This window comes from Euphorbia lathyris, chromosome 1 (genome assembly GCF_963576675.1).
Source record: "Euphorbia lathyris chromosome 1, ddEupLath1.1, whole genome shotgun sequence".
In the NCBI taxonomy this organism is placed as follows: domain Eukaryota; kingdom Viridiplantae; phylum Streptophyta; class Magnoliopsida; order Malpighiales; family Euphorbiaceae; genus Euphorbia; species Euphorbia lathyris.
In genome coordinates, this window is record NC_088910.1 from 66451074 (window position 1) to 66523162 (window position 72089).

General features: G+C 38.6%; 2 protein-coding genes across 4 annotated transcripts; one reads left to right on the top strand and one right to left on the bottom strand.

Moving 5' to 3' along the window:
• The first annotated feature begins 15863 nt into the window (after nt 1-15863).
• Nucleotides 15864-20897, top strand: LOC136200528 (ferredoxin--NADP reductase, root isozyme, chloroplastic). The gene is made up of 5 exons (XM_065990899.1): nt 15864-16258; nt 16423-16482; nt 17891-18223; nt 19738-19957; nt 20202-20897. Exons 1-5 carry the CDS (start codon nt 16232-16234, stop codon nt 20699-20701), a joined length of 1140 nt encoding a protein of 379 aa, XP_065846971.1. The 5' UTR covers nt 15864-16231; the 3' UTR covers nt 20702-20897.
• A 2359-nt stretch (nt 20898-23256) lies between these two features.
• LOC136200539 (hydroxymethylglutaryl-CoA lyase, mitochondrial-like) lies at nt 23257-26981 on the bottom strand. 3 transcript variants are annotated; one of them, XM_065990910.1, is made up of 8 exons: nt 26610-26981; nt 26240-26372; nt 25905-26084; nt 25430-25510; nt 25174-25337; nt 24465-24601; nt 24136-24251; nt 23257-23890 (listed from the first exon to the last, which is right to left on the bottom strand). In XM_065990910.1, the coding sequence occupies exons 1-8, from the start codon at nt 26639-26641 to the stop codon at nt 23561-23563; spliced, it is 1173 nt and encodes a 390-aa protein (XP_065846982.1). In that variant the 5' UTR covers nt 26642-26981; the 3' UTR covers nt 23257-23560. The 3 variants fall into 3 exon arrangements, with proteins under 3 accessions (XP_065846982.1, XP_065846989.1, XP_065846998.1); XM_065990917.1 differs by having other exon boundaries at nt 23257-23809; nt 26610-26970; XM_065990926.1 differs by having other exon boundaries at nt 23641-23822; nt 26610-26974.
• Between the last annotated feature and the right edge of the window lie 45108 nt (nt 26982-72089).

A 72089-nucleotide genomic window follows, 5' to 3' on the forward strand; every position in this document is an offset into this window, starting at 1 on the left:
CGTTTTTATTTTTAGGAACTGGGGAATGAAGTTCTTCCCTTTTGTTCGTCTCTTTTCTTTTCTCTTTTTTTGTGATTTTTTTTTTTTTTTTCTTTTTTTTTCTGTTTTTCCTTTCTTTTTTTTTCTTTTGGGATAGTGATGCTCATTCACCTCTTAGCCTTTTGGCTTGCTACTATAATGCCATAAACAACGATAAAGCGCTAGAGAAAAACAAAGGCTCAATTCGAGCTTTGCAAAAACAAAGGTTAAGTAGCGAACCAAGTTGTGGTTCGCAAAAACGGGTTAGAACGAAAGAAAAATCTACAAACTACAAAAATGTCGGCTCAAAGGGGCTTCCTAGAGTGAATGAAAAAGAGAAAATAAGGTAAAGAAAAGGTTAATTCTAATGAGGCTGATTCATCGTTTATCATCTCAAATCATTGCATGTAGGTTCAACACAGTATTAGGTGCAAAATCTGTAATCTTCCACAAGTCAAAGCATTCACACAAAAATGTCAAGAAAAAGAGCTTTTCGATGTTCGCTCTTAGGCTCAAATTCAGCTCACAATTCTTTGGGTTTCAATTTTGTGTTTACTAGTTTTTCCCAAACTCAAGTTTAACATCACATGCCTTCAATTCTTAAATTATCTACCTAAGTAATGATTTTAGCATTTCTTCAAAAGTAGGGTCTAAATGCAAACCTTAGCTCATGCTTTTACAAATACAAGAGTTGTGTCCTACACCTAAACTAGTTGTCATGCAATTTTAGATTCGGTTCTCAGCCCTCAAAGACAAATAACGAAGTTCAGATTCGAAGGAGGTTCACGGTTTTAGGTCCTAAACATGCAAAAACATAAACAAAACACCAAAACGCAAACCTAAACTAGACACGACGCAACAAAAATTAAAAATTTATACAATTTTTGTAAGTTTGTCTACCCCTCCTCCTCACACTAAAATTATGCAATAAGTTCCAACATTGCATCATAAATCATGAAGTACGAGTGTAAAAAGTTAGGGTGGAGAAGAAAACTTACGGATTTTATCGCAATCGCAAAAGCTTGACGATTTGCGGTGGCAAATTTTTATTTATTTATTTATTTATTTATTTCAGTTTCGTTCGGGATTTAAAAAAAAAAAAAAATCTCGAAAAAATTCCTCAATCGCGGCCGAGCACCGCCGCTAGGCAGCAGTGCCCAGCGGCCAGCGGCAGGCTGGGCGCAGTGCCCAGCGGCAGGCTGGGCGCCAGCGCCCAGCGCCCAGCGCGCGGCGAGCAGGGCCCTGCTCGCCGAGCTGGGCGGCAGTGCCCTGCTCGCCGAGCTGGGCGGCAGTGCCCAGCTCGCCGAGCTGGGCCTCCTGGGGCCAAAATATTTTTTTTTTTTTTTTTTTAAATTTTATTTTGAACCTAAAAACTTAAAAATAAAAAATAAAAATAAAAATAAAAATAAATAAAATAAAAAAAAAATAAAACTAAACAACTAAAAAAAATATTTATTTATTTAATTATTTATTTATTTATTTTTTTCTTATTATTATTTATTTATTTATTTTTTTTAACGAACACTTTAAAAAAAACGTAAAAGAAAACTAAAAAGACTAAACTAAAGGATCAATGTATAATCTAAATAAAACAAACCTGAAAAGTTTTATTGAAACTTGGGTTGCCTCCCAAGAAGCGCTACGTTATAGTCGGTGAGCTCGACATAGAATTCCCGCCTAGGTGTATGCTTCTACTCGCGTTAGGAATTCAAATTCCTGAATAAATAATCCGTACCTACAAAACGGATTAAGAGCCTCTAATAAGTTTAATGAAAGCAGGAGGCCGAATTTAAACATATTATGAAAAAGTTTGGTTTGCTCCCTTTTGGATTCTCTTGGTAGGTCGAAGAGAATGAAAACTTCTGAGCATGAAACAAACCTAAACTTTTCTAATGTTTGAGGAAAAGGTACTTGAGATACACAAGTTTTGATTTGATCTTTTATCTCTACCACATGATTTAGAATTTCAGATTTTGAACCGGGGTTGCTTACCGCTTCCGGTTCTTCACTTACCTCGAGTGATGCATGTGATAGTGGACTTGGTTCTACCTTTTTGTCATTCCTCAAAGAGATGGCTTGAGCTGATTCCCTTTGTGGGATTTCTATGTTTTCCTTTATGCTTGGGAGAGCATCTCGGGATTGCTTTTGCATCTCTTGGTTTATTTGAGCCAGTTGGTTGCTCAAGTCCTTGCAAACCTCCTCGTTGATTGTAAGTCGGGCTGATATTCCTTTCAAAAGGGACAGCACCTCATCTCGTGAGCTAGAGGGTTGTGGAGGAACTTGGCTTGCTTGTTCGTAAGGGAACATTCCCAATTCGTTTTCCCTGTGCTTATTAACAAACCTATTTGGAGGCCTCAATATTTTAGGGTTCCCGTAGGACAGATTTGAGTGTTGAGGTCTACCATAAAAGCTGTAAGAATTGGGGTTAGAATTATACCTTTAGTGATTACCCACAAAACTTACACTTTCATTGGTGTTGAGGCTCAGATTTGCCATCAAGATATCCATTTTCTCATTTAAGTCGGCCATGGAGGGATTGGGAGCCTCATTCTCCAGGGTATGAATGTATTGTCTTGATGGGATAGTAAACTTTTGAGCTTGCCACTCGACTTTTTCTTGCCAATTCATTGATCAGAGAATGCTGAGAAAAAGTGAAGTTCTAGCACAAAAGTTGATAAGTAACAGTATACAGATATGAACAAGTATAGAAACGTATAAAGAAATCATATATCAACAAGTATAAACGATATAAACAAAGATATTCACAATGAATGCCTAAACTAACAAATCAACCTTTGGTTTGATATTGCAGAAGAAATAAATCCCCGGCAACGGCGCCAAAAACTTGATGCGGATTCCGTGAAGAACCCGATCTGAGGGATAAGTGTACCCCGTTGTTATCAAGTAATAAATTTCTGGGTTTAAGTCCAGGTTATCGTCCACAGGATTTATTTCTGCAAGTACCGAATTACTAAGTCTCGGATGTTATCTAGGCTTAGGGGGTTTTGAGTTTGGTTTTGTTTAATTAATCTACTCCTAGGTTGAATTACACTAATTCTAATTAAGTTATCTAATTCTAGCTGAGTTATTCTAAGCCTAACTAAATTACTCTACCCCTAATTGATCTTTTACCAAAGCAATTAACTGAATGAACATGAAGGAATACGATGATAATAATGATAGAGTGTTTAAGCAATTGAATTGAAACTAAGTCGCTTATGTCCAAGGCGATTAACCCGACCTATCCTCCTAAAGTCCCTAGTTCGTGATTCCCTTGTAAGGCCGAAACTAGCTCTAAGGCTCAGTAATTTGGGTTTAATCTTCTATAGGGTCGTCAATCCTATAGGCGCTGACTAGGTCAGATTCAGCTCGCAATATGTGCCAACCTAATTTTGGGATTATCGAATGAGTTAAACCAATCAGACAAAGCGTAAGACAAAGATTAAAACATCAAAACAGTTGAATAAACAAAATCTATATTATATATCAAAGATGAAGGAATTGTCACGAAGTTACAATAAACCTAGAATTCATAGCATGTATCAGAGGCTAGACAGAATATAAAAGAAGAAAAATCTCTTTCAGGGAACCTGTCTACCAATGCAGGCGTCTTTCTAGGATTTAAGGATGGAGCTTGAGTAATCCTCGGTGAACGGAGCTTCGGAGGTGTCTTCAATGGAGGTTTGAAGGTTATAGAGGAGGTGGAGAGGATTTCTCAAGGTGGAAGCTAAGCTAATTACAAAAGTAAAAGATATCTAATTTACAATTGAAAATTCCTATTTATAGACGCGTCTCGGGCCTCGTTTTGACCTAATTTCGTGTCCTTGTTGGTGTAGGAAGACGTGGGGCCGAACGTGGCTTTGTGGGGGCAGAATTGGTCTTTTTGACCAATTCCCGCAGGTCTGCTCGCCGAGCAGGAAAGGCTGCTCACCGAGCAGAATTGCGACGAGCAGCCCCTGCTCGCCGAGCAGGCGCCTGGTGGCCTGCTCGGCGAGCAGGCACTGCCTGCTCGACGAGCAGACACACTGCCTGGGCAGTGCCTGGGCAGTGCCTGGGCAGTGCCCGGGCGCTGCCTGGGCTGCTGCCCGGGCTGCGTGCCGATGCTCAATTCGCCGAGCGGCTGCCGGGGGGTCCTGCTCGCCGAGCGTTTTCGCCCGAAACGCGCTCGATCCGTGCCGGATGACTTCTATACCCTTTTTCGTCCGAACTTACACCTGCACACGCATAAAAACTCCAGGAAACATTAGTCTAAAAGCCAAATTGATCCGTCAATCGCTTATTTTGAGCAAACGCTTCGTTTGGTGCGACTTTTGACGGACCAATTAGCTTCAAAAGATAACGGAATTCTAATATGCATGTTATTTCGGCCGTATTTGCCTAAATTGATCACAAAACGAGCCTAAACAACGAAAAGTAAATAGAACGTTTCCAATTTCTAACTAACTCACACAAAAGCATTTAAATGCGAGAATTGCTCGCTTATTAACCAAATTACTCTAAAAACCGTCCTAAAACCGTACCCAAAGATAGGGGTTTTTGACCCCTCTCAATACCACAAACTTGCATTAACTAAGCTCTGCAAATATCTAAAAATTCTTTTCACAGCTATAAGGTGTGATTCTCTGGGGCCAGCTTGATATCTAGCGCAATAGCATACTGATTACTGAATATCAGGTCTACTAGCAGTAAGATAGAGTAGAGAGCCAATCATACCTCGATATAACTTGCTGCCTACTAACTTACCTTTCTCGCCAGCACAAAGGACAGTATCAGTACCCATTGGGGTTGATATGGGTTTACATTCTTCCATATCAAACTTCTTTAACATTTCTTTGGCGTACTTAGACTGACTAATAAATATGCCATTCTTCCCTTGCTTGATTTGAAGTCCAAGAAAGAAGTTGAGTTCGCCCATCATAGACATCTCGAACTCAGTTTGCATCTGTTTGCTAAATTCTTTGCACATAGATTCGTCAGCAGCACCAAATATTATATCATCTACGTAAATTTGTGCCAGCATGGTATTTTTACCCTTTTTCTTAATGAATAAGGTTGTGTCAGCTTTGCCTCTGACATAGTTCCTGGTCAGTAGGAAATTGGTCAACCTCTCATACCAAGCACGAGGTGCTTGTTTCAGGCCGTACATGGCCTTCTTGAGTTTATAAACGTGGTTTGGAAACTTTGGATCTTCAAACCCAGGAGACTGACTAACATATACCTCTTCGTTCATAAAGCCATTAAGAAATGCACTCTTAACATCCATTTGATATAGTTTGAAATTCATGTAACTAGCATAAGCACATAAAATACGTATAGCCTCCAACCTAGCTACAGGTGCAAAGGTCTCACCATAGTCAATGCCCTCTTGCTGACTATAGCCTTGGGCTACAAGTCGGGCTTTGTTTCTGACTACATTGCCTTGCTCATCTAGCTTATTTTTAAAGACCCACTTAGTTCCTATGGTCTTTTGATTCCTAGGTTTTAGTACTAAATCCCATACCTCATTTCTTTTGAACTGATCAAGCTCTTCTTGCATAGCATTGATTCAGTGTTCGTGGTGCTCAGCATCAGTGAAACTCTTTGGCTCATGTATTGAGACGAATGCAATATTGCTGAGATACTTTCTAAGCTGGTCTCTTGTCATCAGCTTGTTGTCAGCAGCATCAAGAATGGACTTCTCCGAATGTCCTCTTGGAATTTTGATTTCTTTGGGTAATGTTGAGTTGTCTGGAATAGGTGTTTCTACAATATCTGCAGGAGTAGTTTGGTCGGCAAAGGTAATTTTGGTTTCGTGCTTACCTTTGGTTAGTCCTTGTACTGATGACTCAGGGGCTCCATTTTGATCAGCGGAAGCTGAGCTTGGTTCATCTTCAGCGGACTGAGTTGACTTTCCTGCAGGGTTAGTGTCATCGAATTCGATATGGACAGACTCTTCTACAACTTGAGTTCGTTTGTTATAAACCCTATATGCTTTACTGTTAGTTGAGTACCCGAGAAAGATTGCTTCGTCATCTTTAGCATCAAATTTAGTAAGGTTATCTTTGGTGTTGAGTATAAATCATTTACACCCAAAGGCACGAAAGTAACCAATATTGGGCTTCCGTCCTTTCCAAAGTTCATATGGGGTTTTCTTAAGAATAGGTCTAACTAAACCTATTGAGTATATAGCATGATGTGTGGACAGCTTCACCCTAGAAATACTTTGGAAGCCTATTTTCGCTCAGCATTGTCCTAGCAATTTCGACAATTGTTCTGTTCTTCCTTTTAACAACCCCATTTTGTTGAGGTGTTCTAGGAGCAGAGAAATTATGGTCAATACCACTGACTTCACAGAATTCGTCAAACTGTTGGTTTTTGAATTCTCCGCCATTATCACTTCTAATATGAGCTACTTTTAGGTCTTTGTCATTTTCAAGATTTTTAATCAATGTTGTGAACATCTCAAATGTTTCATCCTTGCTACTCAGCAAGATGATCCAAGTATACCGAGAGAAATCGTCTACAATGACTAAGGAGAATTTCTTACCGCCCAAGCTGAGTGGCTGGACAGGTCCGAAAAGGTCCAAATGTAGTAATTCCAATGGTCTTTTGGTTGAGACAATGTTTTTACTTTGAAAAACTTTTTCTTTTGTTTACCTTGCTGACAAGCATTACATAATTGATCTTTCTCAAATTTCAATTTGGGCAATCCCTCAACTAGTTGCTTTCTAGCTAATTTGGCAAGGAGGTCCATGCTTACATGACCAAGTCTCTATGCCATAGCCAGGAGTTATCCTCTTTAGATACTAAGCATATATTTTTGGAAAACTATTTTTCTAAACTCAACATGTATACATTGTCAACACGAGGGGCAGTTAAAATCAATTTATTTGTTTTTCCCTCGAGTATCCGACACTGAGTAGCATCAAATATAACCTGTCTACCACTGTCACACAGCTGAGCTATGCTCAATAGGTTATATTTGAGACCCTTGACTAAGGAGACTGACTCAATAGTGGGGTTACCTCCGATAGTACCTGATCCTACTATCTTACCCTCTTTATTGTCTCCAAAGCTTACGTTTCCACCTTGTTTAAGCTCAAGCGTGATGAACTAAGTTTCATCACCAGTCATGTGCCTCGAGCATGCGCTATCAATATACCATAGTTTTGATTTCTCCACGCATCTCAGGCTCACCTGCATTTTAAACTATTCAACTTTAGGTACCCAATTCTTTTTGGGTCCTCGTTTGTTAGCATAAACATATGCTATATCATGTTTTAGTTTGTGACGACATATATTTATTGTGTGGCCAGCTTTACCACAGAAGTCACAAAATGTTACCCTTTTGGGGTGACTTTGTTTTTGGTCAGCACCATTGTGCTGAGCATGCCAGCATACCTTGGTGGTATGACCTTTCTTTCCGCAGAAGTCACATTGGACAATCCTCTTATTATACCAACACACGTCTATTGTGTGTCCTCTTTTCTCGCAACAGTCACACTGAGTGAACTGTCTACGCTGACCAGTACATGAGTACTCAGCATGGGATTTATTTGAACCTTTCATTTGGTTCTGTAGATTTGTGACATCCTTTCTCAGTTTCTTTGAATCTGATTGGAATTTCGAGACAAACTTATGCATGATTTCCATATTGCTATGCAAAGTTGAGTTGTCTTGGAGAAGATATCGAAGGTCACTTAGTTTGACCTCTTCAATCTCGTCACACCACTTGTTGAGTGCCTTTATTTTCTTGTTACACTTTTTAGTCAGTGTATATAAATCACTCAGGGCGTTAACCATTTCATTTCTAAGCAACTGTAAGGAAGTTACCTCATTTGAGTATTCCTCCTGTTCAGATTCTTCAGATAGGTCAGCTTGCTCAGATTGAGTGTGGTCAGCAGCATCATCGGCCATGAAGCATATGTTTGCTGACTCGGTGGCATCAGCTTCAGATGATGTTGACTCATCGCTGTCACTCCATGTGGCCACCATTGCCTTTTTGCTTCCCTTCTTTTCTTTCTTTAAGTTGGGACAACTTGACTTAATGTGCCCAGTTTGATGGCACTCGAAGCATGTGACAGGCTTGGAGCTGTCCTTTTTATATCTGTTGTCACTGGACTCAGCTTTGTACCTGTCGCTTCTTTTGTATGGCCTCTTGCTGTTCCTGTCGTTCTTTCTGAACAACTTCTTCATTTTTCTTGTAAACATGGTCATCTTCTCATCATCTAATGAGTCAGCTTCGGTTGAGTCAGCTTTCATGACAAGAGATTTCTGCTTCTTGTCTTCTGACTTTTCTTTTGCTTCGAAGTTTTTCATAGAGATCTCATGAGTCAGCAGAGATCCGATCAGCTCGTCATATTTATACGTGGTCAAGTCTTGGGCTTCCTCCACAACCGTTTTCTTAGCTTGCAAGCTCTTGGGTAGACTTCTCAAGATCTTCTTCACCTGTTCCTCTTTGGTGAAATTCTTCCCGAGCCTCTTGAGCTCATTTATTATATTTGTGAATCTTGAGTTCATCTCCGAGATGTCTTCATTTTCGTTCATCTCGAACAGCTCGTATAGTCTCATGTGCTGGTTTACCTTAGATTCCTTGACCTTGCTCGTGCCTTCATAGGTCACCTCCAGCTTTTTCCATATCTCCTGTGCTGACTCGCAACCTGAAATCTTATTGTACTCTACATCATCTAGAGCACAGTCAAGCATATTGATAGCCGAAGCGTTATTTTGTAATTTCTTGAGGTCATCTTCTGACCACTCAGTTTCACTCTTAACAACTTTCTCATTGTCAACAGTTTTATAAGGCACATATGGGCCTTGAACTATTGCAAGCCATGCACTCATGTTTGTGGCTTGAATAAAGTTCTTCATCCTATTCTTCCAGAATGTATAATTAGAACCAAAGAATAGGGAAGCCCGACTAATTGATAATCCTTCAGGGAGTATCTGTGTTGTTTGGTTCCCTGGAAGGAAACGAGTGCTGTTCTCAGCTATTTATCGAGATCAGCTCAAGATAGTTATATCTTTGAGTAGTGAGCTATTATGTTTGATACCACTTGTTGGTCCTGTGTGATTAGTTCCAGGGGGGGTTAGGAACTAATATAAATTTTTCGTTTTAATTATGCTGACTTAATATAATTCTTTGAGTTTTACAACTCAGCTTTGGTCAGCACGATCGAGTGAGGCGTAAGACAGTTTTAGTCAGATACTGACTAGAGCTGTTTTACTTGCGAGTTGGGAAATGACACTTTTGTGGTCAGCTTCCAACTCAGCACTCTAATTTACTCAGTGTCAGTTTAAACAATTTATATACTGAGTAAATATAACAAGCAACACATACAGATATATATTGAGATAGAGTTAGAAATTACTCAGCACGACTTATCCTGGTTCGGCCTCTCCGCCTACGTCCAGTCCCCAGAATCTCTCTGGGCTTTTTCAATCCAATACTGAGCTCTTTAAAGGTAGAGCACAAATTGTTTACAAGGCAGTTGAATATGCAAGAGTACCGTCCTCTATTCGTCTACTCAACTCCTACTAAGTGCTATAACCGAACACCTAGATTTCTCTACCGCTGAGTACTTAAAACCGAGTACTCAGCACTACTCTCTCAATTTTACAATTGATACGGAATTTTTCTTTTTCAGACAAAGAACACTTTAGATGATTACAAAAATCACTCTAGCTTTTACACAGAAATGGAAATTTGGTGTAAGATCTTTTTCTTGTTTTGGTGTGCTTTTGTATGTATGCTTTTTCTCTTGTATTTCGACAAAAGATCCAAGAGGTATACTTGTCCTTTTATAGTTGAAATCTGAAGATACAATGATTTGAATCCGGACTTTTCCGTTGGATTCAAATGGCTTTCTCTTGCGACAAGTTTTGGTCAGCTTCAGATTTGCAGGCCAATCCTGTCGTCTGAATTCGACAGGCTCCAGGCTTGTCTTCTTCTCGCAGGTTTGTCTTCTAGTGCATGTTTCGTCATTTAGCCAGCGGACATTTGACCCATGCGTCTCGAAACTGTATCCATGCATGATTCCAAAGCTTCTGAATTGGTGCAGATCTCTGTCGGATCTTGTCTTTTAGCAAACGGATCAATGGTCCTGTCCTTAAGATCATTCAGCATGACTTTGATAGCCGTTGTCTTTGATTGTTGCCAATTCCGATACTGAGTTGCCTTTTACTCAGCTTCCACGGTCAGCTTCGTTCTGCAAGATATAGTTCCAAAGAAGACTTTTCTTCTTTTATGCTGAGTTGCTTTTCACTCAGCTTCTGCGGTTAGCTTCATTTGTAAGCTTCGGTTCTGAAGAAGACTTTCCTTCTTTCGTACTGAGTTATTCTTTACTCAGCCCGTGCTATGTTATCATGCTGACTACGTTCTGTCTTAATTTGATTCATGTTCTTATAAATATTTTTATACTTAACATTGAACAAACGCATTAGTACAATTAAATCAAAGCACTTAAATTTAATTGTCTTAATCATAGATTAACTTAAATAATTTTGTCAAATCAAAATCATATTGGAAAGGTGTTTCAACAATTTATACCGCAAGTACCAAACTACTAGGCTTCTAATGTGATCTAGGCGATATGGGGGGTTTGGATTGAGTTTTTATATAAGTTAATCCTACTCCTAAGTGGTCTTAAGCAAGACAATTAAACCTGGAAGTGAATGGAATATACGATAACACTATTTTCAACCTAGTTTAACACTTAATTGATAATCTAATCTGAGTTGCTGAGGCCTAAGGCGATTAAATCTATTTATCCTTCTAGGGTTCCTAGCCCGCCATTCCTTTATTACAGGCCGAGCTAGCTCTAAGGTTTAGGAATATGGGTCTTACCAACTATGAGGTTGTCAATTTCATATGTTCTTCGATTAGGGATAATCAAATTCGACTCGCAATATGAACCTAGACAATATTTGGATTATTGAATGATTTAAACAAATTAGGTAGCATAAACAGAAGGAAATAACAATCAATGGAGAAATTAATACTGAAAATTATATTAAAGATAAAAGAATATTGTCACAAGTTTACAATCAACCTAGGATACATAGGAAAGATCTAAAGTAGACAGGAAATAAAAGAGAGTAGATATCACTTTCTAAAGTAGACAGGAAATAAAAGAGAGTAGATATCACTTTCAGGGAACTTGTCGACCAAGCAGTCGTCTTCCTAGGACTGAAGGACGAACAACCTTGATGAATTATTGGAGCTCAGAGATGAAGTTCTTCAATGGCAGATGGAAGGAGGGAGGGAGGGTTCTCAAGATTAGGTATAGGCTAATTTACACAAGGGAACGATGAAAATTACATATGAAAGGGGTCTTATTTATAAGATACAAAGTGACCCAAAAACCTAATTCAAAATGTCTTCGAACTCAAGTAGGAAGTTCGGTGTAAAAGGGTGCGTCGTGGGGCCGGAAAATCAACTTTTTAACTGATTTTCGTAGGCCAGCTCGTCGAGCTGGCCACTGAGGGCCAACTCGGTAGGCTGGTTTTGCCCAACTCGTCGAAACTACTCCCAGGGTCCTCGAATCGTGATTTTCCACCATTTTTGCCCACTTCTAACCTAGACACACACATCAAACTCCAAAAATCATTAGTCCAAAGGCTAAATTGATCAACCAGTCTTTGAATTTAAGTAAAAACTCCTTTTGGTGCGACTTTTGGTGAATCAATTAGCCAAAATAAATAAGGTGAAGTTCAAGTAAGTGCTGTTTTGACGCTATTCCATCCAAAAACACTTAGAAAAGCCTAAAAACTATAAAAAGATGCCAAAGTAAGTGCAAAAACTAAATAACTGATATGAATGCATAAAAGTTCAAGAAATGCTTCCTTATTTGCTAAAATCAAAGTAAAACTACTCTAAAAACTGTACCTAAAATCACAATGATATCTTAGTTAAAGCCATCCAATGTGTAATCCTCCTTCACATTTAAGATCCTATTATCATTTCAGTCATGTTACAGTTTATCGATGTTACTATTTATTGATGTACAGTTTTGTGGTGTTACAGTTTATTAATGTACAGTTTCGTGATGCTTCAGTTTAGTGATATCTGTCAGTTCAGTGGTGTTACTGTTTATTAATGTTACTGTTTCAGGTGAAATGCTATCAGTTTAGTTGTGTTACTGCTTATTAATGTTACCATTTAAGGTGAAATGCTATCAGTTTAGTGGTGTTACTGCTTATTAATGTTACCGTTTCAAGTGAAATGCTATCAGTTTAGTGGTGTTACTGTTTATTAATGTTACTGTTTCAGGTAAAATGCTATTAGTTTAGTTGTGTCACTGTTTATTAATGTTACTGTTTCAGGTGAAATGCTATCAGTTTAGTGGTGGTACTGTTTTAGATGAAATGATTTATATTTAGTGGTGTTACTGTTTTAGGTAAAATGCTACCAGTTTAGCGATGTTAATGTGTAATAATGTTACAGTTTATTAATGTTACAATTTAGTGATGCTACTGTTTAGTGATGATACAGTGTAGTGATGTTACAATTTAGTGATGTTAATGTGTAATAATGTTACAATTTATTAATGTTACAATTTAGTGATGTTACAGTTTAGTGATGTTACAATTTAGTGATGCTACTATTTAGTGATGCTACTATTTAGTGATGTTACAGTTTAGTGATGTTACAGTTTATTATCACTTCTGGAAACTCTGGTTTAAGCTATTAAGAAATTGAAAAAAAAAAGATAAGTATAACAAAATGTATAATACAATCCCTACAAACATAAGAATAAAAACTCAGCATACGGTCCCAAATCATTTGGCCAAATGCCAAACACTTATAAGATGATCCAATTCGTCCGCATGTCTCGCCGCGTCATCCTCACTATACTGTCTTAACGTTTCTACCACAGTAAGGGTCAGGTTAGAAAAATGACTAACCCACTGCAAAAAGAAAAAACAAACAGTCATTAATTAGCTTTAATTATATTTGTGAACTAATATAATTAAAATTAAAATCACTAACCATCTAATTGTTCGTATGAGTCTCAATAATTGGTGTGGGTGTACGAACGTCGTGCATGAGACGGGGATGTGAATAGCGGATGTACCAAATCATGTACTGCTCATGGCATGCGGAAGGAGTCTGAGCGGGAGTGAACAAAACTGTGTTGAGCAGTGAATTGATCAGAAACGCTGCCCAACAATCTAATGCAATCACATCTGGCACCTCAACCCGATACCTCGTAATAGACCAGGGACGCACGACCTTAGAGGACCTAAGAATCTACTGAGGAACTGTCTGCTCATACCCCATCTGGCGGATGCATCTCTTGGGCATATAAGGCTCGATCACATCCTGGTATCGTATCCATTCGGTGTACATGGTCCTCGGCGTGCAGGATACGACACCACGATCATACAACATCCACATCACCTGTATACATATACAACTAAATTAGTGTAAAAGTAAATTAATATACTTTAATTGCAAAGTGATTTATAGTTAAATGGGAATTGTACCTCATCAGCCGTCAAGCTATCAAGCTAGCATCGAAATGCTATCACTCGATCCTCTTTCTTATCCCTAGATATCGCTGGCAACATGGAAGCCCTAGGTACGTTGGTGCCTATTGCCAATCCCTACCACTGAGGCCTGAAGCATGCAAAGTACTCATAAATCCATGCCTGAAGAAGAGTCAAACAACCCGTGATCTGCCTGCAATCTCTTCTATTAGCAATACCTAAGTGATGGTATAGGTATGCTAGTGCAGCTGAGCCCCATGAGTATCCAAGCGCGCCATCTTCCCCCTCTTGTATCTCCATCAAATAGGCGGGATGGATCCGGTTGCCACTCTTGTCTACAAACAAGGTGGAACCGAACATAAGCCACAATCAACCTATCGTCTCAATATCGGGAATCCATCATACATTACACAAATTGATGACAGAAGTAGCACGTATACCACCACTTAGGTAGTGGTCATCCAACAACTCCTCCCAGTCACCCCGAACATAACAATAACAGCGGACTGAAGCTTCGACGTCCCATGGTTAGCAGTCACTGTATCCCCATTAACTGGAATACATAAAATCTGCCACACACCATGTAACAGAATGGCCATCTCAACGAAAGGCATGTGAAGTGATGATGTGTCCAGCTGTCAACACTCCACAAAAGCAGATATCAGAGTTGCATCAATGTGAGGGTACATGATAGATGGTAGATGTGCCACCCTAGATGACTGTATAAGTGTCTGGGTCTCCTCAGAAGTGGAGTTGTACCATGTCACCAGTTTACTGCAAAACCCTGATCTCGTATGGCACCTGATGACGCTCCTCTCCTGCACTCTCCAAATCCTAGCTGCTACATGTTCTATGAAATTGGGAATCATTAAACCATCAACAGGACCCCTGGGGACCTGCTCCTTCACTAACCAGCCGTCCTCTGAAGCATCCCTGGAGCATTTGCTGCTCAGTGAAATTATATTACACGTATTACAATTGAACAATTGAAATCTTATAAGAATAACTAAATTAAAATAATAAATCAATAATTTATTTTTTTTTGCCAGATGACGACGATCCAACAACAGTAAAGCGCCCATCTTGACCCCTCGTCACATACACAGGGGGACCATATCATCACGTGGAGGAGGCATTGAGTCAGCTATGTCCATCCCAGCATCATCATCCTCCTGCTCAAGTCCAATACGCTCATCCTCTGAAGTCTGCAATCATCCTCTGCTGAGTCCGGATCCTCCGAGCGGAGGCAGTGATAGCACGACTGGTGGTATGCCGGTGTCCGGAACCACCGTCATTCTCTGAAGTCTGAAAAATAACAAAGAAATCGAATAACTACAATTCCTATTTGCATTAATTGAAATTCGTCCCCAAAAACTAACCTATCCAATCAATAATTTGTCTAAATTAAATTTATGTTCGTAGATAAATAAATAAAAATTAACAACAAAAAAATTAATTGCACGCTTCAATACCACGGTATAGTATTTTTTGTATCCAATCGGTAATTTGTCTAAATTAAATTTACGTTCGTAGATAAATAAAAATTAACAACAAAAAATTAATTGCACGCTTCAATACCACGGTATAGTACTTTTTGTATCCAATCAGTCATATGTCTAAATTAAATTTACGTTTGTAGATAAATAAATAAAAATTAACAACAAAAAAATTAATTGCACGCTTCAATACCACGATATAGTATTTTTTTTTTAATTTCGGATCCGCCTACGGACGTCCCGACATTTAAATTTAAAAAAAATTTAAAATTCAAGCAAAATGGCCTGGGCGGACGGTTGTTTCACACTACCTGGCCCAGGCCGAAACGGGTGGTTCACCCGTTTTGACTAGGAAAAAGGGTGAATCACCCATTTTTCCTAGTGAAAAACGGGTGATCTACCCATTTTTCCCTAGAAAAAACGGGTGGTGCAAAACAGGTAGTTCATTTGTTTGGTCCTAGGGCCGACATGGGTGAACTACCCGTTTAACATATATTCAACGAGTTCCGTCTCTGAATTTAGAGACGGAACTCGTGTTTTAGATTCGATTTTCAAAAAATAATACTTACTCGATGAATCATTGCTCATTTTCGTATATAGTGTTTTGGAGCCATGAATGTTATTTTTGAGTTTTTGAATTCCTAAGAAATTTGAGCAGTTCTTTAGTTGAAAAAATAAAAAGGATAAAAGTGTCCAATAGAATTAGGGAAGCAATCCACTTTTTTTTTTTTTTTTATCATCTTTTATTTATCTTCTTTATTTTTATTTCAACCCTTTTCCAACTCCTTTCTTCTTCTTCTTCTACTATAATTTATTCTCACAAATTCTCAAATTTAGTAAGCATGTGAGCCGAAACTCCGTTTAGAGCAGTTGAGTTTGATAAAAGAATTAAAGAGTTAAAGAAAAGTGAAAGTGATAGATTTCTAAGAAGAACCCAGAAAATTATTAGTGTAATATGTAAGAATAATGAATTGTTTAATGCAACCAAATTTTAAGTAAAAAAATCACAATTATTGGTAAATGTAGTAAAATTGCTGAGCTGAGCTGACTGCGTAAAATAAAAGTATTTAATAGAAGAGAGGGAGTGGCATTAGAGTAAAGCGGGGAGGCAGAAGCCATAAAGAAATCGAAAGATCTGTCCTTTGCTACTCCCCAAAGGATCCTTCTTCTTCTTCGTTTTCAATTTCACGATCCTTCTTTTTTTGGCTTATAAAATCACTTCTCTTTTCTTTCTCACTGCTACGATCATGGCTCATTCTGCACCACTCTCCCAGGTCAACTTCTTACTTTAATCTCTCCCTTTCTCTACTCTTTGGTTGCTAACAAGGAAAAGGAAGTTTCGCAATCTTATTGATTTTAACGATTTAACAGCCCTCATGTCTGATAGACTCTTGCAATTTGATTTTTGATCAAGTTGATATAATATTGTATTTTGCAGGTTTCCTTGGCCCTTCCCGTTGGGAGCGATTCCACTCTGCGGAGATCAATTTTTTTTAAGGTGGTTTGTTCATTTCTTTTTCTCACAATGAGACGATTAGGTGACTGTTTGCTTTTCTTTTTTTGGTCAGACCCATTTCAAACTTTGCTCCTTTCAACGGGTGCAACTGCTAAATTTGTTCTCAACGGAGATCAAAGTTGAAAATATTACCTTTTATTACTGAAATCAAATGAAGCAACATTTGCACTTGTCAGTATCATGTTTGTTCTTTGAATTCTGCTTCTTCTTCCTAAATCTGAGATGTACGCTAGACTGATCCATCCTGAATTTTGAAATGGCAATTAGAATTTTATTCTGTTATTATGTATTGTGTATGCAAGGTCAATGATCCAGCAGCTTGATTAGGTGGAATATATGACCTTCACTTTTAACTTTTAGATCACTCATACTGTCTTTTGTAGGCTCTCCGAAAATTTGAAACTGGAATGGCATTGATTTATACTCACCAAAGTTCCATTCCTAAGATAGACAAACAAGCATGTTCGTCCAGTTGTTTCCCTTTTTCTTTTGGTGGTTGGGGGGGAGGGATAGTCCTGGTGGTGATGCCTTTAGTTAGAGTGGTTTCAGAGAATGAAGTACTAATCAGATTGCTGATTGGGTGACCTGTACTATAAATAATCAGAACTGTAAGCTGTGCATTTTATGGATGAGAAAATAATTGAATAAGGAACAGTTAACTGTGCTCCATCTCCTGCCTTTGGCTAAGACATGTTTTTCCTTTTGGCTTTATGCTTCTTGATCGCTGCTTCTGCTCATTTGGAAAGAAAGGTTTAATTGCATCTGTTATATTTGATATAGGTTGTAATGCCAACTGCTCTCACGATTTTTGTCTTTTTTTCATGAAAATGTTCCTTATTAATTGTTAGCATATTTGGGTATCAAGCTACAATGAAGTGCGTGTTTGAAGACTTAAGTTTTTCTAATGCATATGTGCTTAATGAATGTTGTTGGTCAAACACTCTCATGTCTTCAACAAGTGGAGTTGCTGACTGTTATGAGATTCCTATCAGGAGGGGAAGCTAGAACATTCAAAAATTCCTAAGTAAAGAGATCTATTAATAGTGATGGACATACTTTATCGATATTCCCATAAGAGGAATTTGTGGATTTCTGATTTCTGATTTCTTTGTTTACTGCTACTATGATTTTGTTTTCTTGGCTATTGTCAACTATATGATGAAATTCAACGAAAAAGATACTTTAGTGTGTTTTTTTATTTATTTGTTATATGAACCCTTACTATTTGCTTTTGAATCTTTTCCATATCTCTAAAAGTTGTTTTTGAGGTGCAAACTCTGCATTGACACACACACAACATGCAAGGAGGGGAGAAATAGTTCTTCAGTCTAACTTAGTTTTGTATGTGCTGTTTAGTTCTGAAGGCAATTTGCATTTGATTGTGTTGCAGACAAGCAGTATAACCTTCAGTGATAAATCATGTGCCCGTTCTTTAACTTTGGACTTGAAATCAAGGAACGTCCAATTGAAAAATCGGGGTGTTCTATGCATGTCAGTGCAGCAAGCTAACAAATCTAAGGTTGCTGTTTCACCTTTAGAACTTGAAGATGCCAAAGAACCTCCCTTGAATATATACAAGCCCAAGGAACCCTACACTGCAACTATTGTCTCCGTTGAGAGGCTAGTAGGCCCAAAAGCTCCTGGAGAGACATGCCATATTGTGATCGATCATGGCGGTAATGTACCTTACTGGGAAGGACAAAGTTACGGTGTGATTCCTCCTGTAAGTTGGATTTTTTTTTTAATTGTGCCTTACGCTTTATATCTCACAGTTTTCACTTTTATATACCACACCGAGCTTTTTACTTTCAATTGAACACTTCTATCCAAGAAGCACTGACACTTCTTTTCACGTAAGAGTGTCGGACAGTCCGACATTATGTCGCACCTGACACTCCAAAATAAGTGCCCCCTTCATTTGAAACTTTTGAAAGTTCAGGGGCAGCTGAAGTTTTAGGCCAAGTATAGAGGGCAACATATGTATTAAGCCTTTATAATACTAATGAATGAATGTTACTTATGATATATATATATATATACACATATTTGGCGTGTCCTGCTGTACCAGTGTCTAAGTGTCTCATACAACAACAACAACAACAACAAAGCCTTAGTCCCGAAATGATTCGGGGTCGGCTAACACGAACCATCATATAAAACCGTGAAATCAAGTCGTGTCAGCGACACAAATTCTCTCCCTCCACTCTTTCCTATCCACTACCATATTTTCCGCAATCCCCAATAAACTCATATCACTCTCGATCACCCTCCTCCAAGTTTGCTTAGGTCTTCCCCTACCCCTCACCACTGCATCCCTTTGCCACTCTTCAGTCCTCCTAACCGGCGCATCAAGCGCTCTTCGTCTTACATGGCCAAACCACCTTAGTCGGTTTTCCCTCATTTTATTCTCAATTGATGTAACCCATACCTTTGTCCTAATTATTTCATTACTCACCCGATCCTTTCTCGTATGACCACACATCCATCTCAACATACGCATCTCCGCCACCGACATCTTTTGAGTGTGACAGTGTTTCAGTGCCCAACACTCCGTACCATATAATAGTGCTGGTCTGATTGCCGTGCGGTAGAATTTTCCCTTCAATCTATTTGGCATGCCGGAGTCACAAAGGAAACCCGTAGCACTCTTCCACTTCGCCCAACCAGATTTAATCCTATGAGCAACATCTCCATCTACTTCTCCATCCGTTTGGATAATAGATCCTAAATACCGAAAGCAATCCGATGTCTCATATTTTTAAAAAATGCCTCTTGCCGCACCCATACCCGTATGTCACGCTTCCTAGCTTCTACCTTATTTTGATGATGTGAGTTTATTATACAATATAAATAACTTCTTATAACGAGAAGTAGCCATTACACTTCCTTTACACAGATGGAAATTGAATAAAAAGACGGGCATGTACTCTTTTTATTAACATTGATGTCAAATTAATTTCTTTAGTTAGTCATTGTATGCTATACTCTTAACATTGGTTTCGTACTGATACAGTTGAGCTCTCTATGGAATAAGTATTTTTTCATCAACTTCTTCCCCCCCCCCCCCCCCCCCTGACATCCTATCTACTTAGCAAAGTGTGTCATGATTTGCTACCATAAAAGCATCATAAGTTTCCTAGTTTATCTTGGGATTTCGACATGCAAATCATGATTCTTAACCGTTTTTTCACAATTGGATTTGCTAATTGAACATCTCTTCTTATTCTTGCAATGTAGGGTGAAAACCCAAAAAAGCCGGGGGCTCCTCACAGTGTACGTCTTTATTCAATTGCATCGACCAGGTATGGGGACAATTTTGATGGCAAGACAGGTACTTTATGTGTTCGTCGTGCGATTTATTATGATCCTGAGACTGGGAAGGAGGATCCTTCAAAGAATGGTATATGCAGCAATTTCCTTTGCAACTCAAAGCCTGGGGATAAAGTCAAGATAACTGGTAAAACCTTAGTAACTTTACAGAGAGAATGCAGTCCGCGTCTTATCATGCTTTTATGCATTTGTCTGCTTTTTTTCCCGGTTTTTAACATATGGTCGAGTCTAACATTTGAACCGAGAAGGACCCTCAGGGAGGGATAAAAAATTTGTTGAAGCTATTAGGTGTCTAATATAGGTGTAGATGGCTAGTGTCTTTTCCAATTTGTGTTATTAGAGTCTTATTGAGTGGTAAAATATTTGGGCAGGACCGTGTGGCAAAATAATGCTTTTGCCTGAGTCAGACCCAAATGCGACCCACATAATGATTGCTACGGGCACGGGTGTTGCTCCTTATAGGGGGTACCTGCGACGTATGTTCATGGAGAATGTCCCTACATTCAAGTTTGGCGGGCTTGCTTGGCTTTTCCTTGGGGTGGCAAACAGTGACAGTCTCCTGTATGATGATGAATTCACAAAATATGTCAAGGAATACCCGGAGCAATTCCGATATGACAAGGCATTGAGCAGAGAAGAAAAGAACAAGAATGGAGGGAAGATGTATGTTCAAGACAAGATAGAGGAATACAGCGACGAAATCTTCAAACTGTTGGATGGTGGAGCTCACATTTATTTCTGCGGGTTGAAAGGGATGATGCCCGGGATTCAAGATACACTGAAGAAAGTTGCAGAGCAGAGAGGAGAAAGCTGGGATCAGAAGCTTTCCCAGTTGAAAAAGAATAAGCAATGGCATGTGGAAGTTTACTGAGGGTACTTTTCTATTGTTGTTTACCAACCATTAATCTGTATTATTCAATAATCTCTTGATATCAGCCCTTAATTAGACTTGTTTTTTCCTCTAGGGATATTCATTTATTCCCTTTTTAAACACAAACAAAAATTCTCTATTTTCAACACCAAAATTCCAATTTCTTATCATAAAATTGGAATTCTTCAACTCGTTAGTACATTTTTTCCATATCAGATTATATTTTATAGTTCGTGGATCCTTGCTGAATTTATTAAATGTTTTATCATTTAAATTCTGATTTTATTATTTTATATATATATATAATATCAGTAAATTAAATTGTAATTAGTATTGATGCCAAATTCTATAAGCTATAATAATTTTTAGAGAAAAGTACAAAAATAAATCTCGTGGTTTGGATCATTTTCAAATATAAACTACGTGATTTAAAAGTTTGCAAATTGTATCTTATAGTTCATTCCGTTATTTAAAAAAAAAAGTCAAAGTAAAATGATAAAGAACTATTTTGATCTTTATATTTATTTATTTTATAAATTAACATTTTTATTATCTAATTATCACAAACAACAAAACAAAAAACAAAATATCAAATTCACCATCTTTTCGTTTTTTAACATCTCTTGTTAATTTATTTCTATTCTCTCTCTAAAGGCACTTACTCTCTATATTTTCTCTCTCTAAAAATTACTCGTAAACATAGATATTACACTCTTAAAGCATCCTAATTTTTATTATAAAAATCATCATATGGAAATATATAATATAGCTAAAATTACAGAGCCATGTGATTTCAAATTCTATCTAAGAAAGGCGAATTTGAATTTGCATTGACGGACGGTGGTTGAAGTTTATAATCTACTTTATAATCAGTCTATATCTTCATCCTACGATTTCAATTAATCATTAAGATCCACGTAAACATTAGTATTGATTATATATCCATTAAGAGCCACATCTGATAACAATGTAATTGTTTTTTTAAAATGTTTCTGTATTAGGATGTGCTAGATAATACATGCTTGGTTGCTATGGTTTTCCGCTTTAGCTGTAAAATTCGAATAATATTTCAGTGATTTTTTTTTTCTTAATATAAATGGATTATAATACTTTATTGAAGTCAAATATAAAATTCAGCAATTTTATTAAAATAATAATAACATTTGTAAAACACACCTCAAATTTCAATAACACTCAAAAAAACTAGTCCAACCTTCCAAGTTCCAACAATATTTGTTTATGCATCCTTTCAACACCCAAATAAGATTGAACAAGAAAACAGGCTCAGTGTCCAACACTCTTTGTATCTTGTTAGATCCAAACTTGTTTAAAAGTACATAATTAACTTCCCTAAATCCATGTGGCAAAAAATATGATTGGATATAGACAAATTAAAATGTATCTTTTAATCTCTAAGCAACTTCAATAGTTAACCAGTTAAAACATATTAAGGCAGGGTAAATTACACCTATAGCTACTGAACTTTACTCATTTTTACAGTATCACCATTAAACTTTAAAATGTAAAACTTAACTTTACATTTTTTTAACATTATGGTTAAGCTTCAACTAACGCCTCAAAATGACCATTGGCAACCTCAAAATGGAAACTCTAAAAACTGAAGTTGTTTAGAACCACATTTACAATGGAATCACATTTTTATTTTCTAAAATCACAATTTCCGGAGTGTTCTTTGTCTAAGCATTCATTTTTTCTCTCCTAACCAAACAATACCTAAAAATAAAAAAATTGAAAATTTAAAGTTAATTAAAATATCAACAATTCTTAGAATTTTCTATTTTAACATCATCAACGGTAATTAAAGTTTAGTGACCACAATGTTAAAGTATAAAGTTGAATAATTTTTATGCTGCATTTTAAAATTTAATAGCCATATCGTTAAAATGAATAATGCTTAGTGGCCATGGGTGTAATTACCTATTAAGGTGCCGATAGGTCACTTAAGAAATTTCAAAAGTAACGAGATGCTCCATAAATTAAGATCAATAAGTTTTAAGAAAAACATAAGCAAAACATGAAAAAAAAAACGGAGAAAATGTGAAAAATAAAAAAGAACAAAAAGAAAAACAAGAAAACGAAAAAAGAGGTTCAACTTTTTTCCTTTTTTCCATTTTTCTAGTTTCTCTTTTTGTTTTTCCCTTTTCCAATTTTTGCAGTTTTCCCCTTTTTATAGTTTTTTTTTTTTCATTTTCACATTTTTTCTAGTTCTGCTTATTTTTCTCTATTTCTCCCCGTTCCCCTCATTTTTTAGTATTTTGTTTTATAATTTAATAAAAATTATTAATAACAAAAATATAAGAGCTATTCATAATGGAGATTCATGCCCGTTTTGTTATTAATATCCATTATATAAATTTGTAAAAAAAAAAATTTGAATAATATGTTTGTGATTCCATTACCATAAAAACAATATAGATTACAACATGGTATCAAAAGATACCTTGTTTTATACATAAAACCAAACCTATGATCATCAATTTTACCACATTCGACAATGACTAGATTATATTTATGGCGAATGTGAAACACAAAAGAGATATAACTATCTTATAACTGATTTCAAGATATGCATGAATGAATGAATGAAAAATGTTACAAGTGTTGAGTATCCAAATTCAAAGCAAGAACACATATGCAATACATGGCAACAGCTGAAATAGTAATTGCCTTTTCTGATGGAGAACCAACCAGCTATTATTTCAAGTTATAATCTAAGTAGCAAATGCTCGCAGATTCCAAGTAAAGGAAAAAAACAATAAACACAGCAACGGATTTCATCTCCATACTGAGGAAAACTTAACACATATGATGTTTGTCTGATCCAGTCCAGCTAATGCCTCAAAGCTTGGAAGCATGACATGTAACTTTGCTCAAGGCAATTGCTGCTTTGGAACCAGATGGCCTTCCCAAGTGCTTGCATATGAAATTCCCAGCCAATATCACTTTTTCAAGATCCACATTTGTCTTCATTCCAATTCCATTCAACATGTATACAACATCTTCAGTAGCAACATTACCAGAAGCCCCTTTAGCATAAGGGCAACCACCAAGTCCCGACACTGATGAATCAACAGTGCCGATCCCCATCTGCCAACATATCCTAAGAATTCTCAGAGATCTGACCGACAGTGCAGAAACTGATACTATATATGCAGACACCTCAATGCTCTACCCTTTCAGGAAAATATTGATGTTAACCAATGAAAAATGGATACTATTGAATTATAGGATTCAAATTAGGTTAATCATCAATAGATCAAAATACTTACATAATAGACAATAGGACTCGCTTGAAAAAACAAAATTCTGAAATTTGAAATTTGAAACCTTTACTGGAATCAATCTCCTTAGGACATATACATATAGGTTTATATTTGTTTGTCAAGTTGAAAATATACAAATATTCTTCTTACCTGGAGTGATGCTAGGATATTTGAAAGAGCTTGCCCATAAGTGTCATGAAAGTGGACAGCAAGCTTATTAACTGGGACAACATCTATAACAGCTTCAAGCATTGGAATGACAGTACCTGAACCAAACAATAGAGAAACAAAATAATTAATAGTTTTTGTTGCATAGCTTATAAAACAATCGCATCATAGTTGAAATGCATATCGGCTGGATGCTTTGAACCTCGCACCTCCTGTATGCAATTAATATCACTTGTAGACATGCTAGTCTAAGTAATTGACAAAGAAATTAAGCATTAGTAATAGGAGCAAAAAGTAATTTATAACATTACCAGGAGTACCAACACCAATTGTATCGCCCAAGGAAATTTCAGAGCAACCCATATCAGATAGTCGTCTAGCCACATATGCAACTTTTGATGGAGGTACCATTCCTTCTACTGGGCACCCCACAACACATGAAATATATCTAGTAAGATTAAAAGATAATTACTTAATCTCAATATATATATATCTATCTGAAATTATTTAATAACAATATACATAAATTTAATAGAAGATTTCAAATAAATCATAATGGGCTTGGATATGAAATATGAGATCACATTGTCAAGGAACCATTTGAACTAAAAGCTTAAGCCGATAGTTAAGGCCCAAGAATAACTTCTATTATTATCTGTGACACACATGACTACACAACACTATTTCGTGAATGAATAGAACAGTAAACATCTCCGAGTTTGACAGGGGAAATGCAATTAATTGGCCTTTAAAACAAAAGCCAATCTCATGCAGTACTGTTCAAATTTGGATTAGCTAGGTCATACCTGATCGATTTTGACTTCCATTAAATAATTTGACCTAAATTAACTTATTTTCTATAAATATTCAGGTTAAGTTGATTTGGTTCAAGTTTTTCATATAGATCTACTACTAGTACAACTACATTTACTACAGGATTTATCCAGCCTTTACACTTCCCCAGACCATAGAAGAAAAGGATGTATTCACTGTAGTTGGAGTTCAAATTTAAATCTGTACCCTCGAACGGGAATCGAAAGCTTGCTGGCTGCAAGGGCAACGTCACTGTAGCGATCCAGGCTGTCTTCAATGCTGCAATTGATATTCGATTTTGAAAAGGATTCGGATGCTGATGCAAAAACAGCAACTTCCTTTGCTCCAGATGCAACAGCTGCTTCAAAACCCTGCAATCAAAATGTATAAAACTATCAGTAAACCCCTACAAGCAAGTTGTGAACATTCGTGATTGCATCAATTTCTAATTGTAGCAACTTACTTTAAGGTTAGGAGTTAATACTGGAAATCGAGTTCCTTCCAAATCTCTAATTGCTGCCATTACATCTTTTGCATCTGCTAGCTATAATCCAACCACAGAAAATGCTCATAAACAGCATTCAAGAGTAGCTTTGATGCAATACAGGTCAAATAAATAATAAACTAATGCTCTACTAGGAAAAGCTTCAGTAATGAATAAAAACTTGAGATTTGACGTTGAGCTGGAGTGAAGATTAAGATGAGTAAAAACATTTATAAGAAATTCAAAAGAGGCTCTAGAATAAAAGCTAATTAATTGACGACATCAACAAAAAAAGAAAGAGAAATAAAATGCAGTCTTCACTCTTCAGATATACCAATAAGAAAAGAGTACAAAATTATGGCAAACAATAGTGAAAAACAAAAACAATCAATCCAGAGGACATCTCTTGTGGAAAATTTTGATTATTTTCAGCTAAAAATGAAACTTGCTATACCTGTGGTACCCATTTTGGTGAGACAAAACTTGTTGCCTCAACAACAGTCAACCCCGAGGAAGCTAGCATTTTAATTAACCCAACCTTCACAGATGTTGGTACAACATCCTTCTCATTTTGTAATCCATCCCTTGGACCCACTTCCACTATCTTCACATATTCAGGAATGTTTCCTAAAAGCTGCAGAATTTAGTATTGGATCATCAATTTTAAATTACAGAATCAAATAAATGGTTTTAGGAATATCAATCATTTTATAACAAAACAGGCGGCCTAAAGATTAAACAAGTATTATTTACTGAGGAAATAAGGATGTTTTAGACTGGCTTAATTACCTTATGAGCAAATCTTTGTTGTTTGAGTCTTTCATTTGAATAATGACGACTAGACATATTCGAAATAATTTCATTAGAATTGGAATCCACAAGAATTAGGGATAAAGTTCTTCTATGGGCCTCTCGAGCATGACTGCAGAGGGGCGAAGAATAAAAAAAAGAAATCGAAATTGATCAAATAAAGTAATGAGGCAGAAGAATGATTAAAGTGAAATTGGGAGATAAAGAAGGGTAATTAAGCATTGATTGTCCATAAAACAACAAAAGGGGTAGAGAAAGGTGAAAGGAGATGCAAAAGAATCATAAATGAATGAAATAGCAAAAACAGCTGAGTGGTTAGGAAAGCAAGACAAGAAAATAGAAAAGATACCTGCGTAAAAGCTTATGGAAAGCCTTGTTCATCTCAGAGAAAGAAGAATGAGCGGGAGGGAGGGACAATGTTCAATTTTATTCCAGTACATACAGCAAATTTTTTAAAAAGTATTTCTAAAGTAGGAAAATATCAAATTGGGGCTCCTGCATCGAACTTGCTCTATATTTATTTATAGGGTTGTTATTGGAGAGTTTTGATCTCTCTCATTTCTTTTTTATCTAGATTTTGCGATTGGCTTCGTTTTTTTACTTGTTCCCTATTTGGTAAAAGGGCTCTGGAATTCACCTCACTCACTCTATAACTCTTTGTGAATTACTTTCTTACTCTACTTTAATTTCTTCACAGTAAGTAATTTAATTGTCAGAATATCTACAGGCACAACAGAAGAACCAGAAGACCATTGTCCAGAAATCTCATTACTCTATTATTTAATACAGTGTACGTGGAATAACATATCTCATTTTTAAAAATCATCCATCCGTGCGCCGGTCAAGGAGATGGTGAATCATTCATTGCCAACACTAGCTCCCTCTCGACCAAAACCCAAGCCCAACAAAACAGCCATATAATTTGGGCCCTCTGATAACGAGGTTGACTATGGCGAAGAATCTTTTACGCCCTCCAGATAGACCTGACAATTATCGTGTTCGAGTCGTGTCATTTCGGGTTCGTGTCACAAAAGAGTAAACCCAAACCCAACCCAAAAACTTTTGTGTCAAAGTCGTGTTAACCTGTTCGGGTTAGTGTCGATTTCGTGTCGTGTTTTCGGGTTACATGTAATTTTGTTATGCATATATATTAATAATAACTCTTAAAAATATAAAAAGATATGGTACTATTTTTAAACGTTTTATATCATTTTTAGATTAGTATGTTAACAATAATTATTGAAAAGTTCGATAATATCATGTTAGAGGGTCATGTAATGTGTTTATAACAATTTAGGAAATTCAAATCAATATTTGCAATTAATAATTATAATTTTATGATTTTTATTAATAAAGTGACATAAAAACACGAGAGAATATAACAATAATTTTCAATATCCATGTCAGTTTCGTGTTTTCGGGTTGACACGAAAATGACACGAAAATTAACGTGTCATTTCGTGTCGTGTCAACTTTCGTGTCGTGTCATAAAACCCTAAACACTAACACTAAAAAAGCATGTCGTGTTCGTGTCGTGTCATCGAGTCGTGTGTCGCTTTGCCGGGTCTACCTCTAGACGGCTCATTAACATAATAAAAAGCTTCTAAATTACTCCAACCATTTAAATGACAGCTCAAATGAAGATCATCGACCAATAACAAGTCCTCTAAGAGAAAAACATGAAAATTTGGAAATTCTTAACCAAGTGTCTGCACAACAACAACTCTCCACTTCAACTCTACCAACACCGTCCGTCAGGGAACCAGCACCTATCCTAAAAGCAGCTTTGAACATAGCCCAACCCATTCAATCTGTTCTGAGGCGCAACCCATCATCCAATCAGCAATCATCCCGGCCTCGACCCTCTTGTCCCTTTAGACGTTGAAGAAATGCTAGAGTGCAAGATCTAGAGATTCCTCGACAAAAACGCTCTTAGCGGAGTGATAGATGGAAACGTCACCTCTAGCAAAACCTCGCTCATCCACCTAACCATTAGCACATGTTTCCCTAGTGACTAGAAGACTGCCAAGCTGACCTACTATTTTGGCACAGAGTATCCCACCGACAAAATTGTCTATTTCATGAGTACCATCAACCTCTACTCCAAAGACGAGGACATCATATGCAAGGTTTTTCGCATAACCTTGCCCGGAAGTGCGCATGAGTGGTACATGGACCTAGCCCCTGAATTGATTGACTCGTTTGATATGCTCAAGAACCTTTCTAAAAAAAAATTGGCCCGGTTCCACCATCTTACCTCCCAGGTCAAATGCCTAAACCTAGAGGTAGCCCATGACACACTAGCAAAAGGGACAACCTGCGTACCGCTGAGGCAGAAGTGTTACCGCAAGCTTCCCCGTGCTTCTGAGGAACTGGTGGTCATGACGCAAACCTTTGTGTGTTATGATGATAATGACCAGTCGGTGGGCAATGAAGAGTCTGAAAAGGATAGAAGCAATAGGAAAGCCAAGAGGAAGGACAAAGCTAAATAGACACCCGATCCAAAGGACTCATCTAGGTTACGAAGAGACGATGACCCTCTTCCCGTACATTCAAGCAACCCGTCCCCAGTGGACAGGTCCCCCATGTCCTGAACATATAAAGAGCAGTACTACAAATATCATAAGTCCTTTGGACACACAACTGAAAACTGTAATCAGTTGCAGAAAGAGATTGACAAGTTCCTTGAGCAAGAATCCCCGCCAAATGGACATCCATCAAAGACAACGCGAGCCCCCGTAAAGGCAGGAAGACATAAAAGGCATCAATATCAAGGGTAGATACATGTGATCAGGGAAGGAGCGCCAGCATACTCCGCTGGAAGTTCCTCCAGCAAAAAGATAAAGGGACCAAATGAGGGAGTTGTTAGCTATCCAGCCTACTCTATGTACCCCATATTCAGAAGCATTAGTGGTCACTCTGGCCATTACAAACTTCAATGTCCACGGAATCCCGGTGGACATTGGAAGCCCAGTCAACCTCCTCACATGGAGAGCATTAGAGGCAATAAAGTGCAACAAAAAAAGACTTCGAGAAGGCACCTTCCCTCTGGTCGGACTGTCTGATATTGAAGCAGTGCTCATTCGCCTTATCTCTCTATTCGTCATTTTCATGGAAGGAAGCAAAGAAGTAGAGCTCCAGGCCGGTTGGGTGGTGGTGGTGGACATCTCGTTTGCATATAATGCAATCCTAGGAAGACCCATCATCTCATCTGCAGCGGCCACCATCAACATTTCTACTCTCACCCTCACTCTCCCAAGTGCCAAAGGCAATCTAGTCATCACGGGGGACCACTAGCTCGCTAAAGAGATTCGCTGGCAGACCACTCACCCTAAGACAACTCTAGTGGCCGACGAAGCTCTGTAAGACATCCGTAGGTACAATCTTTAACCCATCGAGCCAGTAATTAATTTCTCACTTGCTGAAGGTCGTGTCAGAAAAATATAGAGTCAACTCTCCACGGAGCTGTCAGAATCAATCTAAGCGATCCTCTCAAGGAATGAGAAGGTCTTTTTATAGACCACGATGTAAATCACTAAGGTATCCATCGATCACGTGACACATCAGCTGGATATGGACTCCTCGCACACATCGGTTAAGTAGAAGAAACGAATGCACTCCTAAGACAAGTAGGAAGCAATTCAAGGACGGAATTAACAAGCTCTTAGTTGTTAAGTTATTAGGGAGGTGCATTACCCCGGTTGGCTCTCTAATATAATACTTGTAAAGAAAAGAAATGAGAATTATAGAATGTGTGTAGATTTCACTGATGTTAATAAAGCGTGTCCAAAAGATTGTTATCCTTTGCCTAACATCGACCAGCTGGTCGATCAGACAGCTGGTCGTAAAATTTTATCTCAATTTATTGGTTTCTCGTAAATCCCCATGGATCCAAAGGATGTAGAGAAAACTTCATTCATTACCCACGAAGAAACCTATTACTACAATATCATCACGTTTGATCTAAAGATGTTGGAGCAACCTATGAGTGGCTCATTGACAAAATGTTCGCTGACCTCATAGGCAAAATGGTCCAAGTATGCATCGACGATATGATAATGATCAACGCCAACAAAGTAGATCATTCCCGTGACCATGTCCAAGTGTTCGACATCTTCCAAGTGGGAGAATGTTGGAGTTTAGTGTCCTAAAGACAATTGTTTTAGGATATTAATATTAATGAATAAATTGTTTATTTGATCATTTTTTTAATCAGATATATAGCATTAAAATGTAACTATATATAAAGGCACAAATCTTTCATAAAGAAAGTAACCCTAAGTTTATTTAAGTAGTTATAAAGTGTTCATACAAGCATGAAGTGAGACTGTACTTTATAATAGAACCAATAGACTTAAAGTAAACCCAAGTCAAGTAATATGTTATAGGGGTTGGCATATTACTGTTGAGACTTGCATGTAACAGTGTTTTCTGTCGAGACAGAAAGCTGATCTCACAAGCTTTAGATATTCAGATATCTAGACAGTTACATGGATCCGGTGAAGGAGTTCATTAGGATTGGGACCCGACTTGAGATAACAGAATGGATTGATTTATCTAATGTGTCAACTGTTCATCTCATTGGTATTAGTAGGTATAACTAATCCTCAGACTCAAACATTCGTTAATTAGTGATTCTGGATTATGGAGTCTGATACTTTGATTCTGTGCGAGCACGATCCAACAGGTGAGAGCCTGGGGTGTGTGAGAGCAGGGTTGGGTATCACACAAAGTAATTGCAGAATAATTAATGTCAGATTGAGCATTTGTCACTCCCGATAAGTGGGAGATATATCCAAATGGCCGCTTGTGGTGAATTGACTGAAATCCTTGCAAGGTGATACAGTTAAGAGTAGAAATGAACTTTTCACTTAACTTATCTTTTCAGATTGAATTCAACCTGTACAAGTAAAACCGGACTCTTCGTTATATGTAACCTTGACACGTTCCATGGTTATAAGGAATTGATCGACAGGATATAGTTGATGAAGGATCGTATTATACTGTACCTAATGCAGAAAGGTTAACGTCAGTTATCAACCTGACTTCTTAATTGCTCTGGGGGAATATCATAGGTTCTGCTAGTAACAGCTCGTGACGGTATTCCATTATATATATGTTGGAATTAATCGTAATGAATAATTTCAAAGGATATATACGGCTAGTGGCAAAAAAGAACCTAATGGGTCGCATATGGGACTTGGAATCGGAGGACGAAAATGTAATTAGTGGGACATACATATATGGGCCGTTTTGTATTAATTTAGGGATAAATTAATTTGATTAATAATTATAATTTGATTATGGTTATCAATTAAATTAAATTAAATTATTATCTGATAATATTAATTAAAAGTTTTTATGTGATTGAAACTCTAATTAATTATCCCTAACATTAATTAATTATTAATTTGATTAATAATAATTATCTAGATATAATTAGTTATTATTTAGATAATAGTAAAGTGTTTATTTAATTATCTAATTAGGAGTCCTATTCCGAATAAGATTTCAATTATTTAATTACCTAACACAACTGGGATTAGGGTTTAGAGAAGTCTATAAATAGACTCCTAACCCCATAAATTTCGACACACACATAATAGGAGGAGAGGAATCATTCCGTCTTTCGTCTCGGCTAATTTACTTTATTTCTTACTCCCTCTTTGATCTCGTATCGATTTCCATTAGAGGCAATCATTGCGATTGCTATACTTTAAAGGTTGATTACTGATTAGTTTTGTTTTTCTGTGTTGAATAAAAACGTTCGTTGCTCACGAGTTGATAATAAGAAGTTGTGGGCACTTCGTTTGCAACAGTAGATAGTTCTTCACCAAAGGTATTACTTTCTATCCCTCTTTATATGAAATAACAATTAACAGATCTTGGAAAAGGGAAATAGATAAAATAGATAAAATTTTATTATTTCGCTACGCCTGGGCTTGTCTATTTTCCTTTCAGTATATTCTAAAACTGAACCCAGAGAAATGATTTTTCAGTATCAGACCCGACAAGTTCATAGGCTACATATTGTCAGAAAGGAGAATTGAACCAAACCCAAAGAAGACCAACGCTATATTAGAGATGACATCCCTAAAAATGCTGCAAAAGGTGCAGAGATTGAACGATCGGCTCATAGCCCTCAAAAGATTCATCTCATGCTCAGCTCAACGGTGCCTTCATTTCTATCACCTACTTAAAAAGGAGCACCCTTTCCAGTGGAACATAGAGTGTCAACTAGCTTTTGAAGTGGTCAAATATTTCCTCTCCTCTCCACCTCTACTATCAGTCCCACAAGCCAGTGAAGATTTACACATGTACTTCATGGTGACCGATGAAGCAGTAGCCTTAGTCCTAACCATATTCGAAGGTAAGAGTATTACTAATCTATTACTTTAGTAGAGTTCTAAAAGGGACGAAACTACATTATTCGCAATCGCACATGCCACTAATCCACTACCGCTTTACTTTCAGGCGCACACCATTATTGTCAAGATAAAATATCTCCTCAAGAAGGCAGTCCGAAGACCCAAGGTATCCGACAGAATCATTGATTGGTTAATCCAATTGTCCTAGTTCGATGTTTGCTTCGAAACATGAACCACCATAAAAGCTCAGGCCCTAACTGAATTCATATTTGCATTAACGGGCAAAGCTACTACTGAATCAAGATCCCAATAGCCTCCTCAAGGAAATAAAGAATGAAGTATGAATGTTGATGGGTCATGTTGCCCAAATTGTGCGGGGTAGGCATACCATCCTCGGATAATAGGGGTTTCACCTTAGCTATGCAGTACGATTGACCTTTTCCATCACTAATAACCAAGCAGAATATAAAGCAATCATAGCAGGCTAGCCAAACTACTAGTCAACAGATGTTTGACTATCTATAGTGGCTCGAAATTGGTGGTCTGCCATATCAATGGACCATATAAAGCTAATGACTCAATTATGGCCCAATATCTTTCCAAGGATCGCTCCTTGATTCAATCCATCGAAAGCAAAGGCGTCAAAATTCTACATTGTCTTGATTCCTATAGAAGAAAACAAAGAGGGAGACGTTATTGCCACAACGGTAGTGGTTCAACACTCAGATTGTCTAAATGTTCTCAATAAAATTTCTTCCACTCCGACCATTCATGGAGTATGCATTTTCCAAATCAACCTAGAGGATGCAATTTTAGGACGATGGAGACGTACGATCATCAAGTATTTAACTGGGGGAACCATGCTTGAGGATAAAATAGAGTCCACCTAACAGTCAAATGATCTTGGCGGTACGCTTTCTCAAATAGAACTCTTTATAGGAAAGTAGCCATCCTCCCATAGCTCAAATGCATATCAAAAAAAGGGTGACCACTGTCTTAAGGAAATTCACCAAGGGGCCTTCATTTCTCACTAGGGCACCCATTCCATAGCCAAGGAAGTCTGCTTACAGGGCCTTTATTGGCCCTCAATTAATGAAGAGATAGAGACTCTAGTAAAAAAAATGTCAAGCTTGCCAGATGCATGCCCATCGCTATCACCTCCATGGATCCACCTTCAAAGGCTTTATCACACTTAGCCTTTCATTATATAGGGATTGGACATACTGGGCCCTTTCCCACCAGCATCCGAATAAAGACACTTCGTAATAGTAGCCATCGATCACTTCACCAAGTGGGTAGAGGAAGATGCACTCACAAAGATAAGATTGGAGAATATAATATCGTTCCTCCAAAAGAACATTCTTGACCGATTTGGAATTCCTCACTCATTCATAACGGACAATAAAAAGCAGTTCGACTACTCCATGTTTGAAGAGTTTTGCCACCGATGGGGAATAAAACACTATTTCACATCTGTAGAGCAATCGTCTAACAAATGTTACCAACCGGACCATCCTATGTTGCCTCAAGGTAAGGTTATATGAACATGCCTCTCCTAGGAGAATCACCTACCCTCCTTACACTGGTCCTATTGAACCACTCCTTACATGGCCACCGATATGACTTCTTTCTTCCTCACATATGGGTCGGAGTGCATGGCCCCCACCGATGTCACCCTCTAATCCCTCAGGGTATAAACCTACAAATCATTGTCAAATGAGGAAGCTCTCACTAATTCAAGTGATCAACTGGAAGAAGATCAATATAACTCACTCCTAGCAATCATCGCTTACAAGAAGTAAGTAACTCAATATCACAACTAGAGGCTTCAACCACACAGTTTTAAAAGTAGGTGATTTGGTACTGCAGAATGTCGCAACATCACAATCCCCACTATGGAAAGGAAAACTCGATCAAACTTATGAATGTCCTTATACGATCATAGTGGACCAACACAATGGAGACTAATGCTCTAGAATTACTATCTATAAAAAGAACTTCAACGCACTTTCTTAGATTAAACAATGTCTCCAAATCCTAAAGCCCTCGCTTAATTTCACAAAATCACTTAAGATAACATTATCCTTCCTAGGAGGACATGTCAGTCAACCCCCACAAGCTCGTTACCCATGGAATGCACTATAACACACTTTCCCAGTCAAAATTAAACTTTTATTTTCAAAGACTCCAAAGTCCTTAAGTAATTTCACAAAAGTTATTTACGGCAAAACACTATCTTTCTTCTAAGGGAGTGGCGGGCCATCCCCATAGTCTCCGAGAGCCAACAACAAAAACACCTCAAACTCAACCACGTCAAAGCAAAATAGACTCAGTACAAAGTTAACAAAGCATGACAAAGGTAACATATACAATTTCTTCCTCACAAAAGAAATACACTTAAAGCTACAATAGTAGTCTAAGCGAAATGCGTTACAAGAAAATAACGAATCACATTGTCCCAGCAATCCAATTAGCGTTTGGAATCAAATCATCATCCATCAATAATTGGTACATGTCTCTCCAATCTTTGCACTCGTCAGTATTATGACCATTCTAACAATGGCAAAGACAAGTTTTTTCCCTTATAAGTAACCCGATGCTTAGGGGAATATTCCTGATGATTCCCTACTGTTAAAATGCCCTGAATGCAATTGGTTTTATTGGGTCTGCAAACATCATATGACCAGGATATCACCTATTCCTATAATCCACAAAGATAAAATCAGTCGGGATCTTTGCCGCTCAGGCATCCTCATCACCTTCCTCACTTAGATAGGATGCGGCTGTGTTAAGTCACCTATGCTAGAGTTTTATGTCTTGTAGACAATTGTTTTAGGGTATCAACTAATTGTAAATGAATTGTTCTTTTATCATTTGGTTTATGAGATATATATGCTTAACTATATAAATACATTGATCTTTTATCACAACTAAACAAGTTAAATAAAAGGAAATCCCAAGTTTATTTAAGTAATCATTAATAAACTCAAAGTTCCCCAAGTAAGTAATATGTTCAGGGATTAACCTAATACTGTTGAGATATGCATGTAATAATATCTTCTATTGTGGATAGAGAGATGATCTCACAAGCTTTAGATATTCAAATATCTACGCAGTTACATAGATTTGATGAAGGAGTTCATTAGGATTGGGGATCCGACTAGGATGGATGGGTTTATCTAGTGTCACCTATTTCGTCTCAAAGGTTTTAGTAGGTATAACTAATCCTCAGACTCAAATAACCGTTAATTAGTGATTCTATATTATGGAGTGTGTTACTTTGACTCTATTGAAACACAATCCATAACAGGAAGGCTCTTGGGTGTGTGTGTGTGTGAAGGCGTTGGGTATCACATGAAGTAATTGTAGGATAGTTAATGTTAGATTGAGCATTCGCCACTCTGATAGATAGAAGATATATCCATGGCCTATTGTGGAGAATTAATTTGAAATCCTTACAAGGTGATATGGTTAAGAGTAGAAATGGAGATTTCACTTAACCTATCTATTCAGAGTAAATTCTATCTGAACAAGTAAAACAAACGTCTCATTATATGTAACTTGACATATTCCATAGTTACAGATTCGTTTAAGGATATAGTTGATGAATGATCGAATTATGATGGACCTAATACGAAAAGAAAAACGTCAGTATCAACCTGACTTCTTATCACTCTAGGGGAATGTTTACGGTTCTGCTAGTAACAGTCTGCGCACTTATTCCATTATACATTTAGTTGAAATTAATTTGTTTAAGTTAATTCCAATAACTGTATACAACTAGTAGTAGTAAGAACCTAAGGGGGTCACATATGGGACTTGGAACCGGAGGACGGAATGGTAATTTGAGAGTGGAACCTAAAGGGGGGCTCGGAATTTGTATAAAAATGGAATTATTTGGATTAATTGATTTATTTAGATAATTACAATTAGATTATAGTTATGGTTAAATCAATTATAGGTTGATATTAATTAATAAGTATAATGTGATTACGTGGTGAAGCTCTTAGCCTAGTGGTTAAGAGCTTACCTATGACCAGGGAGGTTATGGGTTCGAATCACATCCGAGTTTGATGGTGATTTTTCTTTCTTCTTTAATGTAAGCGCATTGTGCGCAAATTTTAAAAAAAAGTATAATGTGATTTGAGGAAGAAAATATTCTTCCGATTTCCACTCAAATAATTACCTCTCTTGTTTACTCTCTCTTTGGTCTCGTGTTAATTCCTTTAGAGGTGATCTACTTTGATTGCTATTCATTGGTTGATTATTAACGTTTTTATGTTGTTTGTTTGTGATCGTGAAAGATGTTTGATTTCAACATGGGCACTTCGTTTGAAACAATAGATAGTTCTTCAGAAAATGTGTATATGTTTAATCCCTTTTATTACGAAATAACGGTTAACGGATCTTGGAAAAAGGGAAATAAAAAAAATTATATTATCGATGTGTCTAACTTTGTCTATTGTCCTTGTGTGGTATCAGAGCGAGCATTATATATGTTATTTCATATATAAAACTATTACACATTAAAACGAGATAAATAGGATTTATGATTTGGTTAATTAATAAATGTGATTCGTTAATTTAATTGATGAATAAATCAATGTTTTAATTATTTGATAATTAATATTAGATTCTGGAAATTGATGTTGATTTGATTAAAATTTGTTGATTAATATAAATAATAAAATTAAAAGGACCGGGTTAACTCGGCAGCAGCGTGGCTGCCTCGGGACAGTTCGACCGTGTTGGTCCCTTATGTTACAAGAACTAGTTCCTAAAGGGGGGGGGGGTTAAGGAACTATTTAAAAAATTTCTTCTTAAGGCTGACTTGTTTCTGTAATCACTTAAGATTTTTGACTTAATTCTTAGCACAGTGATATTGAGTGAGGTCAGAGGCAACTTTAGTTAATCAATGACTAAGGCTGCTTCTAACGTTGAGTCAGGAAATAATACTTGGGAGTCTATTCCTGAGCTCAACACCAATTTACACAACTCAGTGTTAGTTCAGTTAAGTGTTTACTAGATAGAATAAAAAGCAAGCAGATAAAGGAGTTTAAGGGATAGAAAAGTTTACTCAGCAGTTTTATCTTGGTTCGGCCTCCTGCCTACATCCAGTCCTTGGAATCCTTCCGAGCTTTAATCGACTACTGAGCACTTTTGGGTTGAGCACAAACCCCTTACAATAGTCGGTGAGTATACATAGTACCTTCCTCTATATCCTATACTCAACACTATCTACCTCTGAGTGCTAAATACCGAGCAACTCAGAGTCTCCTAACAATTTTAGAATTGATAAGGTTTTTGTTCTAATAACAAAGAACACTTTGAATGATCTAAAAACTAATCTTTTACACAAGAATAAGAATTGGTGTAAGATTGCTTTGCTTTGCTTTTGCACGGAACTTCAAGGAAGAATTTGGTCAGCGTTTCGACTTGTTGAAGAACTGCATCGATTGAAGCAAATGAGAGGCCTATTTATAGTGACACTTGAGCCATCGGTCATTTCAAATTTCGAAATAACCATTGGAGGGAAATGACTCTGCTGTCCCTTTCGTTCCTCAGTGCTCAGCGTCGCGACCAATGAGAACGTAGTCTTTTCTGTCTTGATCAGTGTTTCAGTTGCTTTTGGTCAGTAAGCGTCAGATTGTCTCTCCATTTTTGGTAAAGATTCATCAACACCTTCCCTGTTGCATTTGATCCTTTCCTCATTTGGTTTAGCTTTGTCTCCAAGTTTATTGAGTCAATTCTTGCTTTGTCTCTTTGTCCATTGAGCTCAGTGGCTTCGTTGTGAAGGAGATAGCCAGTCTTCTGGATCCTTCTTCTTGCTGGGCTGAGTTGATTCATAAGCCTTGATCCGTTTTGACTTAGCTTGGGCATTGACTTTGCTTATTGGGCTTTATCTTAATGTCTTTAATACTTGTACATTTAAATACTCAAAACAATACTTGAACGAACACATTAGTACCAAATAAATCAAAGCACTTAAATTTAATATGTTGGAATTTTCATCTTAGGGATTTAATTCTAATTTAAATAATTTTGTCAAATCAAAATCATTGTGGAAATGTGTTTCAACAAACTCCCCAATTTTGATGTTGGCAAAAATATTGAACTTAGAACACAGCATGAAGCTCCCCTATGATTGCTGACCTTAATTTTGCTTCTGAGTTCTCCTCCATAAGGGTTGGCCTACTGACTTAGCTTTGCTTTGAACATATTAAGGTTTAAGTAGCAAGGCTGAGTTCTAGGTCAAAAGGAGGTCAGTTTAAGAACATGTTCATTTCACTCAGTCCTGATACTTGTAAAAAAAAATTCTATTGATTAGGCGTGATCATGTATCAGAGTTGAGAATGACATTAAGTCATCAAGGTCACTAAGTTAAAGTACTCAGTGGTTTATACTTGAGTGAATTTTATTATGTTCTTAGGTTGAGTTATTCGTTCAACATCTTTTAAGTGAGACATTATAAAGCAAGTCAAGATATTAAATAAAGGCAATCAGATAGAAGCACAATCAACATGAAGCATAATTAACACAATATAGAGATGAAAGATACGTTCAATAGATAACTCAGTAGACAAACACATCAGCAGTTATACACTTTAAACAAAAAGAAACTAAAAGATCAAAGAAGCTATCTAGCTATCTAATGAGTCTATCTATTTCTTAATATTTTATTGAACAGTTTTGGATTTAGATTTCGTTTGCTACTGATCTACTGATTGTTTTGGACCGGAGGAAGAGGAGTGAGTGTGTTGAGTTTGTTGTTCAGTGGATCTAGTCCTATGTTCTTCCTCAGATTTCCCTTTTTCTTTCTCCCCCCTTTTTGCCAGCATCAGTACTAGGTTGAGAAGAGGTAGGGAGAGATTGACCAGCAAATCCACTTTGTGCAAGTTGAGTTGAAAATTTCTTGAGCTCACTTGAACTTGTGGAGAGTCCGTTGAATAGAGTCAGTCCAGAATTCATTTGTTCTGATGGCATAACACTAGTGGCACTCATACAACTGAGAATGAATTGGAATGCTTTCGTGTGCCAAGACATTGAATCAGTTAGCTGAGTGATGCACTTCTGATGGAGGCCCAGTATTGCGCTGTCATAACTTTGACGGTGTTGGGTCAAATTTCTGATGTGCCCAAAAGTTTCTTATGTGTTGTGGTAAATGGAAGAGGTCTTTTTGTCCATCGTCTCCATCGCAGCACGATTAATGTTGAGAAGCCTGATGGCCTCAGCAACCTGTTCTATTGTGCACTTAGACAATGAAGTGATCGAATTCTAAGCTTTGGAGATCTCAGTAGTCATCTGCTGGAAGTGTGAGTTGACTTCAACAAATGTGGCAGCAGTGTTGTTCCCAATTGAGATATCCGCAATCTTACCTTCGAGTGAGTCCATATGCTGGATCATCATTAGTTGCAAGGCTTCCATTCAATCAGTAAATATTTTATAGCGCTACTGGGAGACCAGTGTAGTAAGGGAGTTGAGTAGACTTTTTATACTGTTGAGCTCATTCAATAGTTGCATTGTCTCGCTAAGTTGAGTTGGCTCAGTGGAGGTTAAGGCGTAATCAGTAGTTTGAGACTTAGCCATATCATTGACTAAGGCAAACGCAGCTTGAAGAAGCTTTTGCCCATCCTCAGTGGCGTTGATAAATGACGGGGGAGTTTCATGTTCAGTGACATCATTGCCAGGAGTTGTCTCAGCAGCTTGTTGCTTGTCTTTTCCAGATGATGGATTCTGAGTAGGAGAATGGAAGAAATGAATTTCAGAGTCATGCTTAGGCTGTGTTTGCTCAATGTTTGAGGAGTTGGGAGCAGCAGCAGATGACTTATGGGGTGCATGCTCGGTGGTGGAAAAGTTAGGAGCAGCGTTGTTGGATTTACTGGGGCCCAAGTTGGGTTTAGAGAAGGCTTGTTCCTTTAGATCAGGAACATAGGCTTGTTTTTCCTGAGTTGAGGGCTCAGTCAGTGGTTTGGTGGTTTGGAAGAGTGGGAAGGTGATATTGAGTTCTGAAGGGTCAAGAGTAGTGGTATCAACATCTGTTGCCTCATCAACGAAGTGAATCTTTGGTTTATTGCTCTTCTTCTTATATCTCCTTTCCCGACTTGACCGATGGTGTTTATGTTTAGGAGGAGAGGTGGGGATATGAGCTGGTGATGGATGAGGAAATTGGTTTTGTTTGAGCTAGTTCCTCCTCAGTGTGGATTGGGTCATCATGCTGGTCAGTTGATGGTTCAGTTGTAGAAGGAACAGAGTACAGAACAGGGGGTTATTGACCCGGAGCAGAAGAAAAAACGGGAGTGACCTCAGTAGCAATCCCTTGAGATATGAGGAAATGAGAATCCTCGGGTATGGCAACGGCCAACGGCTGAGGTACCCTTATGGCCGCTTTCTTCTTTAGAGGCTGCTCATCCTCTAAGTCCTCAATAAAGGCCCATTTCTGCTGCGTCTCAGCAAGAGTAGGCTCAGAGTCAGGTTGGGAGACTCTGACCTTATTTGTTACGTCCTTGGGGGACTTGGGCTCAAGAGTTTTAGGCTCATCAGCCTTTCTTTTCTTACCCTTACTGGGTTTGGCAGCTTTAGTGCCTTCCTCCTTCTTTCCTTTCGGCACTTGCGCTTTATTGTGTGCAAGAGTCTAAAGACAATCAACAGTGATCTCCGTGCCTTCTTCAGACTTTTGACCCTCAAGATCAACCTTGTGGTGCTTAAGGATGGCCGTAATGAGTGAGCCCAGTCTGCGCTTCACCATACTGCGCTGGAGTGCACCGACCAAGAAGACCAGCATATTCAGTGACTTCTTCTCAAGCATGTGCCATATTATGCACTGCTCAAAGTTGGAGGCAGATGTGGTTGAGTTGGGTTTCGGAAAGAGAAAGTTAGTGATCATATAGTGGGCTTGGCGCTGAGGTTGGGAGAGGGAGCTTGCGGAGGCTTCACCAGTAAAGCCATTCGGCTTATAGTACTCCATGTCATAGTCCACATCTTTCTCATCCCCTACTTTGTGGAGCTCAGTTCCTTTATGCTTTAGTTTCAGCAGGTCAGCTAAGTATGTTGGAGTGATGGTGAGCTCAGTTCCCTTGACAGAGCTGACCAGATGGTTGTAGTTATCATCAGCAACCTTCAAATACTTGTAAAACTCCTTTACAAGTGCTGGGTAAGTGATTCCGGGGAGACCAAAGAGGGTCCCCATTCTAGGTCAGCTATCCACTTGTAGAAGAGCTCAACTGACTTAATAAATTCAGGGGAGAAGTATTTGGAGATGTGGATTGGAGGATCTTCAATCTTCTCTAGTACCTCATACACGGTAAAGAACGTTTGTTGTTTAGGAGCTTTTCAAGCCTTTTTAAGTTTTGACTGAGATGAGCCAGCAGGCTGCTCAGTGTTGTGCTGAGTTTGTTCAGTTTGAAGCTCAACCTCAGCGTTTTCAGTTTTCTGAGTATCAGGTTGTTCAAGGTTCCGGGTTTCAGTCATGGGTTGTTTGTCTTGTCCGGTGTCGGTTTGTTTCCCATACTGAGAAGCATTGCACAACTCATCCTTTTCAAACTTGAGTTTTGGCAATCCCTCAATTAGTTGCTTTCTTGCTAATTTGGCCAGAAGGTCCATGCTTACATGACCAAGTCTCCTGTGCCATAGCTAGGAATTTTCTTCCTTAGAGACTAAGTACATTTCTTTTGAAAACTTCTTTTCTAAGTTCAGCATGAAAACATTATCAATTCGTGGAGCAGTCAGGATTAACTCATTAGTTTTGCTCACAATAATTTGACATCCAGAGGCATCGAATATAACCTTCCTATCGCTGTCACACAGCTGAGCTACGCTCAGTAGATTATATTCAAGCCCTCTGACTAGGGAGACATTTTCAATAGTTGGGTTTCCACCTATGGTTCCTGACCCGACTATTTTACCTTGTTGGAGTTTAGTGTCCTAAAGGCAATTGTTTTAGGATATTAATATTAATGAATAAATTGTTTATTTGATCATTTGATTAATCAGATATATAGCATTAAAATGTAACTATATATAAATGCAAGAATCTTTCGTAAAGAAAGTAACCCTAAGTTTATTTAAGTAGTTATAAAGTGTTCATACAAGCATGAAGTGAGACTGTACTTTATAATAGACCAATAAACTTAAAGTAAACCCAAGTCAAGTAATATGTTATAGGGGTTGGCATATTACTATTGAGACTTGCATGTAACAGTGTTTTCTATCGAGACAGAAAGCTGATCTCACAAGCTTTAGATATTCGGATATCTAGACAGTTACATGGATCCGGTGAAGGAGTTCATTAGGATTGGGACCCGACTTGAGATAACAGAATGGATTGATTTATCTAATGTGTCAACTGTTCATCTCATTGGTATTAGTAGGTATAACTAATCCTCAGACTCAAACATTCGTTAATTAGTGATTCTGGATTATGGAGTTTGATACTTTGATTCTGTGCGAGCACGATCCAACAGGTGAGAGCCTGGGGTGTGTGAGAGTAGGGTTGGGTGTCACACAAAGTAATTGCAGAATAGTTAATGTCAGATTGAGCATTCGCCACTCCCGATAAGTGGGAGATATATCCAAATGGCCGCTTGTGGTGAATTGACTGAAATCCTTGCAAGGTGATAGAGTTAAGAGTAGAAATGAACATTTCACTTAACTTATCTTTTCAGAGTGAATTCAACCTGTACAAGTAAAACCAGACTCTTCGTTATACTGTACCTAATGCAGAAAGGTTAACGTCAGCTATCAACCTGACTTCTTAATTGCTCTGGAGAATATCATAGGTTCTACTAGTAACAGCTCGCGACGGTATTCCGTTATATATATGTTGGAATTAATCGTGATGAATAATTTCAAAGGATATATACGGCTAGTGGAAATAAAGAACCTAATGGGTCGCATATGGGACTTGGAATCGGTGGACGAAAACGTAATTAGGGGGACACAGACACATGGGCCGAAATTTACATATTAGTTAGGGATATTAATTTAGTTTAATAATTATAATTAGATTATGATTATGAATTAAACTAAAGAATTATCTGATAATATTAATTGGATGTTTTATGCAATTAAAACTCTAATTAATTATCCCTAACATTAATTAATTATTAATTTGATTAATAATAATTATCTAAATATAATTAGTTATTGTTTAGATAATATTAAAGTGTTTATTTAATTATCTAATTAGGAATCCTATTCAGAATAAGATTCCAATTAATTAAATTCCTAACACAAATGGGATTAGGGTTTCAGAAGTCTATAAATAGACCCCTAGCCTCAGTATTTCGGCCAACACAAGAAACAAGAGGAGAAGGAATTGTTCCGTCGTCGTCTCGACTAATTTACTTTATTTCTTACTCCCTCTTTGATCTCGTATCGATTTCTGTTAGAGGCAATCACTGCGATTGCTATTTATTAAAGGTTGATTACTGATTAGTTTTGTTTTTGTGTTGAATCAAACGTTCGTGGTTCACGAGTTGATAATAACAAGTTGTGGGCACTTCGTTTGCAACGGTAGATAGTTCTTCGATAAAGGTATTACTTTCTATCCCTCTTTATATGAAATAATAATTAACAGATCTTGGAAAAGGAAAATAGATAAAATAGATAAAATTTTATTATTCCGCTATGCCTAGGCTTGTCTATTTTCCTACATTGATATCAGAGCCTATGTTAATCTGTTATTCATATATGTAAATAAAAAGGTTATTCAATCAGATTGAATAGATTTATTGTTATGACAAATTAATTAATCGGTTAGTTCAATTAATCTAACGATAAATAAGTTTTGATTACTTGTTAATAAAACTGATTATGCATAGTTCCTGATTATTTCGGTTGATAATCGTTTAAACAAAACCTAAAGGTTTTATAGTTAGATAATTAAAACGTTTTGTTTTATTAAATCTAAAAGATAAAACTGTTTTAATATTCTGAAAATTATTTTGAAACTGTTTTAGAACAATTATATATATATATATATATATATATATATATTTAATAATAAAAAAATAAATATCAATAGCTGTTCGGGGTCGCTGCCGCGAGGCGGCGACCCCGAACGCTATTGCAACTGGTTGCTGCCTTGCGGCAGCAACCAGTAGCGGCGGACGCTGCTGCCGCTGAGGCAGCAGCGACTGGCCGCTAGCTGCTGCCCTACGGCAGCAGTTATACCATAGGGTCGGGCCGATTAAATCGGCCTGGCCCAATCGATGATACCGTTTTAAAAGGTGTTTTAAAAGACCGGTTTTAAATATATATATACATATATTTCAGAATATAATAATTTGTTTTGATTATCATAATCAATTTATTTAAAAATTTGTTTTACCTAAATATTTGATATAAGTAATTCAAAGCATTAAATGAATTATACGAATTAATTAGGATATGCATAATTAAAATTGGATGAAAATTAATTTAAGTTGTTAATTTGATTAACTCAAATATTACATAAATAGTTTATGTAATCAACCAATTAAATTTAGTTTAATTGAGTCTATGCATGTTTGGCGTTATGGACATATTAGACCCTCTATAATCGTTATTTAGTCTTTTGGTATTTAAATAGGATCTGCGTGTCCTGCCTTTTCTTACTCTCTATTGTATTTCTCCTCTAATCCAAATCCCTTCAACTAAATTGAAGTTTCTTAGAAATAGAATATTGTTGTAATTCAAGGCGCCAAGGAGAAGACGGAGGACCCAAAGAGAAATATGTAATAGTTAGTATTTCCCTAGGATGACCCTTTATTCCGTTTCTGGCTCAACGGAATAAACTTAGAGATATGTCCATAATTGTCAATGTTGAATGTATGAATGTTTGATATGTGTTAAAGCAAATCAAGACTATGTTAGATTATGAGACTTAAATAAAATCCATCACTGATCAAAAGTTAAGTAAATAAGCAAGTTATTAAAATCAGTTGCCCCTCCCTAATATTATAATTCAGCCGGCAGTACTGGGGGCCTTTGGGTTGTTGAATAAACTCAAGCTCGGGGTCTTATGGTAACACCTGAATTATCGAAAAATTATTTTTCACGAATATGGGGTAATGCTTAAATTAGGATAGAATAATTGGATGAGTAAACTCATGTTGTTCTAACCTAATGGGCAATATGGTTGGGATTGATAGACGACACATATCAGTTACTAATGTGGTTAGTAACCCAACAACCTAGAAATCACATGTTTTGATGTGATTGATTACATGAATCTACCTAATGAATGAAACTAGCTTGTTGAGTAAACTCAAGGTGAAATTTCAGGAGTTAGGATTCTAGCTCACTAAAGGAATTGTGAATATCCTTCGAATTAATGTAGAGGGTTATTAATTTGGTAAAATAGTGGGAGCAATTTAAAAAACATAAAAGTCCAACGTATTTAAATTGTAAGTAAATTAAACAAATGAATAACATCCGTCACTTTTCTCACTCTCAGGTTAATTTTATCAAATCGTACTCTAAAAACAATCATGTCGAAAACCGATCTAAGAAATATCCTTACCGATAACAAGTTGAATGGTTCAAACTTCTCCGACTGGTTTCGTAACCTCAAAATTGTTTTGAAGTTCGAAAAGATAGGGTATGTACTGGATACATCGATACCCGATCTTCCGGCCGATGATGCACCCATTGAAGAGATTGATGCCTATCAGAAGCATAAATCCGATGATGAACATGTCGGGTGCATCATACTTGCATCGATGACACCAGATCTGCAAAGGCAACATGAGGAGATGGATGCCTATTCTATTATCATGCACTTAAAGGAGTTGTTTGGAAAACAGACTCGGTGCGAACGTTTTGAGATATCAAAATTGTTCTTTCGCTGCAGGATGCAAGAGGGCACATCTGTTATGACACACTGTGTCAAGATGATTGGCCTTATTACCAAGTTTTCTAGTATTGGAGATGCGATGGATCATGAACTAAGTGTAGACTTACTTCTTCAATCCCTCCCCGAGAGTTATTCACAGTTCATCATGAACTACCAAGTGAATGGCTTGCAAACCTCTCTTGAAGAGCTTACGAATATGCTCGAGACGGTCGAGCCCAATATAAAAGAAAACAAGGAAATACTGGCCCTTGCTACTGAGGGATCAAAGAAGAGGAAAGGGAATCCTCCCAATCCTAACTATCTCAAAAATGGCAAGGGGGCCAAGCCCACCGAAACGAAGGGGATGCAAGTCAGGAAGCCCAAAGGAGAATGCCACTTCTGTGGTAAAGATGGGCATTGGAGGAGAAATTGCAAGGAGTACCTAGCTTCTCTCAAGAAGGGAAAGGATGGTGCTTCAACTTATGGTATGTTCTATATTGAAATTAACTCAATTTCGCAGTCTGAATCTTGGGTATTAGATATCGGGTGTGGATCTCATATTTGTATGAATATGCGGGAACTAAAGCAGACTAGGGAATTAAAGAAAGGAGACATAAACTTGCGAGTAGGAAATGGAGCAAGAGTTTCCGCCCTCGCAATTGGAGATTATGTTTTGAGTTTGCCCTCTGGGCTTGTAATAGAATTAAGGAACTGTTTGTATGTTCCAGAGATGTCTCATAACATTATTTCTATTAGCTGTCTAGTTGATGATGGCTTTCATGTTTCAATTAAGAACAATGGTTGTGAATTTTATAGAAATAATATTTTCTATTTTTCAGGAATATCATTAAATGGGATTTATATTTTGAATGATAAGGTTTCTGCTTTCACAATTGATACCAAAAGACTTAGATTAGATAATTCAACTTACTTGTGGCATTGTCGTTTAGGCCATATAAACCAAAGACGCATGCTTAAGCTACATCAAGATGGGCTTATAGACTCAATTGATTTTGAATCAATGGGAATATGTGAGTCATGTATAAAAGGAAAAATGACAAAGACACCCTTTAGCAATAAAGGTCAGCGTGTATCAGACACTTTAGGATTAATACATTCAGATGTATGTGGTCCTATGTCAGTCCAAGCAAGAGGAGGATTCAGATACTTCATTAGCTTCATAGATGATCATACCAGATATGGTTATATCTATTTGATGAAGCACAAGTCAGAAGCTTTTGAGGAATTCAAATGCTTTAAGAATGAAGTTGAGAATCAAACAAGAAAGACTATCAAGATACTTCGATCTGATCGAGGTGGAGAATATCTTTCTGAAGAATTTATGAGTTGTCTAAATGAATGTGGAATATGCTCACAATGGACACCTCCTTATACACCACAACACAATGGTGTATCAGAAAGGAGAAATTGTACCTCACTAGATGAAACACAAGTGTCATATCCCACTCGTAGGTCTCAAAGAATTCGTGAACTCCCAGTTAGATATGGTTTTCTAGTGGGAGATGACGAACTGGTTCCCGTATTCGATGAACCCGAAACCTACGAAGAAGCTCTTACTAGTCCAGAATCTAAAGCATGCTTGAAGCCATGAATTCTGAAATGGACTCCATGTATACTAACCAAGTGTGGACTTTGGTTGATCCACCCGAAGGGATAAAACCCATTGGGTGCAGGTGGATCTTCAAGAAGAAGACAAATATGGATGGAAAGGTTAGTACCTATAAAGCTAGGTTAGTAGCGAAAGGATATTGTCAAAGGCAAGGTGTTGACTATGAAGAGACTTTCTCTCCAGTAGCCATGTTCAAATCCATCAGAATATTGCTTGCAATTGCCGCTCATTTTGATTATGAGATTTGGCAAATGGATGTGAAAACAGCTTTCCTAAATGGAAACCTACTTGAGGATGTATACATGAAGGTTTCACGTCGAAGAATGCAACCAAGGTTTGCAAACTTCAAAGGTCCATTTATGGACTCAAGCCAGCATCTAGAAGCTGGAACAAACGTTTTGATGAAACCATAAAACAATTTGGTTTCGAACAAAACTCAGAAGAGGCTTGTGTTTACAAGAAGACAAGTGGGAGCTTAGTCGTTTTCTTAGTACTATATGTTGATGATATACTACTTATGGGAAACGATGTTGCAATGCTGCAAACAGTAAAAGTTTGGTTATCGAGTAATTTGTTGGGGTTTAGTGTCCTATAGACAATTGTTCTAGGATACAAACTTAATGTAAATGAAGTGTTCTTTATATCATTTGTTTTAATGAGATATATGTTTTATAACTATATAAAGGCAATCCCTTTTAAGCACTAAATAAAGTCTAATAAAAGGAAATCCGTAAGTTTGTTTAAAGTGATCATAAAGTGTTCATACAAGCATGAAGTGAGACTAAACTTTATGATAAACTAATAAACTTAAAACCACCCCAAGTCAAGTGATATGCCCAGGATTGACATATCACTGTTGAGACTTGCATGTAACAATGTCTTCTGTTCGACAGAAAGCTGATCTCACAAGCTTCATATATAAGATATCTGGACAGTTACGTGGATCCAATGAAAGGGAGTTCATTAGGATTGGGGATTCGATTTGAGATAACATGATGGGTAGATTCATCCTTGTCACCTGTTCATCTCATTGGTATTAATAGGTATAACTAATCCTCAGACTCAAAGGAATATTAATTGGTATTTTGGATTACGGAATGTGACGCTTTGACTCTGGTGTAACACGATCCTTAATAGAGATGACTTTAGGGTGTGAACAGTAGACGTTGGGTATCACAGGAAGTGATTGCGGGATCGTTATATATTGGATTGAGCATTTATCACTCCTAATAAATGGGAGATACATCCAAGGATCGCTTGTGGAGGACTCGACTCTAAATCCTTGCAAGGTGATAGCTTAAGACTTGAAATACAGATTTCACTTAACCTATCTATTTGAGTTGACTTGGCCTGTACAAGTAAAATGAACGTCTCGCTATATGTGACTTGACATCATCTATAGTCATAAGATTCAGTTCAAGGATGTAGTTGATAAAGGATCGAATTATACTGTAACTAATACGGAAAGGTTAACGACAGAATCAACCTGTCTTCTTATGGCTCTGGGGGAATGATTACGGACTTGTTAATCACATACTCTGTACATCATTCCATTATGCAAAGATTAAATATAATTCTTTGAAAATTAATTTAATAGTTCCATACGACCAGTAGTAATAGGAACCTAATGGGTCAGACATAAGACTTGGAACCTAAAAGAGAGATAGATGTTAATTAATTGATGGAAGCCCAATTGAGCCCAATGAGGCCCATAGACCATAAGGGGGGTCGAAATTCATGTATGGTACATGAATAATTAATTTGATTTTAATCAATCCTAATTAGATTAGGATTATGAATTAAATTAATTAAGAGATAAATAAATTAGGAGTTTTCATTAGATTATAATACTCCTATTATTATCCAATAAGGTTATTATTATTATCCTTAATATGTTAGATATATAATGAGATAATCATTAGGAATTCTGTTCCGAATTGAATTCCTATTTAGTAACCTAATTCTATCTAACTAGGGATTAGATACAAGAGATTATAAATACCCCCCTCCCCCCCACTATGTGATTTTCGAAATCCCTAAAACCCTAATCCAAGGTTAGTGATTTTCGAAACCTACCCTAAAGAAAGAAAGAGAATTTTCGACCCCTAGTTCGAGGACGAGATTTTCTACGGCTTCCTTCCGATCAATTGATTTCATCTATTTCTTTTATCCTTGATCTTGTGTTGATTAATTAGAGGCAGTCTATTTTGGTTGCTATTCAATGGTTGATTCTAACTTAATCTTCTCGTGTTTTATTTTGTGCTTGGGAACTTGGAGAAGAGTTGTGGGCACTTCATTAACAACGGTAGATTGATCATCAAAAGGTAATTCTTCTTATCCCTCCTTATATGAAATAACGATTAACGGATCCTAGGGTTAATGGAAATAGGTTAAAATTTTTATATTTCCGCTGCTATACCTTAGCCTAATTTCCAACATAATTTCTCCATGAAAGAATTGGGAGAAGCAGCCTACATCTTAGGGATTAAGATCTATCGGGATAGATCAAAGAGACTGCTCGGACTATCCCAGTCTACATACATTGACAAAGTCCTAAAGCGTTTTGACATGCATGAATCGAAAAGAGGTAACTTGCGGTATTTATGGCATTTTCTGTGTGTTTTAGGTGTTTTTAGGCCTATTTGGGATTCAACATGGACCATTAGAGCACTTTTCGGAAGCCTAGGGACCTAAACAGATAAAAGTCGGAGCAAAATCGCCCCAATTAGGACCTGTCTCATCGAGACAGAACCCTCGTCTCGTCGAGAAATGCTCTGTCTCGATGAGACGAGGCGGGGGAAGGCGCACCAGCGCCTTCCCCTTTGCTGGAATGCGCAGGAATTGGGCCTGAAGCCCATTAAAAAACTTTGTAATAGTCCATTTTTACCCTTGATGCATTAGTGTTTCCTCCCTAACTCTATAAATAGGAAGCTAATCCTAATCTTTGAGGGGAGATTAGATTTTAATAAGAGGCATTCATTATTTTCTTTTAGCCGTCACAATGTAGAATTTTAGCTTTTAGTTTAGTTTTATTTTCATGCTTTCTAGATTAGGTTTATTTCAGTTTTTATTTTCTTTTATTGAAGAACAATTGATAGGAGAAGCTCCTCATCTTTTATTTCTGTAATCGGAATCGACAAAGCGGGTTTTGGAATTCTATCTCTCACTATTGTCTTTTACTTTTATATTTAATTGAAGCTTTTTCCATTATTCCTATTGTCCTATTGCTATGATTGGTTTGTCTATAAACTGATCCCCATCCAATCTGGGTTGGGGATGAAATTGATTGTATGAATATGTATGATTAGGGATCTAGTGTTGAAACATCTTTCCACATGATTTTGATTTGACAAAATTATTTAAGTAATGATAAAAATATTCTAACACATTAAATTTAAATGCTTTGATTTATTATACTAATGTGTTTGTTCAATGTTGAGTTTAATTGGTCACAAGACATTAAGATTAAAAAGACCAAAGGCCTTTAAAGTGGAAGTCAAGCCTAAGTCAACACATCAAGACCATTCAGCCCAAGAGTTCAAAACGAAGCCGTATCAAGCAAAACGACGACTCAGCAAAAGAAGGATCGAGAAGCCTTCGAAGCAAAAGCTTCAAGTGGAAGCTGCTGAGTTGGACGACAATGCAGTCTGGACAGCGGCAGACAATGTTCAACTTCTAGACAAAGTATTTCTACTTTGGGAAAAGTTCAGAAGGCGCAGGAAACTGTCTCGTGGAATTTTCCTTAAATGTCGAAACATTCTGCCGTGGACTGACGAAGACAGAAGATGCAAGAATCCTATTGGCCAACGACGCTGAGCACGCCCAGAGTGACAACGACAAAAAGCTCTTTCCCTCCAATGGTTATTTTGAAATTCGAAATGACCAGGTGCCTCAAGTGTCACTATATAAAGGCCATCCATTTGCTTCAATCGATGCAGATCTTCAATTAGTCAAAACGCTGACCAAATTCATACTTGAAGTTTCTGTGAGAAAAGCAAAGCAAATACCTTACACCAATTTCCATATTATTGTGTAAAAGTCTAGAGTGATTTTCAATCATCTAAAGTGTCTTAGCAATTGTTGTTTAGGACAAACACTTTATCATTTCTAGAAGAATAGAAAGGAGAGGCTGAGTACTCGGTTATAGTACTCAGCGGTAGATATAGAAGTGAGTAGAGGTATAGAGGAAGGTACTCTTGTTATACTTAGCTTCTATCTGTAAAAGGTTTGTGCTCTACCTTTAAAGAGCTCAGTAGAGAATTCAAAAAGCTCGGAACGAGTTCCGGGGACTGGACGTAGGCGGAGAGGCCGAACCAGGATAAGTCTGCTGAGTAATATCTTTCTAACCCTTAAACTCCTTTAATATATATTTCTTGCTATAAAACTGACTAAGTAAAGAACTCACGCTGAGTTAAGTCTACTAAGAAGCTGAGTTCAGGAATAGACTTTAAGTGCTATTTCCTGACTCAAGTAAAGAAGCAGACTTAGTCACAAGTTGACTAAGCTTGTGTCTTGAATCTACTTAGTGACGCTGTGTAAACCTTTTCATAAGAAAAGAAGTCAGCCTTAACGGACAAAATTTTAAATAGTCCCTATCCCCCCCTAGAACTAACTTATCTTGTTATAAGGGACCAACAAGTGGTATCAGAGCTCAAGAGCTCACTGTGCAAGGTTTAACTACCTTGAGCTGATCCCCACTATGGCTGAGAACAGCACTCGGTTTCTCCCAGGAAATCTGACAACTCAGATTTTACCTGAGGGTCTGTCCATAACTCGGCCTCCTCTATTCTTCGGGTCTAACTATACCTTTTGGAAGAATAGAATGAAAAATTTCATTCAGGCAACAAATATGAGTGCATGGCTATCTATAGTCCAAGGCCTATTTGTTCCTGTTGAAACTATTGATGGCCAAACGGTTGTCAAAGCTGAGACTAGATGGACAGAGGATGACCTCAAGAAGCTACAAAATCATGCTTCGGCTATAAACATGCTTCACTGTGCTTTAGATGCTGCAGAATACAATAAGATTTCAGGTTGTGAGTCAGCGCAGGAGATTTGAAAGAAGCTAGAGGTCACCTATGAAGGAACCAACAAGGTGAAGGAATCCAAGGTCAACCAGCATATGAGGTTGTACGAGCTGTTTGAAATGAATGATGATGAAGGAATCTCTAACATGAACGCAAGGTTCACAAACATAATCAACGAGCTCAAGAGACTTGGAAAGATCTTCACTGAGGAAGAGCAAGTCAAGAAGATTCTTAGGAGTCTTCCTAAAAGCTGGCAAGAAAAGAAAACTGCTGTTGAGGAAGCCCAAGACTTAACCACCTACAAGTATGATGAACTCATTAGCTCGCTGCTGACCCACAAGATATCAATGAAGAGCTTCGAGGTGAAGGAAAAGTCTGAAGACAAGAAGCAAAAGTTTCTTGTCATGAAAGCTGACTCCACTGATGGGAGCTCAACAGACGATGAAGAAATGGCTATGTTCACTAGAAAGATGAAAAGGCTGTTCAGAAAGAATGACAAATATTCTAAGAAGCCTTACAAGAAGTTTGATAAGTACAAAGTTGAGTCCAGCGACAACAAGTACAAGAAGGACATCTCAAAGCCCATTACATGCTTTGAATGTCATCAAACTGGCCATATCAAGTCAAGCTGTCCCACGCCGAGGAAAGAAAGAAAGAACAGCAAGAAGGCAATGGTGGCAACTTGGAGCGACAGTGATGAGTCTTCATCATTAGAAGCTGATGCCACTGAGTCAGCAAAGATTTGTTTCATGGCTGACGAACTTGCTGAGCCATGTGTTTCTGAGCATGCTGACCCCTCCATTGCATCTGACGATGAGGAACACTCAACTGAGGTAATATCACTACCCTTGCTCAGAAATGAAATGGCTAATGCCCTGAGTGACCTCTATACACTTGTCAAAAAGTGTAATAAAAAGGTTAGAGCACTCAGCAGGCGGTGTGACGAGGTTGAGGAGGTCAAACTGAGTGACCTTCGATATCTTCTCCAGGACAACTCAACTTTGCATAGTAATGTAGAAATTATGCAAAAGTTTGTCTCTGAGGTCCAATCAGATTCTAAGAAACTGAGAAAGGATGTCACATCTATTCAGAACCAACTTAAGGTTCCGAATAAAAGAAATATTCCTCTGAACACTGAGTATCGTAGTACTAGTCAGCAGAGATGGAATCCTCAGCGGAACGTCCATTGTGACTTCTGTGGGAAGAAAGGACACACCACAAAGGTGTGCTGGCATGCTCAGCACTGGGGTGCTGACCAGTCAATGAGACATCCTAAACGGAAGATCAGCTGTGACTTTTGTGGAAGGAATGGACATACTGTCCAAGTATGTCGTCATAAAATGAAATATGATGCTTTACCTGTTCAACCTAACAAGCAAGGACCCAAAAAGAATTGGGTACCTAAAAGCAACTAGCTATATTGCAGGTAAGCCTGAGGTGTGCTGAGAAGTCAAAGATGTGGTACATTGACAGCGCATGCTCGAGGCATATGACTGGTGATGAAACTCAGTTCATCACGTTTGTGCATAAACGAGGAGGAAGTGTAAGTTTTGGAGACAACAAGAAGGGTAAGATAGTAGGGTCAGGAACCATTGGTGGTAATCCTACTATTGAGTCAGTCTCCCTAGTCAGCGGACTCAAATATAACTTACTCAGCGTAGCTCAGCTATGTGACAGTGGGAGAAAAGTTATATTTGATGACACTGGATGTAAAATATTCGAGGGTAAAACAAATGAGTTAATTTTAACTGCCCCTCGTATTGATAATGTCTTTATGCTGAACTTAGAAAAGAAGTTTTCAAAAACTGTATGCTTAGTGTCAAAGGAAGAAAATTCCTGGCTATGGCACAGGAGACTTGGTCATGTAAGCATGGACCTCCTGGCCAAATTAGCAAGAAAGCAATTGGTTGAGGGACTGCCAGAACTTAAATTTGAAAAAGATCAATTATGCCACGCTTGCCAAGCTGGAAAATAAACCAAACAATCTTTTCATAGTAAAAACATTGTCTCAACTAAGCATCCATTAGAGTTACTACACTTGGATCTCTTCGGTCCAGTCCAGCCGCTGAGCTTGGGTGGAAGAAGATTTTCTTTGGTCATTGTAGATGACTTTTCTCGGTACACTTGGATCATCTTGCTGAGTAGCAAGGATGAAACCTTTGAGACGTTTTCAAATTTAGTAAGAAAACTTGAAAATGATAAAGACCTTAAGTTAGCTCACATCCGAAGTGATAATGGTGGAGAATTCAAGAACCAACAGTTTGTTGAATTCTGTGAAACCAACGGCATTGACCATAATTTTTCTGCTCCTAGAACGTCTCAACAAAATGGGGTTGTTGAAAGGAAAAACAGAACCTTAGTTGAAATAGCCAGGACAATGTTGAGTGAGTATAGGCTTCCAAAGTACTTTTGGGGAGAAGCTATTAACACAGCATGCTACATTCTTAATAGGGATCTAGTTAGACCTATATTAAAGAAAACCCCCTACGAACTTTGGAAAGGACGAAAGCCCAACATTGGATACTTTCGTGCCTTTGGTTGTAAATGCTTTATCTTAAATACCAAAGACAACATAGCTAAGTTTGACTCCAAAGCTGATGAAGCTATCTTTTTAGGCTACTCAACAAACAGCAAAGCATACAAAGTTTTCAATAAACGAACTCAAGTCTTAGAAGAGTCAGTACATGTTGAGTTCGATGAAACTAACCCTACAGGAAGATACCAGCCGCTGACCAAGGATGATCCGCACTCAGCACCCGCTGACCAAGAAACTGCCGCTGAATCATTTCCTCAAGGGCTGACCAAAGGTAAAAGTGAAACTCAAATTACTTTCACTGACCAATCTACACCTGCAGAGATTGTTGAAACACAACCAGCGCAAGACATCAATCTACCAAAGGAGATTAGGATACCAAGAGGTCACTCAGAGAGTGCCATTCTTGATGCCGCTGAGAACACCCTGATGACGAGGAATCAACTCAGGAGATACCTCAGCAACGTAGCATTCGTCTCAATCCAGGAACCAAAGAATTTTGCTGAAGCTGAGTATGATGAATTCTGGATGAATGCAATGCAAGAAGAACTTGATCAGTTCAGACGAAATGAAGTATGGGATCTAGTTCCAAAACCAAGAAGCCAGAAGATCATAGGAACAAGATGGGTCTTCCGCAACAAGCTGGATGAACAAGGGAACGTGGTCAGAAATAAAGCAAGACTTGTAGCTCAGGGCTACAGTCAGCAAGAAGGTATTGACTACGGTGAGACCTTTGCCCCAGTGGCAAGGCTAGAGGCTATTAGAATTTTATGTGCATATGCAAGCAATATGAACTTTAAATTGTTTCAAATGGATGTTAAGAGTGCATTCCTTAATGTGGAGTTATAAACGAGGAAGTTTATGTTAATCGGCCTCCAGGGTTTGAGGATCCTAAATTCCCAAACCACGTTTATAAGCTCAAAAAGGCTCTGTATGGTCTCAAGCAATCACCACGTGCTTGGTATGAGAGGCTGACCAGTTTCCTGCTGACTAGAAATTATGTCAGAGGTAAAGCTGATACAACCTTATTCATTAAGAGGAAGGGTAAAGATACCCTGCTGGCTCAAATATATGTTGATGACATCATTTTTGGTGCCACTAACGAGTCAATGTGCAAGGAATTTAGTAAGCAGATGCAGACTGAGTTTGAAATGTCAATGATGGGAGAACTCAATTTCTTCCTTGGACTTCAAATCAAACAAGGGAAAAATGGCATCTTCATCAGTCAAACTAAGTATGCTAAGGAGATATTGAAGAAATATGAACTTGAGAATTGTAAGTCAATATCTACCCCAATGGGCACTGACACTGTCCTCAGCGTTGATGAGAATGGTAAGTAAGTAGACAGCAGGTTGTACCGAGGTATGATTGGTTCTCTACTTTACTTAACTGCTAGTAGGCCGGACATTCAGTTCTCGGTATGTTATTGTGCTAGATATCAATCTAACCCTAAGGAATCTCATTACATAGCTGTAAAAAGAATCCTTAGATATTTGCAAGGCTCAATGAATGCAGGTTTATGGTATCCCAACACTCATGATTTCACACTCTTTGGATACACTGACGCTGACTACAGATGAGACAAGCTTGAACGATTTAGCACCTCAGGAGGATGCCACTTCCTTGGGAACTGTCTTGTGTCCTGGTTCAGCAAGAAGCAGGCGTCAGTAGCCCTGTCAACCACTGAAGCTGAGTACGTTGCTGCTGGAAGCTGTGTTGCTCAAGTCCTGTGGATTAAGCAACAACTTGAAGATTATGGCGTACGGACCAAAACAATTGAATTAAAATGTGACAATAAAAGTGCCATTGACTTATCCAAGAACCCAATCCAGCACAACAGGATGAAGCATGTCAGCATAAGACATCACTTCATCAGAGATCACGTACTCAAGGGAGAGATCAAGCTGACCTATGTCCCAATGGATGAGCAGCTTGCTGATATCTTCACAAAGCCACTGGCCCATGAGCAATTCAACATACTTAGAGAAGCCATTGGTATGTTTAATCCTCTTCAATAAATTCCAAGTATAGTATGCATGCTGAGTGAATTACCATGCTGAATGATTTATGCTATTGCTTGCTGAGTAGATATATATATATATATATATATGCTGAGTGTTTATCTTAAACTGAGCTACTAAGCATAAGAACTGCTTCTTTGCATAACACTGACTACTTAGAAGTTTAAACGCTTGAAATTCTTAACACTGAGTAAAGATCCGTTGCAAAATTTAATGCAAGCACGCGAATTAAATAGCCACCTAGGATGACGTATGCGCTATAATTAGAAAACACATGCGCCGTATGTGTCATAAATGCCAGAATCTTTGTCGATTGAGAATCTCGAGGTCAAATTGACAACCCAATGCTTTAGATCAACTCAACACCTCTATAAATAGTGGATGAATTCCCACTTTTATCTCTTTACGCTTAGAAAACTTTGGCATTCCAATTACTCTCTCTAAAAATTCCCAAACTTCCCAAAACTTCTCTGAGAATATGACGAACGCTTCTCTGAATATCTCCGGTGCTGGTTTATCCGATAACCGCTCCGATGAAATTCCAAAATCTTCTACCCAGCGTGACCACGCTAAGGTCACAACGCCGAGTAAGAAAGCTCAAGTTGTGGAACGCACCTACTCTCAGGTTTTCGAGAGTGTGAAGGGGTGTAAGATTGATCACTCGCGATGGTTTTCAAGGGGATTCGTGGAAGCCGAGCAACCCTTTTGTGAGTGGATCAAGAATAATGGTTGGACCGAGCTGTTCTCAGTTCGTGATGCTACTTAGCCTGAGTTGGTAAGAGAATTCTACGCCAACCTAAAGATCGCCGATGATAACTGGAACTACCTGGCTTCTCATGTTTGAAGGAAGGACATCTTCATCAACCCTGCATATCTTGCCTCACTGTTCAAACTGAAAAACGAAGGAGCTATACTTCGTAAATCAGGTGACCAAGATAAAACTGACTATGTTCACACCTTCTGTAAACCTGCTGGTCATGTTGGTGAAATCTCGAGTACCTCCATGGGTCAGCATCAAAATATGGCCCATTACATACTGACCAACTTCCTTTTCCCTAAAATCAACTGCACCAACTCAGCAACCAATTTTGAGCAGTGTTTTATATGGCACATGCTGACCTACACACCGATAAACATGCACGTCTTCATAATCGGTGGGTTTCTACGAAGTACAGGAACCCTTAGGTTAGGCTCTTTTATCACCCGAATCCTCAAGGATCACAATGTAGACATGGTTGCAAAAATCCACACTTGGGGAACCGAGATTACAGCTGCTGCCCTATTCGGTTTGGCATATGATCAACCTATTGTGCCGAAGAAAGGAAAAGGGGAAGTTGTCCAGAACGCTGAGGGGGCGGTGACTCGAAAGGAAAGAACTCAAAGAAAGAGGAAGGTTGTCCAGAGCACCTCTAAAGCTGTTGCTTCTGCCCCAAAGAAGCTTAAATTTGTATGCGGAGGAACTAAGCCTCAGATTCAACAAGGACATGGTGGATCTAGGTCAGCAGAGAAAAGACCTAGGCAAGCTAAGCCTGAGGCAGAAGAAAGAGAGGATGATGAGCAACCATTAAGGAAGAAGAAGATGCTCAATTTTGAATTAAGACCTATAGATGCACTTCCGACTGATGTCGTCGTTCCTCCTAACTCACATTATGCACAGAGTCAAAGCATTAATGCTGAGCAACAGATGGATGACCAGGAAGAACAAGACCAATTGGGTGGTCAGTTTGTAGAGGAAGAACTGGGTGAACAGTTTGAGGAAGAAGAACTGGGTGCACAGTTTGAGGAAGAAGAACTGGATTATAAGTCTGATGAAGAAGAAAGTGGTCAGGATGACACTGAGGAGACAGCTGATACTGAGGAAACAGCTGATGATGAGCACCTTGAACCAATCAACACTGAGTTGATTGAGGAAGAAGAAACTGAGCAAACAGCAAATGCTCCCACTGTTCAAAGGGAAGCTTCACCTACTGACTCTATTGAGTCCATTCCTTATGACCCTACTCCTCCAAAGCTAAAGAGACTGAGGAAGAAGAAGGCATTTCGAGCACCCGTCATTGACCTAATGGGTGACTCACCGCTGAGGGATGAGATCTCTGACCTTACTGATGTGCATCTTAAATTCTTTTCAAACCCTCCTGAGTCTCAACAAGAGCAACAAGAAAATCAAGCCTCTGTTTCTCAGCCGAAGGAACATACCGACTTAACCGCTTCCCCAAACCAAAGTAATGCCGAGCAAGTGCTCGAAGATTCCGCTCCTCAACACGTTGAGCAAGCCAAGGAATTACCTGCTCAGGCGAACACTGAACTTACTCAGCTTCCACAATCCAGTCAGCTCCAGCCTGACCATAAGCAAGTAACACATTCTGCCGATCCTCTACTTCCACAACTCAATGTGCAGAATCAAATCTAGTCAGTTTCTACTGACAATCCTAACTCAAGACCAGCTGCTGATAATGCTGGCACTTCAAATGTTGAGCAGAACCAAACAACGCCTCTATGCGGTTCTACTCCTCCTCCGGCATCTGGGCCAACAAATGATGAATCCTTTAGCTATCTCAATGCCTCTGAGTCTGGTCGAAGAATCATTGACTCAGCTCAAGCTCTTATCCAGGATCTTCATCAATCAAACACCAATGTCGCTGGGTCTACTAATGTTGAGCCTACTCAGCTTTTGTCTGTCACTCAGCTTCTTACTGAGATCAAACGTCTGAAGGATCTTCTGAGTGTCATGACTTCATTACAATCTCAACAGCCCAGGCAGGACTCTATAATGAAGCTGGCCGAACTCCAACTGACCATGGTAAATCACATAAACACTTTACAGGGTGAAATACATCAACTGTCAGCTGCGCACTCAATGTATGCAACTTCTGCCGAAGTTCATCATCTATTCAATCAGCTTCATTCTGAGCAGGAGAAAACAAATCACCAACTCTCCTCCTCCTCCCAATGCTCCATTGAGCAAATTAGTGAGGCTGTGCGTCTACTGAACTTAAACAAGCAAGAGATGGACACTGACCAGCTCAAAACCAATGAGATTCTGAAGTACTCTCGAGTAACTTTCAACCACGTGCGCCATACCAACGCTCAGCGTGAGTATTTTGATTCATCTTTGCTAAAGATGTTTCATCAAGCTTTTGCAATGCTCACGGACAGCATACACTGGATTGCAAAGGGTCAAACATATGTTCTAAGTATGCTGAGTGCTGCTGATGTCAAGATTCCTCGCCCTATTTTGGATGATGGTGTTCCCATCTTTGATGGCATAAATACAAGCACACACAAGCTGAAGGCATTCTCTAAACGCCTAACTAAAGCTGCCATTGAAGACACTTTCATTGCTCCTCCCGCTGATGGTGGCAAAACGGGGGAGAAAGTACAAGCTCAGAGAACTCAGCAATCTGAAGAAGCTTCAGGAAGTCAGCAAAGACACAAGGGAAAGGGTAAGCTAAAAGAGCATGAAGCCCAACTCAACTACAAGAAGAAATAGCTTTAGTTTTACTTACTAGGACTGACTAGATTTCTTTCCTTGTGTACTTTTGTTGTGCTGACCCTGAATACAAAACCTTGTTGCATCTATCTTTTTAAATTAACCAATCTTATGTGATGCTTACTTATGTTTTGTATTGAATAGTTAATCGCATCTTCACTAAATCAATTGTGCTACTTGTCTACATTGCTTTATGATTGCATGTCGTGTTGATCAAAATGTTGACCGCTTTTACATGTCTTCTTAAACACATTGAACAAAGAAATACTCAGCGCTCTCTGATATATAAATCTTCCGCATAAACTGAGTTAAATAGAATATGTTCCATGAGCTGACCTAATTCTGAAAACTAACCTTAGACTTACTTGAAATGTTTAAAGTAAATCTAAGTCAGCCGCTCAACCCTTACGGAGGAGTATACTGAGTAAGATAAGGTCAACAATCATGGGAGAGCTCAACACTGAGTTCTTGACTGAATATTTTTGCCAACATCAAAATGGGGGAGTTTGTTGAAACACCTTTCCACATGATTTTGATTTGACAAAATTATTTAAGTAATGATAAAAATATTCTAACACATTAAATTTAAATGCTTTGATTTATTACACTAATGTGTTTGTTCAATGTTGAGTTTAATTGGTCACAAGACATTAAGATTAAAAAGCCCAAAGGCCTTTAAAGTGGAAGTCAAGCCCAAGTCAACACATCAAGACCATTCAGCCCAAGAGTTCAAAACGAAGCCGTATCAAGCAAAACGACGACTCAGCAAAAGAAGGATCGAGAAGCCTTTGAAGCAAAAGCTTCAAGTGGAAGCTACTGAGTTGGACGACAATGCAGTCTGGACAGCGGCAGACAATGTTCAACTTCTAGACAAAGTATTTCTACTTTGGGAAAAGTTCAGAAGGCGCAGGAAGCTGTCTCGTGGACTTTTACGCTGAGCACGCCCAGAGTGACAACGATAAGAAGCCGTTTCCCTCCAACGGTTATTTTGAAATTCGAAATGACCAGGTGCCTCAAGTGTCACTATATAAAGGCCATCCATTTACTTCAATCGATGCAGATCTTCAATTAGTCGAAATGCTGACCAAATTCATACTTGAAGTTTCTGTGAGAAAAGCAAAACAAATACCTTACACCAATTTCCATATTATTGTGTAAAAGTCTAGAATGATTTTCAATCATCTAAAGTGTCTTAGCAATTGTTGTTTAGGACTAACACTTTATCATTTCTAGAAGAATAGAAAGGAGAGACTGAGTACTCGGTTATAGTACTCAGCGGTAGATATATAAGTGAGTAGAGGTATAGAGGAAGGTACTCTTGTAATACTCATCTTTTATCTGTAAAAGGTTTGTGCTCTACCTTTAAAGAGCTCAGTAAAGAATTCAAAAAGCTCGGAACGAGTTCCGGGGACTGGATGTAGGCGGAGAGGCCGAACCAGGATAAGTCTCCTTTAATATATATTGCTTGCTATAAAACTGACTAAGTAAAGAACTCACGCTGAGTTAAGTCTACTGAGAAGCTGAGTTCAGGAATAGACTTTAAGTGATATTTCCTGACTCAAGTAAAGAAGCAGACTTAGTCACAAGTTGACTAAGCTTGTGTCTTGAATCTGCTTAGTGACGCTGTGTAAACCTTTTCATAAGAAAAGAAGTCAGCCTTCACGGACAAAATTTTAAATAGTTCCTATCCCCCCCCTTGGAACTAACTTGTCTTGTTATAAGGGACCAACATCTAGGGCCTTTGATTGATCAGTTTATGCATGCTTAATGCCTTGAAATTGTCAAGAATAGGATTATTGCTAGAATGAGACTCGATGACGATCAACTAGCCTGCTTTATGTTTATATTGTGCCTAATGCCTATAAACCTGACAAAGATAGGATTATATATAGATAAGATCCTGACCATGGAATTATCTATGCTGAATCTGTGTAAACCTGACCTCGCTAGAGACCACTAGGAGTGCGACTTCGTGGCTGGGCTACGACTTTAGCCTTAGTTGCCAAAGAACCTAATGCTTTGAATGACCTAGGGTATAGGCCTAATCAAGCCGTCACCCGAATGCATGTGAATAGGTTAGATGGATCTTGATCACATTTGTCTTTCTTATTAGGGCGATTAATGTCAATCACTGGTAAAACATAAATCTGAACTCCCTAAACCCATACATAGGATTTAATCAAAGGATTCCTCAGCCTAGATTGTGCCTTCCATTAATCCACCTTCTACCCTGTCAATTGTTCGCTTTATTTTGTTACTTTATTGCTTTCAATTCAATTAGTTAATTAGACAAAACCCAAACTATCATTCAAACCTCTAAACAATTAGATCACTCTAGGTAGATTTACTAATTATAACAAATAGTCTTTGTGGTTCGATCTCGTGCTTAGCACAATATTACTTGTTGCGATAAGATACACTTGTCCTATTAACTGCTATATATTTTACGAGCATCAGGCAGCTTGACTTGATGTGGCCAGGTTAATGACATTCAAAGCAAGTAATAGGCTTTGAGTTCTCCTTTACGACCTTGTTTTCATTGTACTCAGCTTTAGACTTGTCATACTTTCGATAAGGCTTCTTTTCATATCTTTCATTCTTGCGGAATAGCATCTTCATCTTTCGAGTAAACATAGTCATTTCCTCCTCGTCTGAGGAGTTGTTGTCAGTGGAGTCTGCCTTCATGACCAATGATTTCTGCTTCTTGTCCTCTGACTTCTCCTTGACCTCAAAGCTCTTTATTGAGATCTCATGAGTCAGTAGAGATCCAATAAGCTCATCATATTTATACATAGTCAGGTCTTAAGCTTCCTCAACATCAGTCTTATTGGCTTGCCAACTCTTTGGAAGGCTCTTGAGTATCTACTTGACTTGCTCCTCTTCTGAGAAGTTCGTCCCTAGCCTCTTGAGCTCATTTATGGTGTTGGTGAATCTTGCATTCATCTCAGAGATGCCTTCACCGTCATTCATCTCAAACAGCTCATAAAGTCTCATGTGTTGGTACACCGTGGACTCTTTCACCTTGCTGGTTCCTTCATAGGTGACCTAGAGCTTCCTCCAAATTTCCTGTGCCGACTCGCATCCTGAAATCTTATTGTACTCTGCAGCATCTAACGCATAGTGAAGCATATTGATAGTCGAGGCATTATTTTGTAATTTCTTGAGGTCATCCTCAGTCCACTTAGCCTCATCTTTGATGACTTTAACGTCATCAACAGTTTCATAGGGAACAAACGGGCCTTGAACTATTGCTAGCCATGCACTCATGTTTGTTGCCTGAATGAAATTTTTCATTTTGTTCTTCTAAAAGGTATAGTTTGACCCGAAGAATAGAGCTGGCCTAGTGATGGACAAGCCCTCAGGTAAAATCTGAGTTGTTTCATTTCCTGGGAGGAAAAGAGTGCTATTGACAGCCATATTAGGGATCGGCTCAAGAAAGTGTTATCTTGTGAGTTGAGCTATTAGGCTCTGATACCACTTGTTGGTCCCTTGTGTTACAAGAATTAGTTCCTAAGGGGGGGTTAAGGAACTATTTAAAATTTTTCTTCTTAAAGCTGACTTGTTTTTGTTATCACTTAAGATTTTTCACTTAATTCTTAGCACAATGGTATTGAGTGAGGTCAAAGGCAGCTTAGTTAATCAATGACTGAGGCTGCTTCTAATGTTGAGTCAGGAAATAGCACTTGGGAGTATATTCCTGAGCTCAACACCAATTCACAGAACTCAGTGTTAGTTCAGTTAAGCGTTTACTAGACAAAATAAAAAGCAAGCAGATAAAGGAGTTTAAGGGATAGAAAAGGTTACTCAGCAGTTTTATCCTGATTCGGCCTCCTACCTACATCCAGTCCCCGAAATCCTTCAGAGCTTTAATCCACTACTAAGATCTTTTAGGTAGAGCACAAACCCTTTACAATAGTCAGCGAGTATACAGAGTACCTTCCTCTATATCTTATACTCAACACTATCTACCTCTGAGTGCTAAATACCGAGCAACTCAGAGTCTCCTAACAATTTTAGAATTGATAAGGTTTTTTTATAGAAGCTGGGATGATACAGTAGCAATGATCCTGGAATCTCAACTAGGTTGGCACCCCAAGAGCACGCACTGAAAACCCGATAATATTAAAAATAAAATAAAATAATGTAACACAGGGGGGAAACGGAAAAACAAAGTAACAAAATTAAATAACAATAAAAAGCAAAAAAACAAATAAATCAGCGAAATCTAAAGTGACCAACATTACAGATATCATCAAAAAGCAGTGAGTGGCAGAAGTGCGAAGCCGATTGACATCACTTAATGTCGGAGGAGGAGGAGGAGGAGGAGACCCCGAAGAGGGCTAAAGCATCAGCAACCCGATTACCTTCTCTGTATATGTGGGTAATGATGACGGACATCTGCGAGCACTGTTGTAGACATTTCAACCAGTCTTGATGGATGGACCAAGGAACGTTGGTAGAATGTGACTTTAATTTATTAACCACTAACAAGGAGTCTGATTCAATCCAAAGCCTATGCCAGTTCTTTTCCCAAGCTAGGTTAACTGCAAAAATTACCACCTTCAGCTCAGCAATATAAGCATAAGAGGAAGTAAATGGGAATGCAAAACACCCTTTGGAAAACCTTCTAGACGATCAGAATACTCCACCGGCGCCAGCAGCCCCCGGGGAGCCCAGCGCAGAACCGTCAACATTAACCTTCAGCCAATAAGGCGGTGGGGGAATCCATTTTACCGAGATGATGTTAGGTGCCCGATGGGGTCTGATCAGGACCTAAAGATGAGCCAGGATTACCGCATCACGCTGGGAGAGACAACAGCCCGAACTACCAGACCGAGCCTCATGAATTAGCAGCCGAATGGAATGAATTGCAGCTGAAGTAGATGGCAATAAATCATTGAACAAAGCTTCATTTCTGATCTTCCAAATGAGCCAGACACAGGTGACGACTGCTGAGCTCCAATGAGCAGCAACCTGCGTCCCAAACGACATGCCATGAAGATTATCAAAAAAGGAGACAAACGAAGGAAATATGGCAATTGAACCATTGAAAATCCTCCCAATTTCATGCCAAAGCGCCCCTGCAAAATTGCAATGAACAAAAAGATGATCAATATTCTCAATATCCATATAACAAAGCACACACTGACTCGCGAGTTGCAAGCCCATCTTCTGAAGAATTGATTGAGTTGCCACTCTGCCATGAATTACTCGCCAGATTAACATTGATCTACACGGGGGAATATGTTGACCCAAGATGAATGATTGCCAATAAGCTCTAGAGATACCAGGAATCAGATTAGAATAGAACGTCTTTACCGAAAATTCTCCTTTCATATCAGGCTTCCAAATGCAAAGGTCTGACTGATCCAATCCTCTGTCAATCGATCGAATATGATTCTGGATATGCAGAGGAAGCCGATCTAAATTATACCACTCTATCGCATTCCAGAAATCATCAACACAGTTAAACAGTTGGCGTTGATTCCGCACAGGAATACCAAGGTTGTCGGCCACCGTCGGCTTGATCCAGTTGTCTGACCAAAAATTCAAAGTTGACGATCTGCCAATCCACCAATGCGAGTTATCCCTGATCAAATCATAAGTCGCTCGACAAGAGGACCAGATTGACGATGGAGCAATGAAGAGTTTAGGTCAACCCGATTTTGAGAGAAATCTTAAACGCAGCATATGGATAGCAAAGCAAGTCCCTTGGATTAGTTCCCAACACATCTTGCCCAGTAGAGCCTGATTAAAGGTCTTGAAGTCCTTCACTCCCAGTCCTCCATCTTTCATGCCATGGCAATAAATCCGCGAAGGGACCATAATTAATTTCTTCGTATCGGTACAGCCACTCCAAAAAAAATTTCGCACATTTCTGTTGAGTCTTTTCAGTAATCCCATAGGCCATTTGTAAAGAAGAAAAGAGTGCACAAGAGAACCAGTTATTGCTGATTTTATAAGAGTCAATCTCCCAGCAAAAGATAATGCCTTTCCTTTCCAATTACTAAATTGAGCAAGAAATTTGTCAGCTAACTGACACAGAAACCGAGCATGTGGTGCTCCTTTAAATAGAGGAACTCCAAGATATATAAAAGGCAGCTGAGCCATATGGATTCCAAGGTAACCCGCCAGCCTGTTAGCCCTGATACTAGACACATGCTTGCCAAAGAACACAGAGGACTTTGCCCAACTAACCTGTTGACTAGAAATGCTCTCGTAAAATTGAAAAATATTCTTAAGTGTACGCAAATTCTGCATAGAAGCAACACCAAAGACCAACATGTCATCTGCAAATAGCAGATGAGAAGGGAATGAACTCCCACCAGGATAATGCATTATCGAATAAGCCCCCTCATGCTCAAGCTTTAAAAACCATCGGGTGAAGAAATCTTCAGCAATTCCAAAGAGAATGGGAGATAGGGGATCACCTTGTCTCACTCCACGGGAACATCTAAAATATCCTCTCGGGATGCCATCCACAATGACAGAAATATGGGAAGAAGACATAATGTTTAAATTCCAATCCCTAAAAGTAAGTGAGAAACCAAAGGAATCAAGGACCTCGAGTAGGAAATTTCAATCGATAGTGTCAAAGGCTTTTCTGATATCAATTTTTAAAGCCATGTGTCCCCCAAAACGTTTCCTATCCAATATGTTAACCCCTTCCAATGCAAGGGCAATACATTGATGAACGCTTCGACCTTTTAGAAACCCATATTGATTAACAGAGATAATTCTGGTTGCAATTCCTGTCAGACGATAAGCTAATATCTTTGATATTATTTTAAAACCGAAATTGCTCATTACAATTGGCCTAAAGTTTTCCACTCTATCAGCTTCGACAAATTTGGGAATAAGGGCCATAAGGTTAGAATTCAATCCAGGAGAGACATAACCATTATCAAAGAAAGAACTTACCATATTGCATACATCCTCTCCAATCACATCCCAAAAGCCTTGGTAGAAATTACCCCAAAAACCATCCGGGCCAGGAGCACTATCCGGATCCATTTCAAAAACCGTTCGACGGATCTCCTCGCTAGTAGGTTTGGCGGTTAGAAAGTTGTTCTCCTCCGTGGTTACCAAAGAAGGAATCACAGTACTCATAGAAGAAAGGTCAACATGTTCACTTGAGCTTGTAAAAAGAGCGGAGAAATACTCAATTACATGATCAGCAATTGTGTTTATATTCGATGTTGGCTGCCCATTAATCACTAAATTCCGAATCCCAGTCCTTGATTGACTGACTCTTGTCGATCTATGGAAAAAACCTATGTTCCTATCTCCAGCTTTTAGCCATTTAATCCGACTCTTTTCCCTGTAAAGCATTTCCTGTCGTAACAGCTGAATATCCAGATCCTCCTTTGCTTGCATTTCAGCATTACAAAGTTCAGTTGAGCAACCCAATTCCTCAATTCTTCTTTGCACATCATTGAGCCGACCCTCAGCCAACCTGATGTTATTTTCAACCCGCCCAAATACAGCTCGGTTCCAATCTCATAAGATTGGCCGAAGCGTCCTAAGTTTGTGACATAAGAGATGAGCGGGGGGAAGGGAAAGGTGAGACGCTGACCAATGTGATAAAATCACCTCTCTAAGAGAGCCATGGGTTAACCACATAGAATGGAACCTAAATCTAGCCACACACTGACCCCCAGATTGGCAATTTAAAAGCATGGGAGAGTGGTCAGAACGGTATCTGGCAAGCGAAGTGCAAGTGACAGTATCCCAAGTGTCCATAAATCTGGCAGAAATTAACGCCCTGTCCAGTCTACATTCAATATGTGCCGATCCTTGCCTCCCATTCATCCAAGTATAGAAATGCCCAAGAGAACCAATATCAAGTAATGCACAGTGATCAATGAAGTTCCTGAAATCCTGACAAAATCTAGGAGATAGAGGAGAACTAGTCTTCTCATGAGAACCTGTTACTGCATTGAAATCCCCAAAAACGAGCCAATTTTCACTCACACTATCCTTTAGATTACAGAGCTCTGACCACAGATACCGTCGATCAGAGGCAGTATTATGGGCATAAACAAAAGAAAGATGATGAAACTTGCCCCTAGAGTCGTACTTCACAGTCACCTGCTGATCAGAGGAGGAGAAAACAGAGACCGCTGAGCAATCTCTGGCAATTACCCACAACGAAGTCGTAGGCTTATTATTCCAGGAAGTAATAGACATTCCAATTAAATGCCAAAAGGTATCAGGAATAGAGTCATGATGAACAAGCGGCTCTGCAAGACAGAGAATGTCAGGACGGTGCTGAAGACAGAGTAACTTCAAAGCACGCTGTGAGCGGGCATTTGCAATGCCCCGACAATTCCAAAATAAAATAATCATTGGAAACGCTGCGGAGGCTTGCTAGGCCTTTTCGCACGAGTCCCCGATGAGATAATGAAACTTTTATTCTTTTTTTACACCGTAGTCCAAGGTTCCTCATCCTGAACATTCAATACCAGAGACGAATCTGCAACTTTATCTGATGACTCCGAAGGTAGAATAGAAGGGCTTTGTGAGTTACCTAAAGAGGCATGAGCTTTCCATCCAAGATTCTCCAGATCCTGGTCGAGTTGAGGAGAATGAATTCCATGTTCAGCATCATGATCACCATTAGATGGACAATCCGCCCAGCGAGATGAAGAATTAGCCATGTCGTGTAGAACTAGTTGCTTCCCCGAGTCATTCTGCTCTTCACAATTAACATTGGGAGGAAGGTTTCCTGCTTCGGCAGTTTGCACATTAGTAGGAGGTTTTACCGTTTCCGATATTTGCACTTTCTTTTGCCAAACACGATTAGTATTGCCCTGTTCCGAATCTTGAACATGTTGTTTCCCTTCCTTTTGGATGAACTCTGCTTTAGGTTGCTCCTCACAGCCAGGATTACGTCTACAACTTCCTGCAGAATGACCAATAGAATGACAGATTGAACACAAGTCCAGAAGGCGTTCGTATTCCAAGAAGACCCACTGCATCAAAGATTCTATATCCACACGCAACTTGTACTGAAGTTACTTTGAAAGATCCACGTCAATTAGGATTCTAGCATAATTCCCCATGTCTCCTTCAGTCGTATTTCGATCAAAACGAAGTGGAATTCCTACAGTACTTGCAATACTAGCCATTATACGTCTATCCCAAAATTCCCAGGGAAGATTGTAGAATCTTACCCAAACTTGAGCCGAGGAGGATTTATAAGAGTCCGGATTGAAGCCCGGGGACCAAGGAACGAGTCTCATAACCCCTGGCTTAAGGACGACTGCCCCTTGACTCCAAATAGTCTGTAAGGCTTCTGTCGTTGGAAGAAGAATGTGATAAAAACCCCTACCAAGTGAAATCAGCTTCCAATCCATACAAAGGCCCCAAAGCGAATTGAGTTTACTTTTAAGAGCTTGATGTTTCCAAGGGGATTCCCCTTTAGAGAGAGTAACGCGTCCAATTACAGAGTGTTTGCAAAAATCAAGCCGTTCATTGTAAATAGTTTGTTGAATTTTAATTGCCCTAAATCCACCCTCATCGGAGATTTGAGGTTGAACGGAGCCCGGAACCGATGATGAAGCCGTCACGTCGGTGAGTGTCGCTGTATAGGATTTACGCCCAGAATTAGGGATTTAAGGCACGGCGGAAGTCGGGCCAAAAATACCCAACGGAGGCTTCGTAGGTTGTTGGCGGACGGAGTATTTGAGGAAGGCAGAGCGAGAGAACAGATGCGCAATTGAAAACGAGGTCTCCGGCCCCGGAGGAGCCATGGCGGCAGGCGGCAATCGCAGGGAAAGCAAGCAAGGCAATAAAACCAGCAGTACAATTGCAATTTCCCCTCAATCCGTTACTTCGATTCAAGTTCGCCATCTTAGATTCAAGATTCGTCGTCTTCAAATTAAGTGATCTTAGTCTTATGAATAGACGATCGGATCAGAGCACTTTTATGGGAAATCGTCGATCGAATGAAGACTGTAATAATTGATGCGATAAACTAAATCTCTGGTGAAATTAATCACTGTAAATCCACTGCAACTGATCTCCGGTGGGAGTTCCAGAAGAGCTTGGGAGTCGGGGTTGAGGTGAATCCTGAACAAAGACAAGTGAGTGAATCCGAAAGAACATATGAGATTTCGAACGGTGGAGCGGAGTTCACCCAGGAGATCGGTTCGACGGATACCTTCCTCTGAAACCCTAATTTCCTCTCCTTTCAAGAGCGGTTAGTGAGGGAAGTGAATCCCATGACTCAAAATCAACAAAGATTTCGAACGGTGGAGATCTCGATGGCAATGACACGACGGAGGCCTAGGCGAACCTAGGAGATCAGATCGGCGGAATTACATACTTTCTCTGTCGGCAAGGCTTTTTTCATTGATAAGGTTTTTGTTCTAATAACAAAGAACACTTTGAATGGTCTAAAAACTAATCTTTTACACAAGAATAAGAATTGGTGTAAGATTGATTTGCTTTGCTTTTGCACAGAACTTCAAGGAAGAATTGGTCAGCATTTCGAGTTGTTGAAGAACTGCATCGATTGAAGCAAATGAGAGGCCTATTTATAGTGACACTTGAGCCATCGGTCATTTTAAATTTCGAAATAACCGTTGGAGTGAAACAGCTCTGCTGTCCATTTCCTTCATCAGTGCTCAGCGTCGCGGCCAATGAGAACGTAGTTTTTTCTGTCTCGTTAAGTGCTTTAGTTGCTTTTGGTCAGTAAGCGTCAGGTTGTCTCTCCATTTTTGGCAAAGAGTCCTCGACAACTTTCCTGTTGCGTCTGATCCTTTCCTCATTTGGTTTAGCTTTGTCTCCAAGTTTATTGAGTCAACTCTTGCTTTGTATGCTTTCTCCGTTGAGCTCAGTGGCTTCGTTGTGAAAGAGATAGCCAGTCTTCTGGATCCTTCTTCTTGCTGGACTGAGTTGATTCACAAGCCTTGATCCGTTTTGACTTAGCTTGGGCCTTGA

Bases quoted from the DNA above. Each gene is read 5' to 3' on its own strand.
- LOC136200528 (XM_065990899.1), top strand. From the start codon at position 16,232: ATGGCTCATTCTGCACCACTCTCCCAG. The intron at 16,259-16,422 runs GTCAACTTCTTA...TGTATTTTGCAG, and splicing joins ATTCTGCACCACTCTCCCAG to GTTTCCTTGGCCCTTCCCGT. The intron at 19,958-20,201 runs GTAAAACCTTAG...ATATTTGGGCAG, and splicing joins GGATAAAGTCAAGATAACTG to GACCGTGTGGCAAAATAATG.
- LOC136200539 (XM_065990910.1), bottom strand. From the start codon at position 26,641: ATGAACAAGGCTTTCCATAAGCTTTTACGCAG. The intron at 26,085-26,239 runs GTAATTAAGCCA...TAAATTCTGCAG, and splicing joins AACAAAGATTTGCTCATAAG to CTTTTAGGAAACATTCCTGA. The intron at 24,252-24,464 runs GTAATGTTATAA...TGTTTGGTTCAG, and splicing joins AATTGGTGTTGGTACTCCTG to GTACTGTCATTCCAATGCTT.